At 44.4% G+C, this 60948-nt stretch overlaps 1 protein-coding gene across 1 annotated transcript; it reads left to right on the forward strand.

Annotated features, from left to right (window-relative positions):
* The first annotated feature begins 19313 nt into the window (after nucleotides 1–19313).
* On the forward strand, nucleotides 19314–42273 carry TEX51 (testis expressed 51). Its single transcript, XM_075529143.1, has 6 exons — nucleotides 19314–19512; nucleotides 19599–19673; nucleotides 19926–20015; nucleotides 20274–20291; nucleotides 20361–20444; nucleotides 42155–42273. Exons 1-6 carry the CDS (start codon nucleotides 19314–19316, stop codon nucleotides 42271–42273), a joined length of 585 nt encoding a protein of 194 aa, XP_075385258.1.
* The last annotated feature ends 18675 nt before the right edge of the window (nucleotides 42274–60948 follow it).

Below are 60948 nucleotides of genomic sequence, written 5' to 3' on the forward strand. Positions count from 1 at the left end.
CAGAGAGAACCTTCCCAGGTGATGCCACTGGGTGCACTGACTCAGAGCAAGTTGCTCATGCTCTCTACATGGGAAAAATGCATGCTATGAAAGCTCTGCCCAACGGAGCTTCTTCCATTTTTAGGGGGGCACCCCTCATATATAGACATACTATTGCATAGCAGAGTAAATTTTCTTATGAGAGCAAATATTTCTTGTCCCTATGGTTTGGGGCAAGTTCCTTACTTCTCTAAGCATCTGTTTACTTGTGTGTAAAAATGCCAACGACAACGTAGATTTAAGAGGGTGTCTATGGGTTTTAGAGATGCAGGGTGTAAAGCACCTAGGCTGTGCTGACACTCAGTAGGGCTTGATCCCTAATGCTGACCCTGAGTCCATGGCCCAACAGGAAAGGAGAAGTTGCGCATTCAGACATTGTCCTACCCTAGAAGGAAGCACAAAAAAGTGTGACTTGAAGCAAGCATTCCACTTATACTTCTACCCGGAAAGTAAAAGCCCTGTTGGGCTCAATTCAGCATCGGAAACTTGTGAATGAAGTGTTACTATGGAAAGTGCATAGAGATTTTTATGGATGAGTCTAATAATTTTCAGGTCCAAATCTGAGTGACATTACTAGATGCTGATGGGAAGTTTTTGTGCCCTTTGCTTCAGTGTTCACTCTTTAAAGGAGCACATGGAAGCCAAGGCTCTTGAGCCAATCGCCTTGGGCCAAAGCCAGAGGGGCCATAAATCAAAGCCCCAGAGAAACTCTGCAGAACCTCAAAGTTCAAGAAAATTCATCTTCCATCCTTATCTCTGCAGATGTTTATCCCACAGAGCACTTTATTCCATCAAGGCGGGGAGTCCCCGCTCTCCTCCCGTACAACAGGTACTCCTGCTCTGTCCATCTGGGGTTTCCTACCACAAGATCATGCTAGTAGTTGGAGACCTACATGGAATTGTTAGAGAAGGACAACTTAAGTTGTAGACATTCAGTCCCTCCAGGCCAGCCTCTGCTGGAGGAGACCTCCTTGCTGCAGAAGGGTCCTCTGCAGTCACAGTGCTCCCGCATGACTGAAGCCCTAGACAGACGCTCCACAGCCTAAACAGAGATTTGTGACTTGGAGGGACCTGGCTCCTTGACATAAATCACCCACAGTATCCAGTCTTTCCATGATTCATAGAGGTTCCAGTAGCTAGTCTATTTCTTGGTCCTGGATATTGTCTTCCACCTCCCATGGGCACACCAAGCTATAATTCCAGGCACTCAGAATAAACACTACCAGAGAAATTATTCTGCATGATCCATTCACCTTTTGTTGCTGTTGTTGTTGTTGTTGTTAACTGCCATCGATTTGTCCCCCAATTCTTGGCAACTCTATGCACAGTGGAATAAAAGACAGCCCAATCCTGTGTCATCCCCGTGATGTTGTACGATTGTACCGCTGTGGTGCATAGGGTCATTGGCTGACTTATTTCCTAGTCCAGGCCTTTCTTCCTAGTCCATCTTAGTCTAGAAACTCTCTGAATCCTAATCTGCATCAATAGCAGCATGCAAACATCCACTGACAGGCAGGTGATGGCGGCACTTGAAAAGCATTCTCCAGGAACCAAAGGCTCATATCCCACAATAAAGGTGAGAAATCCACCACTGACCCACCTCTGCTCCTCAGCTCCTCCTATGGCAGCGGTTGTGTCCCCTTTCACACAGTCGCCCAATTCATAACAGCAGCAAAATGACAGTTATGAAGGAGCAATGAAAATAATTTTATGGTTGGGGGGTCACCACAACATGAGGAAATGTATTAAAGGGTCGCAGCATTAGAAAGGTTGAGAACCACTGTGCTATGGGCTTAACTATTCTGAAATCTTCCCAGCAAGAATTCCACCAGTTCTGTCTGTTCTAAAAAAGTGTGATGCCTGAAGGTTCAGAATGGTTTAGAACCCACTTCCCCCTATAGCTCCAATATATGTGGCCTGGGCAGGTCACTGATACCTTTATTTCTGCATGTACAAGCCAAGGAAAGGAACACTCACTCCTACAAGGCCACATATGCAATAGACACCACGAACAGAGCTCCCCATGCCCCTATCTACAAAGAGCTCTGTGCTGGGCAATATTCACAGTGGAGAGGATGGGGACCAAGGCCACCGGCTGTGTGTGTCTTCTTTGAATCCTCTAAGACTATGACAGTTCTCTAGATCAGCTATGTGTACCTTCAAAGCCCTTTTAAAACATCCTTCCTAACTCGGCGGGGTGTAATAAATGGCATCAGAAGTAGAGGAGCCAACAGAAGATTTGTCTTTAATCTATCAGAACCAATGTCTGATCCTGGTCAAACCTGTCACTGGAATGACAATAAATATGGCACACTAATGTCAATGGAAAGGGTCTACTCCAAAGAAAGTGGCTATAAAGCAACAGAGCTATGAATACTACAATTTTGTAAAATATTTAATAATACAAAACCAGTTCTAGAAAAAAATTTTAACTAAAAAAAACATATGCTCTATAAATTATGTTGGATATAAAAGTCCACAGCTGGAAGAATAGTATTCTTTAGCCATTGCGTGAATCTTAGAGTTAGAGACCTGGGTTTATCCAGTGTTTTCTCTGTGTTGGCCCTCAAGTATGGTACTTGGCTCCTTGGACTACTTCTACTACACACACACACACACACACACTAAAAAATATGCTCACATTTTTCTCAGATGCAGGTGCACAGAGGTGTCACTCACAGTGGTTACCCAACATGGCCATGCGTCCCTGTCCCAGTACTCAGGCGGATTGCCCCTCAGGCACTCTGTAAGGAATATCTTTGAGGTTGACAGAGGCCATATGACTAGGTCTGAGTCGGTGCAGCATCTGTCCTTCCCAGACAGGTCCTAGTCTAATTCAGCAGCCCTCCAGCACCCTTCTTTTCATTTGGCATGGCCAGCAGCAACCTCTTTATGTGTGGTACTCCCCAAGTCTGGTCTCTGAGCAGCTGTGATGAGCAAGAAATGCATCAGCCCATCGTGGATAAGAGATCTAAAGGAAGGATACGCCCTTCTGGTTTTAGGAAAGGGAATTCAGGAATGTTTCTTCCTGCACCAAACTTTGCCTGCCCTGCCTGATAAGATAATGACAGTGAGGCCATGGAGATGGGCATTCTGCTTCGACACACAGCGGGTTCTCGGAGCAAAGCTGCTTATAGCATCCAGGACAAAGTCCCTTACTCCATAGCCATCAAGTCAGACATTCTCATGGGTAGGACATGCACTCATGCCTATGGAAATTACAGAGGGCAGGTATTTTTTCCAAAAGTCAGCCAGAACAAGGAAGATAATGCAGGCATACAGTCTCTTGTTTCAGGCTTTGGAGAGAGGGAGGAGGCTGCTGACTGTAGAGGTACTTCAGACTCTGTCCTTTTGCTCACTACCATGCTCGGAACCTCAAGTCATTCTACAGTTTTCCTGGTTCTGCGAGTGAGTGTTGGGCTGATATCTGCAAGGTCAGCCGTTCAAAACCACCAGCACCTCCTCGGGAGAAAAATGGGGTTTTCTACTCCCCTAAAGCGTTACAGTTTCAGAAAATCAGAGAGGGAAGTTCTAACCTGTCCTATATGGTTACTATGAGTTGGCATTGAATTGATGTCAGCGAATTTGTTTTTATTTTGCTGTGTTTTGTTGTCTTTTGTTTGTAAGTTGGCAGAGGAGGGTAAGGCTGGAGAACCAGCAGATCATTCCACGCAGACACCCACTTGCTCTTGCCACTCAGTCAATGCTGACTCCTAGCGACCCCCTGTGGGTTTCTGAGACAGTAACTGGTTTGGGGAGTAGAACGCCCAGTCTTTCTTCTGAGGAGCTGCTGATGGTTTAGAACTGCCAAACATGTGGATTGCAGCCCAACATGTAACCACTATACCACCAAGACGTAGAGACATCATATCTGATTCTGTCCACATATTATCTGCATAGAAAGTTCTGACCGAATGCACATCCCTACTCAGGGCTGTTGTATATCGTGATCTCTGGGGGGATCCTGGCAAAGGAGTTAGTGAGCAGCAGACACCCAACAAATCATGTTTCACAGACACATGCGAAGGTCACGGGGTCTTTAGAAAGGTCATCATTGGGAAAAGCTCGCCCTGCAGCATGGGTGGGGGGGGGTGTTCCCCTTCTATCATAAAACCTCTCTTTATTCCCAGAAAAGCCTCCATGGTGCCCAGCCACAGCAGTCCTGCCTTTCCCAGCTTCTAAGAAGGTGATGTGGACACACAGACTCTATAGAGCTGCCCAGAGTGATTTCTTTCCAATGCCCTGCTGCCCTGAGTGATTACAAGTCTGTTCCCTGATGCACAGTAAGCTGCAATGATCTGTGTGGCTGGCCATGAAATAAAAACACACCCTGAGTGTGCACCCAAGGCTGTGCATAAATATGTGTGCCACTGCCAACGGGAAGAAGCTCAGTGCTACTGTCTATTCTTTATGCAGTGATGCCAAGAGACCATCCGTGCGCTTCCTTGTGACTTCATTTGACACTCTGCAGGCTCACTGGCAGGAGACGCTAACCTCCGATGCACAACTATTCCTGCACCCTGATCTCCAGCAAAGAAAATGGAGGTCCTTATACTTTTATTGAAATTGCTATGGACTGCTTAAAGGACAAGCAAATCTGTCTTGAACGAAGGATGGCCAGATGTGAGGATGATGTCCCTAATTGGAGCAGCCAGTCCACAGAGAGGACAACATGGCTGCCCTACTAGGGGACATGATGCCCCTCACTGACCCATGGCACTACAGGGGATAGCACCGGAGACAGTGTGGGAATTGCACCTGACCTGATCCCACCACGCCAAGGCAAAGCACTGGGGGAGTGCAGCAGAACAGCGGGGGAATGGGGCGGCAGGGTCCCCAGGGAGTGGTGGGGGTGGACTTTGGGGCCAGGGCGTGGTGCCCCAACAGACTGAACTGGAAAACACTCCTAAGGGCCAGTGAATGATACTTGAACTAACTACAAGCTTTTCTTTCTTGATGTGTTTTGTTTTGTTCTTTGTCAGTGGTTTGTTGTTGTTGTTTTGTTGTATACTGTTGCTTTGTTTTCCTCTGTCTTGTTTTTGTGCATGTTATTATCTCCACAGGTCTATCTAAATAATATAGGCTGGATGAACTATCTGGAGGAAAAACAACAGGACCGACAGTTCCGGGGGGACTTGGGATAAGGAAGTGGTGTTAACAAACCCAGGGACAAGGGAACAACATGGGATCCAAATTGGTGGTGAGAGGGGGGTGGAGTGGCAGGCCTGGTAGGGAATGATCAAGGGTAAGGTAACATAATGAAGAGGTATAGCTGTAACCCAGGTGGGGATGGAACATGCTAGTGGGACAGGAGGAAGGTCAAGGGAAGTGGAGGAAAGAGCTAGGAGGCAACGGGCATTTAAAGAGGTCTAGACAAAGACATATACATGTAAATATATATATGAGGATGGGGAAATAGATCTATGTGTCTATATTTATAGGTTTAGTATGAAGGTGGCGGAAGGACTTTGGGCCTCTACTCAAGCACTTTCTCAATGCATGAATACTTCCTTCTATTAAATTGGCATTCTATGATGCTCACCCTCCCGACACAACCACTGAAGCCAAAGCGGGTGAACAAGCAAATGTGGTAAAGAAAGCTGATGGTGCTCAGCTATCAAAAGAGACAGAGTCTGGGGTCTTAAAGGCTTGAAGATAAATAACCAGCCATCTAGCTCAGAAGCCCACATGGAAGAACACACCAGCCTGTGTGATCATGTGGTTCCGAAGGGATCAGTTATCAGGCATCAAAGAACAAAAAATCATATCATTGGCTGCACACCTCTATGCTACGATCACTGAAGACAAACGGGTGCATAAGCAAATGTGGCAAAAAAAAAAGCTGATGGTGCCCGGCTATCAAAAGAGATCGTGTCTGGGGTCTTAAAGGCTTGAAGGTGAACAAGCAGCCATCTAGCTCAGAAGCAAAAAAGCCCACATGGAAGAAGCACACCAGCCTGTGCAATCACAAGATGTCAAAGGGATCAGGTATAAGGCATCATAAAAAAATTTTTTTTTTAATCTTACCATAGTGAATGAAGGGGGGAAAAGAGAAAAAAATGATTAGGGTGAATGAAGGGGAAAGTGCAGAGTGGAGACCCAAAGCCCATTTGTTGGCCAATGGAGATCCCCTCCCAGAGGGGTCTAGAGGAGGAGATGAGTCAGTCAGGGTGCAATGTAGCACCGATGAAGAATACAGCTTTCCTCTGGTTCCTAAATGCTTTTCCCTCCCTCCCCCCACTACCATGATCCGAATTCTACCTTACAAGTCTGGATAGAGCAGATTGTACACTGGTGCATATAGGAGCTGGAGGCACAGGGAATCCAGGGTGAATGATATCTTCAGGACCAGGGATGTGAGGGGTGATACTGGGAGGGTAGAGGGTGAGTGAGTTGGAAAGGGGGAACCGATTACAAGGATCTTCATGTGACCTCCTCCCTGAGGGACGGACAACAGAAAAGGGGGTAAAGGGAGATGCCGGATAGGGCAAGATATGATAAAATAATAATTTATAAATTATCAAGGGCTCATGAGGGAGGGGGAAGCGGGGAGGGAGGGGGAAAAAGAGGACCTGATACAAAGGGCTTAAGTGGAGAGCAAATGCTTTGAAGATGATTAGGGCAAAGAATGTACGGATGTGCTTTATAAAATTGATGTATGTATATGTATGGATTGTGATAAGAGTTGTATGAGCCCCTAAAAAATGTTTTTAAAAAAAGACAGAAAAAATTTTTAAAAATTAATGTAGACATTTAGAAATAAATAAATCAAAGGGTGGGAAAGAATACCAAACTAATGGCAATTAAAAAGAAGAGCAGTAAAAATTAAATTTTAAAAAAGAACAGAAATGACAATATTGTGTTCTATAAAATAGTCGTTTAGGCAAAATCCAGCATAAAACAAAGGCATATTCTCCCAAGGAAAGAATCTCAAACAACATTAATCCAACTCCAACAGAAATGAAGAGAGAAACTGACAACTCTACAATAGTATTAGTAGATATTAATACACTACTTTTCATGACAAATAGAATACTTAGAAAGAAACTTCACAAGAAAGACACACAAGAACTAAACAATCAGCCAACTCAACCTCATAGACATTTACAGAATGCAAACTGACAGCCTGGATGTTTCTCAGAAGCAAGGATGGCCAGACTTCATTTTACACATGTTGGACATATTGTCACAAGAGACCAGTCCCTTGCCCAGGGCATCATGCTTGGTAAAGTGGAGGGGCGGAGTCAAAGAGGAAGGCCCTCAGTGAGATGGACTGACACAGTGGCTGCAACAATGGATTCAGGAATAGGAACAATGGTGAGGGTGAGAAAGGGCCAAGCGGCGTTTCATTCTGTTGTGCATATGGAGACCCAAGTGCACCTAACCATAACAACAACTACTGCCTAACAACAGCAAAACAGATCTTATTTCCCACACAGAACATGCTTCAGAATAGACTAGACATTAGAGTCAAATCCACCCTCAATAAACTGAGAAACAACAAAAAATCATGAAGTCAAATGGTAGAAATAACAATAAAATAAAATAGAAATTAACAATAAAAAGCAGGGGATCAGTTGGGTCATAGAAGAAATAAAATATGAACTTAAAAATTCCTAGAAACAAGAATAAAATTCAAAATGCCAAAACCTTTTTTTAAAATAATTTTATTGGGGGCTTGTACAAGTCTTATTACAGTCTATCCATCCATTGTGTCAAGCACATTTGTACATTTGTCGCCATCAGCATTCTCAAAACATTTGCTTTCTACTTGAGCCTTTTGTATCAGCTCCTCATTTATCCCCTCTTTCCCTGCTCCCCCCCTTACGAACCCTTGATAATTTATAAATTATTATTATTATTTTGTCATGTCTTACACTGTCTGATGTCTCCCTTCACCCACTTTTCTCTTGTCCATTCTCCAGAGAGGAGGTTATATGAAGATCCTAGTAATTGGTTCCCCCTTTCCACCTCACCTTCCCTCCACCCTCTCATACCAAAACCTTTGAGGACACAGTAAAAGCATATAGAAAGAAGAGAGGCAATTAAAACAGCTAAAGTATAATATAAAAATGTAAAACTAATCTGTAGACACCCATAACAATGGTAATCCAACCTCACTGTTCAATTGCCTGGAGTATTACTAAAAATTCCACAACAATTTAATGAGGATGATAATGACCATAACGACAGTGATGATGGTTCTCTAACCATGATATGAGTTCAGTGATAAATTATGAATATGCGAAAATTTCTATATTGCCTCTAGGTAGAATTAAGACTCAAACTTTGAGCCATATTTTTAACCTGTCTTCATAGATCAATCTCACTGAAATTACAACTGTTAACATTTCAGGATGCTTAAGTGAGAAGTAATCTATACGCTAAAATCTGTGCTGGTTGTGATCAGCTGAGAGTTCTAATGTCAACTAGGGTAGGCCTGATCTCAAGGAGGCCTGGTGGTGCAATGGTTAAGCTCTCAGGTGCTAAAATAAAAGTCAGCTGTTTGAAGTTAGTAACCAAAAGCTCTGCTGCTCTGCAAAAACTGTTATTTTTCTTCTGTGATGATTTCTTTGAAGAATCTTCGAATGATTTCCTACAATATCAACCATGTAGGACAGAGTAGAACTGCTTCATAGATTATCACATCCTTCTCTTGCAGGGTGGCTGGTTGGTTAAATCTGCTGCCACTTTGCCTGTATGGCTCTTTCAAAGAGATGACAGTCTACGAAACCCTGCAGAACAATTCTTCTCTATCATTGCAGGGGAACCAGCCCTCACAGGCGATAGGGTCCTAAGGGGCCGGTTGTATAATTGAAGGGAATAAATAAAAAGATAGACAAATTTAGGGTGCGCACCTCTTCCATGGAGTCAACAACCAGAGAGAGAGCTCATTTATTCTTTTACAGGCTTATGTAATCTCAGAACATGCAGACCTCATTAATTACACATGTAACAAGGTGGGGCAATATCTTAACCCTTGAGGTCCCTGAGCCCATTGGGGGCAAACTTAGTACTAGCACTGGGGGCAGGCAAAGGGGAGTGTAGTGCCCCTTGAGCAGGGAGTACAAACATGTCTACTCCCATAGATACAGACCTCTGGTTACAGTGTCATCAACCATGTGCTTGTAAGAGGTATCATTAAGATGGAAGGACATTGTGGGGATGATTTTTAATTAAAAGAATGTGACTGGGACTCTTCTTCAACTCAGAGATGTGAAGGCCTCCCTCCACCAGAGTGCTGGCCTCCCAGGCTTCTTTAATCATGAGCATAGGGAATTTGTCCGCATACACTCTCTTCGAGGTCTTTGGTTTCCACATATCCTAAAGGGTTGTTGGAATCAATTAGAAAGCTAACAAGAGCAGCATGTCTGGTCTCAGTAAGTCTTCCTGACTAGACATAACCTGAACTGGGCAAGAATGCAGGCCAAAGGAAACAAAGCAAACAAAGCATACAGACATACAAGGGGGTATCTCCCAAAAAAATTGAATTTTTTTCAAAGCTCTGTATTTAAAGTTTTTTACAAAACAACCTTATCACTTTCAAAGTACTCTCCATTAAACTTAATACGTTTGTCAAATCTATGATTCCATTCTTGGAAACATTTCTCAAACTAATCTGTTTGGATAGCTGACAGCACCTACCTTGTTTTTTTCTTCACCTCTTCGATGTCATCAAATCGCTGTCCTTTCATTCCCTCTTCATGTGTGGAAACAAAAAGAAGTCACACAGAGCAAGGTCAGGTGACTGGGGTGCCTGGGGCAAGAGAGGACATGCTGTTTCTGCCAAAAATGGGTGCACAGAGAAGACTGTGTGAGCAGGTACATTGTCGTGGTGGCAACACCAGTGCCCTGTCTGCTACAAATCAGGCCTTTTTGTAGCACAGTTATGCAATCTTTTCAGAGCCTCTAAATAAAAAGCTTGATTAGCAGTCTGATCTGGTGGAATAAACTGCACATTCACGACAAGTCGACATTTTCATCTGTTCAGGAAGTTGACGGAAGTCATGGACTTCAGGAAGTCCAGAACAAGGTTTGTCGTCAATCAATATTTCACCATTTTTGAAATGAGAAAACCACAGTACACCTGACTTCTTCCCACAGTGCTGTCCTTGTAAGTTGTGTTCAACCTCACAACAGCTTCTGTGACATTTTTCCTGAGCAGGAAACAAAATTTCACAGCCATTTTTCCTGAGCAGGAAACAAAATTTCACAGCCATTTTTCCTGAGCAGGAAACAAAATTTCACGGCCGCACTCTGTTCCCTTAAATTGACCATCACCAAAAAAAAAAAAAAAAAACGAGGTTTGAGTGAAACTGCTTTTATGAAAAAATTCACTGTGACCAGAGAGAACTTTCCCAGGTGAAGCCACTGGATGGATTAACACAGAGGGTTGCTGAGTGCTCGCCTACAGGGGAAAATGCATACTACTAAAGCTCTGCTCCACCGAGAACAATTCCGGGGGGGGTGGGGTTGTTTAGTTGTTGTTTTGGTACCCCCTTGTAGATCACCAGGACAGTAGAGGGTCAATAGCTAGGTACAAAGCTGAAAAATTGAGATCAAAATGACAAAGCCAATAACTAAAATTTTACTTATAGTAGAGAGAACAGGATTCGTGCCAATGGGAGGACGTTGCCAAAAGTAGAACTTGATCTACTAGAGTTAAATTCATTGGACATTTATTGATCCCTGATTTTTATCCAACTTTTGCAGTAACTCTGCGAGTGTACCATAAATACAGCACAGTACCTTCCTTGGGAAGCTACAAATAATCCCGAGTGATACGTACTTCCTCCCAATAGATATAGAAGAACGATCAAAACATCCTGTCTCATTATTAGGTTTGGAGAAGAATTAAGAGGGAATTTGATGCTGCAATAAGACAAAAGGGAAAGTAATATTTCACACAACAGAGAAAGAAGAAAAATGTAGCAAATATTGCTCATGAACACATTGTCATGTTGTATAAATTTATAAGTTGATTAGAAGAAATAAAATGCCTTTAAGAATTCTCTCCATGGAGTAGGGAACCAGTGGGAGGTCTGAGGGGCTGGCCCCATCCCAAATACGTGGAAACCTGCCCCTCTCCCCAGAAGAATTTACTTTAGAGGACAGCACTGAATCTACAGCTCTGGGAGAGGGACATGTCTGATCAGAGCACACAGGAGTAAATGAAGAAGAGATGGAGAGATTCCCATTCAGACAGCCAATCCACAGAGAGGACCATATGGCCGGCCTCACTATGAGACACGGCATCTCTCACTGATCCACAGCCCCAGAGGACAACACTGGAGACAGTGTGGGAATTGCAACCGATCTGATCCCACCACACTGAGGAAAAACACTAAGAGTGTGGAAGAGAACAGCAAGGGGAACAGAGTAACAAAGTCCCCAGGGAGTACCAAATATAGACTTTTGGGCCAGGGCTTGGCGCCCCATCAGACTTGACCAGAAAACACGCCTAAAGGTCAATAAACAGTCCTTGAATTAACTACAAGCTTTCTTGTTGTTGTGTTTTGTTTCATTTTGTTTTTTGTCATTGGCTTCTTGTTGTTCTGTTGTATTTTGTTGCTTGGTTTTTGCTCTGTCCTGTTTTTGTGCATGTTATTATCTCCGCAGATCTGTCTAAATAAGACAGGTTGGATGAACAATCGGGAGGAGAAAACAACGAGACTGACAGTGCTGGGAGGACATGGGAGAGAGGGAGGTGGGGGAAAAAAGGGAGTGGTGTTAACAAACCCAGGGACAAGGAAACAACAATTGATCCAAATCGGTGGTGAGGAGGGTATAGGAGGCCTGGTAGGATGTGACCAAGGGTAATGTAATTGAGAGAAATTATTGAAACCCTAATGAAGGCTGAACATGATAGTGGGAGAAGAGGAAAGTAAAAGGAAATAGAGGAAAGAGCTAGGAGGCAAAGGGATTTTATAGAGGTCTAAATACAGGCATGTATATATGTACATATATTTATATGTGAGGATGTGGAAATAGATGTATGTGCATATATCTATGCATTTAGTTTTAAGGTAGCAGGTGAACACTAGGCCTCCACTCAAGTGCTCCCTCAATGCAAGAACATTTTGTTCTATTAAACTGGCATTCTATGATGCTCACCTTGCCAATACAATCACTGAAGACAAAGTGGGTGCATAAGCAAATGTGGTGAAGAAAGCTGATGGTGGCCAGCTATCAAAAGATATAGCATCTGGGGTCTTAAAGGTTTGAAGGTAAACAAGCGGCCATCTAGCTCAGAAGCAACAAAGTCCACATGGAAGAAGCACACCAGCGTATGTGATCATGAGGTATTGAAGGGATGAGGTATCAGGCATCAAAGAACAAAAAAAAATCATATCATTGTGTGCTCACCACCCTGATATGATCGATGAAGACAATAGGGTGCATAAGAAAATGTGGTAAAGAAAACTGATGGTGCCTGGCTATGAAAAGATATAGCATTTGGGGTCTTAAAGGCTTGAAGGTAAACAAGTGTCCATCTAGCTCTGAAGCAACAAAACCCACAAGGAAGAAGCACACCAGCCTATGTGATCACGAGGTATTGAAGGGATGAGGTATCAGGCATCATCAGAACAAAAAATCATATCATTGTTAATGAGGGGAAGTGCAGAGAAGAGGCAATTGTACATCCCCTTATGGAAGGGTCGCAGGGAGGAGACAAGCCAGTCAGGGTGCAGTGTAGCAACGATGAAACACAACTTTCCTCTAGTTTCTGAATGCTTTCTCCCCACCCCACTATCATGATCCCAATTCTACGTTACAAATCTGGCTAGACCAGAGGATGTACACTGGTACACATAGGAACTGGAAACAGAGGGAATCAAGGGCGGATGATCCCTTCAGGACCAGTGGTGAGAGTGGAAATACCGGGAGGGTGGAGCAAAGGTGGGGCTGAAAGGGGGAACCGATTACAAGGATCTACATATAACCTCCTCCCTGGGAGACAGACAACAGAAAAGTGGGTGAGGGGAGACATCGGACAGTGCAAGATATGACAAAATAATAATTTATAAATTATCAAGGGTTCATGAGGGAGTGGAGAATGGGGAGGGAGGGGATAAAGTGAGGAGCTGATACCAAGGGCTTAACTGGAGAGCAAATGTATTGAGAATGATGAGCGTAACAGATGTACAAATATGCTTTACACAATTGATGTATGAGTTGTCTGAGCCCCTAATAAAATGATTTTTTTTAAGAATTCTATCCAAACCTGGCACTCTTTGATGTTCACCTTCCCGGCATGATCGCTGAAGACAAAATGGGTGCATAAGCAAATTGGTGAAGAAAGCAGATGTTGCCTGGCTATCAATAGATATGTTAGGTAGCTAGCATAGGAACTGGGGCATCCATTGGGCATGCTCAGAGGTTCGAGCTTCTGGGCAGGAAGGGGTGGTACACCTAGGTGGGCATTACACCTGGAGTGGCCCATCTGGGCCAGGTGAATTAAATTCAGCCAATGGGGTCGACCAGGATTGTCAACCACGCCTCCTAGGAGAGGAATTGAAAGAGCAGGATCCCAGAGCCCACCACATGACTTTCTCTCTCCAGCAGCTTCTAGGCAGGTTGTGCAGGGGTGAGGGGACCTGTCGGTGCCTGTGTGAACCTGAAACAATTTCTAACCTTCATAAAATTCACTTGGATCACAATCCAGGATTTGGAGTGAATTTTTTCTCGCATGAAGCCAAGGACTAAGGTATATCTCTTCCACGAGAGACCTAACAGATACAGTGTCTGGGGTTTTAAAGGTTTTAAGGTAAACAAGTGACCATCTATCAGGGAAGCAACTAAGACCACATGGAAGAAGCACACCAGCCTGTGTGATCATGAGGTGTCCATGAGATCAGGTATCAGGCATCAAAGATCCAAAACAAACAATTTTATTGATGCAAATGAAGGGGGTCAGAGTGGAGACCCAAAACCAATCTGTAGACAATTGGACAGCCCCTCACAGAGGCTCACAAGCATCCAGTATAGCACAGACAAAACACACAACATCACTCTGGTTCCTGACTGCTTCCTCTCCTCCCCGATCCCCACCCCTGCCCCACTATTATGACCCAGTTCTACCTTACAAAGAACCAGGGTACACACATTGGTACAGAAAAGAGCTCTGGACATTGCCGAGACCACTTTCAGGACAGATAAACCCCTCAGGAACAGTAGTGGGAGCAGCGATACCATAAGGGGAGGGGGGCAGGGAGGAGCACAAAGGGGAACCAATCACAAGGTTGAATATATAGCCACCATCACCCCAGGGGGACGATTAACAGACGTGGGTGAAAGAGACAATGGATGATGTAAGATACAAAATACTACTAATAATATATAATTAAACAAGGATTCACAAGGGTGGGAGGGTGAGGGAGGGAGGGAGGGAGGGAGGGAGGGAGGGAGGAAAAAGAGGAGCTGTTACCATGGATTCAAATAGAAAGAAAATGTTTTGGAAATGATGATGGCAATATATGTACAAGTGTGCTTAATACAGTTGAATAATGAATTGTTATAAGATTTGTAAGAGTCCCCCAATAAAATGATTAATTTTTTTAAAATTCTATCCAGAAAAACACAGCAATATGTCAATAAAAAATACACCAGGACCAAGTGAGATTCATACCAGGTATGAAAAGATAGTTCATTATCAGAGGAACAATCACTGTATTCCATCACACAAACACAACAGAACTACAGGAAAGACACCAAAAAGGTGCTTGGTTCAAAACCTATTCCCAATTAAAACCATCAAATTAAGAATAAGAGAAGAGTAAGACAAAAATTCCTCCATATAATAAAGGACAGGCTTGAAGGTAAACAAGTGGTCATCTAGCTCAGAAGCAACAAAGTCCACATGGAAGAACACACCAGCCTGTGTGATCTAGTGGTCCCGAAGGGATCAGTTATCAGGCATCAAAGAACAAAAAATCATATCATTGACTGCACACCTCCATGATAGGATCGCTGAAGACAAATGGGTGCATAAGCAAATGTGCAAACAAAGCTGATGGTGCCTGGCTATCAAAAGAGAGAGTGTCTGGGGTCTTAAAGGCTTGAAGGTGAACAAGCGGCCATCTAGCTCAGAAGCAAAAAAGCCCACATGGAAGAAGCACACCAGCCTGTGCGATCACGAGGTGCCAAAGGGACCAGGAAAAGTCATCATGCAAAAAAAAAAGATATATGTGTGTGTGTGTGTGTGTGTGTGTGTGTGTGTGTGTACCATATTGAATGAAGGGGGAAGTGCAGAGTGGAGACCCAAGGCCCAAGTGTTGGCCACTGGAGATCCCCTCATAGAGGGGTTTAGGAGAGGAGATGGGCCAGTCAGGGTGCGATGTAGTACCGATGAAGAACACAGCTTTCCCCCAGGTCCTGGATGCTTCCTCCCCCCAACTACCATGATCCGAATTCTACCTTGCAGGCCTGGATAGGGCAGAGGTTGTACACTGGTGTATATGGGAGCTGGAGGCACAGGGAATCCAGGGTGGATGATACCTTCAGGACCAAGGGTGTGAGGGGCGATGCTGGGAGAGTGGAGGGTGAGTGGGTTGGAAAGGGGGAACTGATTATAAGGATCCACATGTGACCTCCTCCCTGGGAGATGGATGGCAGAGAAGCGGGGGAAGGGAGACTCCGGATAGGGCAAGATATGACAAAATAACGATGTATAAATTACTAAGGGCTCATGAGGGAAGGGGGAGCGGGGAGGGAGGGGGTAAAAAAAAGAGGACCTGATGCAAAGGGCTTAAGTGGAGAGCAAATGCTTTGAGAATGATTGGGGCGGGGAATGTATGGATGTGCTTTATACAATTGATGTATGTATATGTATGGATTGTGATAAGAGTTGTATGAGCCCCTAATAAAATGTTTTAAAAAAGAAATATATGTATATATAATAAAGGACATATATACAAAACCAATGTCAACTTTACTCTCAATGGAAACTGAAAACATTCCCCTTGATGGACAACAGAAAAGTGGGTGAAGGGAGACAGAGGTCTGTGTAAGACATGGGGGTAAAAAAAAATTATAAATTATCAAGGGTTCAGGAGGATGGGGGAGGGGGGAAATGAGGAACTGATATCAAGGGCTCAAGTAGAAAGAAAATGTTTTGAAAATGATAATGGCAACAAATGTGCTTGACACAATGGATGAATGGATTGTAGTAAGAGCTGTACGAGCCCCCAATTTAAATGATTTTTTTAACATTTTATTAGGGGCTCATACAACTCTTATCACAATCCATGCGTATACATACATCAATTGTATAAAGCACATCCGTACATTCTTTGCCCTAATCACTCTCAAAGCATTTGCTCTCCACTTAAGCCCTCTGTATCAGGTCCTCTTTTTTTTTCCCCTCCCTCCCCGCTCCCCCCTCTAAAATGATTTTTTTTTTAAAGAAAAGAAAACATCCCCCTTGGGAACAAGAACTAGGCAAGAATTCTGTTTATCAACACTCCTATTCACTATTGTCCTGGAAGTCTTAACCAGAGATTTCAGGCAACAAAGGGAAATTACAGATAACTACATTGGCAAAAAGAAGAAGGAAAACTCTATTTAGAGAGGATGTGCTCCTGTGCACAGAAAATCCCAAATACTCAGCAAGAGAAGTGAGAAGACTAATTGAAAGATTCAGCAAGAGGTACAAGATCAGCATACAAAAATCGGTTGGATTCCTTTATGCTGACAAAGAGAGCTCCAAATAGGAAATTTAAAAACCATTATCATCTACAATAGCCACCCAGAGGATGAAATATTTAGGAATACATCTAACCAGAGAAATAAGACCTATACAGGAAAGCTCCAAAACACTACTACAATAAAAACAAAAGTAGTCCTTGTTGTTCAGTCTGTTCCATCTCATAGTGACGCTGTGTACAGCAGTCCTGCACCATTCTCACAACTGTGATGCTCCAGCCCACTGGTAACGCTACGGTGTCACTCTATCTTGCTGAAGGTCCTCCTCTTTTTCATTGCCCCTGTCCTTTGCCACAAGTACTGCCATTCTTGCTTCTAAGGATCATTCTGGATGTGCATCTTTCATGACAGATTTATTTGTTCTTTGGCAGTCCGTGGTGCTTTCAATATTCGTTGCCAGCACCATAATTCAAATGCATCAATTCTTCACCAGTCTTCCCTATTCCGTGTCCAACTTTCACATGCAGAGGAGGCCACAGAAAATCAACTGCTTGGGTCAGGGGCACCTTACTCCTCAAATTAACACCCTTATTTTTCAACACTTTAAAGAGGTTTTGTGCAGAAGATTTACCTGATGCAGTGTATTATCTGATTTCCAAAATAAAAGAACCCTACTTAAATGGAAGAATATAACATACTCATGGATAGGGAAATATAACATTGTGAAAATACCAATACTATCCAAAATTATGTGGTACAATTCTGATCCATATTCCAGCATTTTTTCTTTAAAGAGATGGACAAACTAATTACTAACTTTACATGGAAAAAGGAGAGCAGCCTTGGACAAAAACTATTTATTCCAGCAATCTTTGATGCTTACCCTTAGCACTCCTTCCACATATAATCATTTCTTCTTATATAAAAATTATATCCAACTTCTGTTATAAATCATTTATACCCACCATTTTCTGTTTGTTTTTATCATTGGGAACTTCTGTTCAAAAATGTTGGATTTCCTATTTCTAAATCTGTCCCTTTGTACAGAAGATTTTCAAACTTGTATCTACCTATGGAGTCTTAAATCTTTATTTTTTTCCCCTCATATTTCTCATCTGTAAGGATTCTTTTCTCAGCGCTTTTATTTTATAAGCAATCTCTTCTTTGAATAAAACAATATATTTTTCTGTTTAGTGAAAGCAGAATTTAAGGGGTGTTTTTTTTCTCCATTTCCCACAGTTACTCTTGATCCTTCCCTTTTCCTGTAGGTTTTAGTTTGCGCATTTTTCCTTGAATTATAGCCATTTTTTCTAATGTTTATATTGAAAACATTCCCTAGGTGCCTAATTATTCCAGGCTTCAGTCGCCACACATGCCGTTGAATGCTGGCTAAAGGCACTGCCAGGTGGGCAAAGCTAATGGAGGCGGTGAGGATCCATTGGACTTGCTACTAACTGAAGTCAGACTGTCACTCCCCTTCAATGCATGTTGCACAAAAAATGTTTCCACTCTAAAGACAATCTCTTTCTTCCCACTTCCACAGGCTATTGGTTGTAACTCTATCTATACCTTCTGTCTATATTTTGATGGGAGAAGTTGTCTAAGCCCCTATGATTTGGTCAGGGATAGATGCTTATCAGTTAATATCATTGTTGTTGGCTAAGGTCACGTTGACCCGATTCATAGCAACCTTGTGCATAGCAGAACAACACTTAAGCCATCGCAGAACAAATTTTATTCCATCCTCAAGATGGTTTGAGAATCAGACTGTGATTCATAGGATTTTCACTTGATAATTTTCAGGAGTGTATTCATAGGGTTTATTTCCTAATCTAAGTCTGGAAGCTCCACCGTTCAGCATCATAGAACAGACAAGCCTCCACAGCTTGAGGTGTCTTGACCAACAATCAAACCTGGGTCTCCCACGTGAACGATGTGATAACTCATCCACCTCACCAGTTTATAAACCAAAACCAAACTCACAGCCATCAAGTTGATGCCGATCATAGAGATCCAAAGCAACAGGCTATACCTGTTCCTCTTCGTTTCTAAACCTGCAACTAGAGTAGAAAGCCTCGTCTTTCTCCTGCGCAACGCCTGGTGGTTTCGAACTGCTGACATAGTGGATCACGGCCCAAAGCTTAGCCACTATGCCACCAGGACTTTCACCAGTTTCTGTGCTCCATTAAAAAATCAATTTCCATAATATGTTCCATAGCTGGCCACTTCTACAGTGGACCACAGGAAAAGACTTGGGCTCTTTCTACATACTTGTGTCATGCTCTCCTGACCTCAACATTGTCGGTTCTGTAGAGTCACTCCATTCGAGATGGAGCTAGTACTGATTGATCCTGGAGCACTGACCATGAAGCTGGCACAGTCAAGTTCACTGACCCGCCCAGTAAGCCTGGAGAGCAGCAGGGACTCCGTTTCTCAAAGACAGTGAGACCCACACCTGGGTTTGGCACCACGCCTGAGTTCCTGAAGGACACCAATGTTTGGTACTCACTTTCCCTGTGTAATGTGCTTTTATTCTAGAAACAGAATGCTGTTCCCAAGGGAACGGGCACCAAAGTTCTGTGTGGAACTTCCAGCAGGGGGAAGAGCACAAAGGGAAGCACCCGCGGAAGATGCTGTTCCTCCTGCTCGGCTGTCTGCTGCCCGCCACCAGTGGGGAAAGCTGCTTCCGCTGCTGGCCGGAGCTCCCTGCGCTAGTGGACTATGATCTGCAGGTCCTCTGGGGCACCCCTGGGCCACCGACAGAGCTTTCCCAAAGCCTCCACACACTCTTCATGGAGGAGCACATCACCAGTAACCCCTGGTATCTTGGTGAGTCCCAGCTAGGAGATGAAGATGTGATGTTTGGGGCTATTGTCTGCTGCTGACCCTACTGTGTCACCTTGTCCTACCCTCAGATCGTGACCACTTGGAAGAAGAAGCAGCCAACTTCTTCAACAACATAGACCTAGCCATTAAGAAATTACGAGATGGTAAGGAAGTGGCCCTGGGCCCTGGGATTGAGTTAGCATCGTCTGCCCTCCCAGGCATTTCCTGAGAAACCATAGTATTATGCAGGGGGCATGGGAGGGAGGGCAAAGAGTCATGAAGTTGAGGTGGATACAAGTGTGTCCTTGGGAATCTGCCTGGAAAATGGAGTGTGAAATCCCACTGTGAATAAACCATCGAGTTTATTTCTTCTATGAATTGTGGACAAGGGTTTGTGTTCCTCTTACCTCTCCTAGATAAACTACAACTGCTGGAAGAAATTGACCATTACAAGAAGGAGTTTTCTGAGAGATTGAACATGATATCTGAGGCACTGAAGGAAAAGGGTGAGAGGTGGGGCTGGACCTGCCCATGCCTGACCTTCGCCTTCCCTGAGGAATACAAGAGTCCAGAGTCAAGTTTGTAATCCCTTTCCTCCCTTGACCACTGCTAGTACTATTCTGGGCCCATCCAGAGGGGACCCTGCTAACTCATTCCTTCTGCTCTGCCTTTCCATATATCTCCTTGCTCCTGTCCCCACTCTCCCCCAACTCTGGCAACCTCCTCGGCATCTCATTCTATCTCTATTTCACCCTTCCTAGCAGCCTGCAACAAGTCCTGTGGTGAGTACCAGCCAGGGCAGGGGATGAAGTCTCCTGGACCCCTCTAAGATGCCTGCCCATCTCTCATAGACCTACGCCCCCACATGGAAGTCACAAATTGTGTCAACTGCAGGAAACATTACCTCTCCTGCCAAGACCCCACCCTCTGCCCAGGTAAGTGGCTGCCACCCATCCCTGGCCTTCTCTACCTCCAGGGCTATACCTGGCCTGAGCTCTTCTTGAGCCGCATGCTCACCTGGCAAAGACAGCACCTCCAGGATCTCAGGGTTTTCACTATGCAGCTTCAGAGCTGCAGGGTCATCTGCCCCAAGGACTTCTGCCTAGCGATCTCTTGAGGGCTGAAAGTCTACAAACTTGAAAACTGCCCAAACTCATCTCCACCAACAGTCTGCTCTTCTCCAGGATCCTACTTTGTAAGCATCACCAATCTCCTAGGACTCTCCACTCCCGTGCTTGGCATACGAAATCTCCAGGCACTCTGTCTCCCACAGCACTGGCTCCTTCCTTGTAGGCTGGGTAATTCATTGCAGTGGTCACACAAAAATCTCAGGAGGTGCTCCTGATTGTGGGGTTTATTAGGGAAGTTAACAAGGTACAATTTAAGTGAAACAAGCTCAAGATACAGTTGTTTAGTCAGGGCGGTTTCTTCTTTGTCATGCCTACAGCCAAGTCTCTCTGTAACCCCAGCCTCCTGGCCTAGCCTCTGCCCGGCTCAAGCAATGATACAAAGCTCTTTTAAGGCTGTTAATAAATCCCTAAAGGGTGTGCAGATCCACTTTAACTTTCCACCTGAATGCATTCAGCTCCAGGCCCATAGGTCCACACACCCATCTCACCCAATGAATTGCCTCACTCCACAATCCAGGCTCCTACCTCAAAGCACTCAGCTCTCCTTCCTGTGCGGGCTAGGAATCCACTCTGTCTCATGTTCTGGCTCCTGGTTCTGCTGCTGCTGCTGCTGCTGCTGCTGCTGCTGCTGCTGCTGCTGCTGCTGCTGCTGCTGCTGCTGCTGCTGCTGCTGCTGCTGCTTTACCATCCTCCAATGCCAAAGCGGTCTCCTGGACCCAGGAGATTCAATGTACAGGGATCGCAGGATCCAAAGGATGCTCCTCTTTTCTGTTTGGAGTGAAATCTTCCATCTTGCTTCTGAGATGGCTCATTTTATACCCAGCAGGATAGCACTCACAATTAACCATGTTAACAGTCACGCACAGTTGAGTCTTAAAACCCATTTAGTACTTCCCATATTCATACTGACCCATTAGGATAAAGTCCTTTGGTGGGAGTAACAAAGGCTATGGTTAGAAGAACCACTTTAAATAGTCCACTGCGCAACACCAGAGTTTACTTCAGATTTTAAAATGGGCGCTGTATTTCATTCCAACTTCCATGGCTCTTCCTCAGGTCTCCTGGCCCGGACGACTCCTACCATGTCTCGTCTTCATATTGGTCCATATTTGTTTGCTTGTTTCCCTCTTAGCCATATCTTATGCATCCTCAGTAGATTCTCAATAAGTGTCTGAATGAATGAGTGGATGAATAAATAAAGACGGAAGAATGAGTGTATGACCTTCTCTTTGAGCCTAACCTGGCCGGTGGCTCTCCAACACCTGTCTCACTTCTTTGATACCCCCAGATTGGACCTCTGTGACCAATTGGACATCAACCATAGGGATCTTTCTGTTCCTAGGAACTCTAACTGCAGGTGGGTGAGTGATTTCTCCTTGTCCCGGCACCCCTAAAGGAAGACAAACATACTCCCTGACTGATCCACTTCCACCCTGTCTTCTGACCCAGATTTTACTGGTTCTGGCACAAGACGAGTGAGAAGGCAGAAAAGGTACTGGGAAGGGAGACCCCTGCCAGAATCTAGGACTTTTAAGATGGGAAAGTGAGGTCTGAATTCTGGGATGCTTCAGGGTGACAAAGTCTAAAAGTCTGAGTGTAATGAATACCAAGGCCACACATCAGGCCTTCTGGTGAATCAGACCCTAAATTCCAAATCCTTAAGATCCAGATCCCAGAGTACCAAAGTTCCTGCCCTTATGAACACAGTGCCGTCCCATAGCTGCCACTGCCCACTCCCATTCCACACTCAGCCCTATGCTTTCTGCTCCCATCCTACACTGATGGTCTCAGCGTGGTTCCCTGCACCTCTTACTCTGGGCTGGTCCAGACTATGAAAGATCCTAGCTAGAGGCCAGAGGTATTGAAAGAAGCAGGCAGGACAAGTAGAACCCCCTGATTTGGATCTGCAGGGACGAAAACGACAAAGTGTGACTTTCAAATGAACCAAGTTTGCAGATCTGGTTAGAACCTCTTGCTCATCTTCAGACTCTGGTAACTCTCCCTCCCTGATACCTTCCCATCTCTGGTTGCAATGACTCTGCAACCCTGAAAGACTACATGATGTCTGTGGCTTCCTCGTACCGATGTCTTTGTCCGTGGTCCCTTTATTAAAACATCTGAAGACTCATGAGAGTGTGACCCCTGTCTCCTGCTGGGATCTGCGCAGGCATGTCTGTGCCCATCATAGCGCTGTGCAGTGGGAAACGTTCCACCATCTTTCCCTCCAGAGCCCTGACCCCTCCCCTTCAGCTCAATCTCGCCTCCTCCAGAGCCCTGCCGCTCCCTGCAGACACTTTCCTCTTTCCTTGTGCTGGCCCAGGCAATGGCTAACTCACAAACTCAACTAGGCCCAAGACACTAGACCCAGGAGTGGCACCGGTCCTTCAAGGGCCCAGCGCAAGGCTTCCTGTCTTCCAAAACAGAGGAAGAGAGAGGCCAGCAGAAGGCCCCGGAAAGAGCTGGGGCTAGAAGAAAGCCGTCACTCCAATAGCTGTCACACCTCACCACCACCACCCCCCACGCCCTCCCTCCCCCCCCCCCCCCCGAGACAGAGGAGCACTCCTTAAATGGCAGCTAGAAGGCATGGACCCAAGCAAGAGGACCCAGGAAGGGCCCAACCAGGCCCCCAGCCTGGGTTGTCGGAGGGATTCCTGAAGTTCTCTTTTAAACACAGGCGATAGCCAGAGAGAGGAAATCTCCCTCCTCCACAACTAGAGGGGGGAGTTCAAGAGCACCCCAGGAGAGCGCCAATGAGCAAGTTGGTGCTCAGGCCACCTGATCTTCCGCAAAGGAGCTGAGAGACCTGATTCTGACATGCTCTTCCCACTTTCTCTGCTTCACAAGATGAGAAAGCATGATAGGACATAAGTTTCTTCCAGAATGCCTAAAGCACTTCAAGTACTTGTGGGCTGGCCCCGACAGTCCTGAGTGAGTGGTCCAGAAAACAACCGCTCCTTGTGAGTTTTCGCAATAGAGTGTTTGGTCTCCAATGGCCCAGATTCTGGGGAAAGGGAAGGTGAGGTGAGCCTTGGGTTTTACAATATCTGCTCTGGACATAGGTCAAACCTCCAGAACCGGTTGAGAGGGTGAGGGGCTGGATTGAGATAATCTCAGTGTGCAGATACAGGCCTTTAAGCAATATCATATGACCGAGGGGTCAAAGGTTTGAATTTGGGCTTGCAGGGGCAGAACTTAAGGAATTCAGGCCCCTAAAAGAAGGGAGTTCGCAGACATACGCAGACATCCATGCCCCGCCCTCACTCTCAGGCAGCACGGCTCAAAGGAGAAAGAAACGAAACAGAACATACCCAGCACACTATCAGAATGTGAATACTGAGGAGATAAAAATTAGAGTTCCTTTCCCACATAAAAGGATGGACCTGGGTGAATACACACACACACACAGGAGCACAATGCTCTTCTAACACATATGAGGTTACCATGACTAGCAGTCAACTCAACCGCCACTGATGGTGGGGGGCTGATGAGAAAACTATACTAACTGTGAAGTTCAGTGCTCATGCAGCTGTCCGTGGGTAACTAGCAAGTTCCAGACCCTTGTGGTTTGTAAGGGTCCAAAGATAAGCCTCTCTCTCTCTCTCTCTCTCTCTCTCTCTCTCTCTCTCTCTCTCTCTCTCTCTCTCTCTCTCTCTCTCTCTTTCTCTCTCAAACACACATACACCATACGGGGGTGGGGGTGCACCCAGCAGCAAATAGTTAAGCTACAATTGTATTAAAGCATAAAAAATGAAGTGGGTCCTTCTCCTGAGGTAGGAAGGACACTTTAAGCACAGTTGAGATAGCAGAGCCCCCCTCCCCTCTGGAGTGGAGAAGGGCCCTTATCTAGGGGACACTTCTGGTTTAATAAATTACACTTTCAAAGGGGAAGGAGTTTCCACTCTGCGGGTGTCAAGCAACTTTCTAATTAGTTGCTCTGTTCATCCTTGGGTCTTGTGTATCTTTCTTCCAAATTTATCTCGGCTGCAGCTCAGGATCCACATGTTAGAGAATGTCCCAGGATTATCTTCCAGTACAGTCTGGTGTCATGATGTTCACCAGGGCCTGGCTTCGAGGTTAAGGCATTTACCAAGCCTATTCTTAAAAACTTTATTCATTCCCTTAGCAGGTAGGGCCCTCAAAATATGAAACTCAACCTCAAGGCCTCTCAGTCTTACAAAATTAGAGAGTTCTGTTCTCATTCAACATTGCTGACAAAGTAAATACTATCTTTTCTTTTTCTTCTTCTTTCTTTTGTATTTAACAAACTTATTTTCCCATAGTGTAGGAGGCTGAAAGTCCAAATTCAGAGTGCCAGTCCTGGAAAAGGTCCTCAATCCCTTGGCATTCTTCATGACATGCAGCATCTGTCTTTTCCCACTGGTGTTGCTTAATTTGCTCTCTCTCTGCCTCAAAAGAGGTGGGCCCTTGAAGGTCACTGTGGCAGAGGGTTCTGCATGTCAGCCGGGATCAAATTGTTAAAAGGGGGGCAAGGAGAGATGGACTACTTAGTGACTGTCCATGAAAAGTTACGACAAGGTCCCCGGGAGAGGTAGACATCCCTATCAGAGGAATGAGGGACACTGATGGGTAAGTCAAGTCAGGAGAGAAGAAAGGGAACAGACAAGTCTAGGGCAGCACAGGTGCATGAGTGTTGGTAGGAAAAGTGGGAGGAACAAGCTCCAAGTCAGGGGGCGGGGAATGCCTACAATACTTTTACAAAGCCTAAGGGGTGAGTGTCCCTGGTAAAATGCACCTGATAACTCGTGTTGGCCCGAGTTAATGAGCACATCCCGGGGACCCAGGCCAAGTGCCATAGAACACTGGGGCACTGAATCCTGGATCTTCAAGGGGCACAACCTGCTCCTAAGACCGCCCCTGAGGGATCCGATTTGGAAACTCCACTGGGTCAACTGGACTCGACCTCAAACCTGTTGTGAAGCTGAGGACTCAAGACTACAAATTCATGGTGTTTGAAGAAGCAGGAGGCAGTTATGCCAAGATTTTGGGGCTGTTAGGAGGTGAATAATCATTGACTTACTACATCAATGGGCTCTTTGCTGACAACCAACTCCTACTGTTTGTGTAAGTGGCATCCAGCCACGAAGGGATTGATCTGTACAAGTGAATAATGCAGGTTTTGTGATATGGAGTTGGCCTACATTGGCCTAATATCACTCTCTCAACAGTGCTTTAAAAATTAGAACCAGGGGCTAATCAATGACAATATCAATGGAAGATCTTTATGCCCCAGAGAGGTAAGCAATAAGACTTGCTACCAGAAAATAACAAGGAGACCTCTAAAGGGAGCCAAAGGCAGATTAAAAAAACATAGATCTAGGAATGACTTTTTGGCTTGCACTAAGTCCTAACTCCAATTTAAGAACAATTAGTTCTTACATCATGGCCCTGCTTAATACTTGCCCTCAGGAAGGGACCACGAAAGATATGGATGTTATAGCAAAGGATGATGACAAAATTAGATGGTGCCTGGCTACCAGATAAACATCATCTGGGACCCAGGACTGATGAATCTATGGAGACAGCAAACAGGATAAGGGCTGTCGGGGTGGGGGCGGTACAGCAGTGGGAGGGGGTGTTCAAAGGGAGCTGATGTCAAGGAGTTCCAAAAAGAAGAGAATGTTTTTAAATTGATTGTGGTAGCAATTGTACAATACGGCTTGATATGATTGAATCATGGAACAATATATCTGTATTAGCGCCCAATAAAATGGTTTGGGGAGTGAAGGAACGAATAGCATCTGTTTTCTTTCCAAACAAGCAGCCATCTAAGTGAGATTTCAACTAAATCTATATGGAAGAAGCACACCAATATCAGTGACCAAAGGATTGTAAATCATGTAATCCAAAGCTGAAAGAGGGAATTGTACCCAAGCCTAATGTATAAGATTCTGGTTTGCAGAAGGTTATGGATGACAGTGGGAGCCCAAGATACATTTGTGGGATCGACATAGGAAATAAGCCTCCAGTGATTGCCCTCTATCCGTAACAGAGGGATAGGAAGAAACTGGTTACTAAACAGAATGCATTGGAGAGATCAAAATAATAAACCTGATTTGAACAGTTAAAACCTTATCAGTTGATCTCCCTCTGATGCACATTAGGCCTGATCTGGTTTTCAATATTTACTGTATTATTTGTTTTCTGCTTATTCACATTAGAGTTTATCTCAGATGTATTTTGTCATTGGGGTGACCCTATGAATTTTTGTTCTATGTTATATTCAGTATATGAAACCCAGAATTGATGAACCTGTAGAGACAACCGGTAGAGAAAGGGCTTCTGGGGGATACAGTGAAGACGAGATGTGAATGTGGTAAAAGGGAACAGATGTCAAGGAGTTCAAAAGGAAGAGAATGCTTGGAAATTGATTGTGGTAGCTAGCAACTGTTCAATACTGCTTGATGCGAGTGAACTGTGGAATGATATGATATCTGTATTGGCTTCCAATAAAATGGTTTTGAAAAAAAGAGAGAGATGGATCCAAAACATACCTAACACTAATATTGTCTCATTAGCATAACAAAGAAAGCCCCCTTCGAAATGGTGTTGGGATTTTCTTTTCCCTTCTTGTGATGGTTTACAGAGCAGGTCACCACTTGTACATTCAGCAATCCTGACACATTGGAGTTCAGATCATCCATTCCTATCCTCACAAGGTAGCATCACTTATTTCACTTCCTCTCTGTGGTCCCTACTTCCATTCCTCTGACTTCTTTAACTCTCTGGGCTTTGTCCTTGGGTAAATGACGGTTATTCTAACGAGGTCTAGCTCAGTTCACAGATCTCAAGGGTGACAAAGGGCCATAGTTTTGGAAGGGTCACACCAGTAAACCTGATTTTGAGTTTTGTTGTACATTTCTTTCTCACACTCTGTCCAGGGCCTTCTAAAATCACCCTTTGTAGAGCAATTGATAGTGGGGGTTGGGTGCCATCTAGTTCTGGATTTAGGTTTGTAGAGATTGATGTTTGCATGGCCTAGACTGTTTCCCCGTGTCTTATTTATTTTCATCATTCTTCTTATGTTTGAAAAGGGAAACACCAATACTAGAACCTTAGGTGACTGTTCACAAGCTATTAAAATCCTAGTTACTACTCACCAAATTAGGATGAAGGACATTGTCTTTGTAAACTGTGTTATGCCAGTTGAGCTTGGTGCCCTGCAAGACAATGGTCCTGCTCTTCCAGGCCTATTGACACATTCTTTCAAGGTACTTGGCTAGGTCAAAGTGAGTAGGGAAAATCAGTAAAGTAAATATTAACTCCAGTTCTGCCAAGAGTCCCTCTTATACAAAAGACCACTGATGGATAGATTGGCCCCACTGCTACCTTCACCCAGAGATGTTCAGTTGACATAAAATCTAACTATCACACCTGTTGACCCATGCTCGTGAGAAGTCCAAAGTGATTGGGGGCATTCTTAATGTCCAGTTAAAATGAATCAGGGTTGTGATTCTAGGCGGGAGTACTACTTTTGTAACTAAGACCTCCAAACCCAAAGATCAGAGGGTTCCAAGGACAGGAAGAAAATCGTTGAAATTGGGAAACTCACATTTCTACCCCTTGATTCCTGGACCCTTGAACCCTTGAGTCATTATATATATATATACACACACACATATATACACGTATATAAACACACATATATACATATATAGACACACACATACATATATGACAATGTCATTGTTATATCAAGCCAATGAAAATGATAACACCAATGAATTCTATAAGCATGGGCCTAATTTCTGTGAAGTGAGTCTTGATAGTGTAGAATACCATTCCTGTGCATACAACATTCTGTAAGTCAATCAATGGTAGTTTGGACATAAACATTGCATGCAGGGAAGAAAAAAGCTTCCAACAATAAATGCCTATTCCATTCAGAACTAAATACTGTAGATTGTACAACTCTTCGTAATATTTTGAACCACTAAATTGTGTGATATGCAAATCATATGCCAATAAAACTGTTAGAAACAAAGAAAGAAACCAACTAAGCACTGCCCTGTCCACGGTTGAAGTGGTCTGATTTAATCAACTTGCAGCCAAGTCGCTGCTTATCTCCTCGAGGGATGATCGTCCATCTTGGACACAGGATTAGTCTCTTGGTTTCTGCTGCTGGTCTTTCGGGCCACCAGCTCAGCTGTGGCTGTAGCCATCAGCCTTGTTAGGAAACATCCACGTTGCTGAGCCCACACATGAGCTCCATCCCTGCAAGTACTTTGATCATTAACACACGGGTAAATGGAGAGAGTGGCTGGGGGGATAAAAATGGCTGATAACAACAGAATTTGGGATCTTATCCACTTGATTGATTTAAAGCCTCCTTTATGGAGGTTAAAAACTTTAGGGGAGAGTTCACATAAAACACAAATACCTTTACTGTTTTGGCCAATTCAGAGGGGTCCATCTTTATATCTAATTCCCACACTTCCAAACATGCTTCTTTCAAATCTTTGACTATCCAATCATTGGCCACAACCCATGAGTAAAAACAGTAGCACATCTGATCATTTTTCCTTTCAAGCAAAATGAACAATCAGGTGCATTATTCAAAATTCTGCCCCGTGAGAGAATTTTCCTTCACCACTGTCCTTCAGGGGAATCCAAGAAAGGGGCTGAAGTGCCACTTTCAAGTGGCGCCTGCATATCGTGCAGAACCACTGGTAGTTGCATAATCTGTTATCAACTTGAGACTTAAGAGTGAAGGGATTGAGTTTAGCCTCTCAATCAGGTCTGAGCTTGATGACCTCATTTAGAGCCGCTAAGTTGATAAATAGCTCACTGGAGGTGGGACACTCACTCCCTGTGAAACATTCCTGTTGACAAGACATATGGAGCTACGCTATAGTCCTGGAGCTGGAAGAGCCACATGGAGACCCCTATCAGCACTGAGATGCTTCCACTGCCACTGGATCCACAAAACTTTCTACCCACTGGCCTGTGATCTTCCTGCCTTCTGCATCATTACCTGAATTTTGTGAGTCTGAAGAGGAACTTAGAGGAATTTATAGATTGGTATTGGACATATGGGCTAATATCAAACTTATGGACTTGATCTGGACTGGACTGTGCTATTTTTCTCAATATTCAATTGCTCTTGTATATAAAGCTCTTTCTTATATGAGTGTCTATGAATTTGTTTCTCTAGTCTACCCAGACTAACACAAACACTTATAAACCACACACGTGTTTTCTCTTCTCATTCAACAGATCCTAAGGAAGTTCCCATAAGGCCATAGTGCAGATTGAGAGAAGGGATGTGATGTGATAAGAGTGGAGATCGTGGGTATTTGGGCCACTTCTTCCTACAACTTACTTTGTGCCATTTCCGTTTATTGGTGTTGTGCTACTGTGCAAGTCCAATTGTATGACTCTGTGGGTTGGACAGCACCTAGTTAATGATGGGCAACTGAGGCTGCACGGTGACTTGGTGGCCTATGTTTAGGCATTGTGTGTCTACTAAGATCCAGTAATAAGCTATTTCTCAAAAGGAGAGTCGTTGTCTGCAGAGGGAGGCTGGGCTTTTCTCTAAAACTCTAAGGCTCTGCATGTGACTAGCCAACAGCAGTCTGCCAAATACTCTAACCTGCCATTGATATTTCAAGCGCCATTGGATCTGTTGGATCAGAATATGGTATCCTATTCGCTTGATGATTAAAATTCCATGGAGGCCTAAGTGGAAAATATTCTAGAGCCTTTTGTTCTGGGCTCCACTCAAAACAAGCAGCTTTTCAAGTCTCAAGACATAGACCAGAGCAGTACACTCAAATGAAGGACACACTGCCTCCAAAATCCAAAGAGGCCCACCAATTGTTATGTCCACTCTATAGTTGTACAAGGTACCTGATGAAATAACAAATCCTTCATATTAGTATAAATATCTCAACATGTCCCACACCACTGACCACTGGGAAATTTCACTGAATTTTGAATTGTGTGTGTCTGAATGTTGTCACATAAATTGCCTGCCCTCAAGCATGCAAATGTTTTACCAGTAAGTCTAGAATCACTGATGCATCTTCTTTACTGGGTCCAATCAGTAAAATGACATCAAATTAATGGATCAGTGTGACCCATGTGATATCTCCTGGAAGTCTCCAATTTTTATAGAGTAAATTGTAACAGGGTCGGAGAATTGCTATACTCCATGGTACAAGAGTATCAGCTGAACGCAGACTGCTTGTGGTGATTGCCCAAAAGGGAAATTGTGAAATTGGCCAGACCAACAGCCATACACCAGGTAACAAGGGAAGGATTAATTTGCTCGAGCAATGAAACCACATCTGGAACAACAGCTACAACTGCAGTCACTGGTTAAGTTGACAATAATCCACTGTCATTCTCCAAGAGCCATCTGTTTGGGGCACAGGCTAACTAGATGAATTAAACAAGGCAGTGGTGGGAATCACCACCCTACATCCTTTAAGTTCTTGATAGTGTAAAAAATGTCTGCTATCTCTGACCATCCAGCCAAACCATTGGCCACAGTCCATGAATCAGTATTATACAGTCAGATATCTGGCTATTTCTTTCTCCAAGGAAAATGAACAATCAGGTGCACTACCAGAAGTTTCACCCACTGGTGAATTTCCCTTCACCACTATCCTTGATGGAGGTCCCAGAAAGAGGCTGATGTACTGCTACGTTCCACTTTTACGTGGTTTCTGCAAATCGTGCTGAAACATCTGTAAACCAGGTTTGAGTTTTCTCCTCTCCAGCCAACTAATTACAAGAATCTCTTCAGGAGACCTTAGGGGTGATGGGAGATGGAAGGTAATGTGACACAAGTGGGCACCACGGACATTTGGGCCACTTCCTCAAGCAATTTACTTTTACCTTCAGGTTCTGCTTGTATATACCACTTCCATTTAATGATGAAGTGCTACTGCACATGCCCAACTGTGGGTCACCCAACACCATCTGCTTAGTCCACTGTCATTCTACTAGATCCAATTATTTTTTGCACAGAACAAATAGGCATTGCCACCTAATTAAATGAGACTATGGTGCTAATCACTTCCTCTGTATCCTGCAAGTCCTTGATTGTTATAGCAACAGTATCCTCAATCCCTCCAGGAATGCAGATGGTTTGGGTTTGGATTTATATAAAGACTGTTTTAATACCTTCCGCTCTTTTTTTCCAACTCTAATCGCCCTTATTCCACATGTCAGAAATTCACGTGGGGGTTCTGTCAGTTACTGAGTATGTCTATTCCAATTATGCATTCTGGAACTGGGGGGATCACCACAGACAGATGTGGAGACCCCTGTGAGATCACCTGGAGCCAGGATTCCATTAGTTACTTGACCTTCATACACTCCTACTCTGACTGGTGGAGCTTCAAAACATTTTGTGTCACCTGGAATTAGTGTCAATTCAGAGCACGTATCCAGTAATCCCTGAATATTCGGAGTATTTCCTCTTCCTCAATGAACAGTAACTCTTGTAAGTGGCCATAGATCCCTTTGAGGCAGGTTGAGAGAAAGCCTAACGGCATAAATTTGAGAATGGGGGTGTAGTTGGTTTCTTCCTCATGCACCCTTGGTCTCCCTTCATTCAAGAGACTGTGCATCTATCTGTAAACTGGCTCAAGTCTGGGAACTGATTAAAGGCCGTGAATTTCGGTCTTGGCGAATGACGTTATGCTGCTGTTCAGTAGAACTAGCTTCGGCTTGTATAGATCAAGTGACTATTTGGTAGGTTTTCTATCAAATCTACTCCTGTGACACCCAACTAAGAAGTAAGGGCCTTAAGCAGTCAGGCTATTATGATTACTATTATGATTACTAATCAAACCCTACAGTCTTTGGGTCACCACAACCACCTGGTCTTTGTCAATTAAAAGCTGCTACTTGTAGTTAGATGTCTTGATTCAATTAGGGCAGTTCTGAATGTTAAAGACAAGTTACGTGAAATATCAGTCGCAGCAGTCTTCAGGCTTGCTGGAGCTCCCATCACAGATTTGTTCCTCACTCATGTGGCAAACAGTTGGCCCTTCATTGGGCCTCCACTCAAGTGCTCCCTCGATGCAACAATACTTTGTTCTATTAAACTGGCATTCCATGATGCTCACCTTCCTGACACTATCGCTGAAGACAAAGCGGGTGCATAAGCAAATGTGGAGAAGAAAGCTGATGGTGCCCAGCTATCAAAAGATATAGCATCTGGAATCTTAAAGGCTTGAAGGTAAACAAGCAACCATCTAGCTCTGAAGCAACAAAGCCCACATGGAAGAAGCACACCAGCCTGCCTGATCATGAGGTGCCAAATGGATCAGTTATCAGGCATCAAAGAACAAAATATCATATCATTCTGTGCTAGCCTCCTGATATGATCGCTAAAGACAAATGGGGGCATAAGCAAATGTGATGAAGAAAGCTGATGGTGCCTGGCTATCAGGGTTTAAAGGTAAACAAGCAGCCATCTAGCTCAGAAGCAACAAAGCCCACAAGGAAGAAGCACACCAGCTTGTGCGATCACGAGGTGTCAAAGGGATCATGTATGTATCAGGCATTATCAGAACAAAAAATCCTATCATTATGAAAAAGGGGGAGTGTGAAGTGGAGACCCAAAGCCAAGCTATAGGCAATTAGACATCCCCTTACAGAAGGGTCACAGGGAGGAGGTGAGCCAGTCAGGGTGCGATATAGAACAATGAAACATACAACTTTCCTCTAGTTCCTAAATGCTTCCTCCCCCACCACTCTCATGATCCCAATTCTACCTTACAAATCTGGCTAGACCAGAGGATGTACACTGGTACAGATAGGAATTGGAAACACAGAGAATCCAAGATGGATGATCCCTTCAGGACCAGTAGTGAGAGTGGCGGTACCAGGAGAGTGGAGGGAGAGTGGGATGGAAAAGAGGAACCGATTACAAGGAACTACATATAACCTCCTCGCTGGGAGATGAACAACAGAAAAGTGGGTGAAGGGAGACGTCTGACTGTGTAAGATAGGACAAAATAATAATTTATAAATCATCAAAGGTTCATGAGGGAAGGGGGGAAAATGAGGGGCTTAGGTGGAGAGCAAATGTTTTGAGAATGATGAGGGCAATGAATGTACAAATGTGCTTTACACAATTGATGTATGTATGGATTGTGATAGGAGTTGTATGTGCCCCTAATAAAATGATTTTTTAAGTTGGTGCTTTGGGCAATCCAAGTGCGGTCTAAAGATCTAGCCTAATAAACTTGCTCTGACCTACAATTTCCCTAGGCCTTTGGATATTTTCTTCTATAGTATATCAAGGTAGATATGAAATCTCAAGTTGACTCATTGTAGACCATTGGGCAATCCATGCTTATGTGAACCAGCCAAATAAATTATCAGGTCATTTACTAACCTCTGAAGCTAGAACATTGCATGAAGAATCTGAGCTTACTGGACCCATATCAACAAGCTCAGACAAATCCAACTTCATTTTTTGTGCCATTATCCCACCTCCTTAATGGCCAACTTGACACAAAGTCTCTAGGAATATGCTTGCACACATTCAAAAAATCAAGCAGTTATTTTGTAGTGTAGCATTCCTCCTCCTGGGTCACAATTTGCAATTCACCTTCTCAGCTTCACTGAAATGTGTGGGAAACAGAACCTTGACAAGAGTATGTTCGAACAAACTCTTAACACTCATCCATAGATGAGTCTGGGAAGACAAGGATCCCAGGGAGGAAACCTTCATGTTGGTGGGTTGGAGATATGTCCCCCTCACATTCTCCTAAGTAAAAAAATATTCCCCTCAATGTCCCTCCATAAAATGCCAAATCTAAGGTGCTGTTTGTAAACACCTGGTCACTGACTAGACACTTGGAGGTCAGCTGCTTGAAGGTTATCTGCCAGGAGGTTTTCTACCATCAAAGGCAGTCTGACCCTATTGTCTGTCCCACCCAAAGTAGGACCCATTCCCTTCTGAAAAGGATATTGGATTGTTCCTTTGAAGGAGAGCCCAAAGACGCTTAAGGTCAAGCCAACTCGGATGGCCAAGGTCAGGTGGCCATCTTTATTCTAGGGCCCACCCATCTTTTTACATTTGTTCCTTCCTGTCACATGTATGCCACTAGTACCTTCCCTTCCTATTGCATGTACACCCCTCGCTCATTCCCCTCCTGTTGCGTGGATGCTTATGGTACAGCCTCTTACAGTTATGTGTGTGCTTACCGTGGCCTGCGTGGCCGAGATTATATAAACTCCTGAGATTACATTATGCTCCTCTCTGCTTAGACCTGGCTCCTGAAGTCATGATGAGAGATGAGCTCTTGCAGGCTTTATCTTGTCTGATGTCTCTTTAATTTACCCTTTAATTATACAACCGCCCCCTGGACCCATTCAAATGTGGGGAGGCTGGTCCCCAACAAAAACTTCAGTCTACTTTTAATTCCATAAGCAATAATGTGTGGGATGGATGTTTCCTAGGTATACTTAGTAATGTCACATAAAGCATTTGACTCCAGTGATGCCCCAGACAATTCCCCAGAAGCTACCCTAGGTGGTACCTCAGCCAATGGCTTGCCAAGCATGTGATGGGTAATATCATCACATGAGGTTAAGAGTGTTGGTTCTGTTGGCACGAGTGATTCAGAAGAATTTAGGGGCCCAATATCCTCATCTTCTTGATTATCTGCCCGTATGACCCCATGCCAAGTTTACAGATTCCATTTCTTCCCAATTAATGCCCTCAATTTAACATCAGACACCATTTTCTATTAGGAATTCAGTTGGGGTTTGTGGTAACAGAGCAATATCAGCTCTGTCACTATAACAAACGTGCTTCCCCAATTCCTGATGCCTCGTTTACCCCAGCCACAAGTCTGAAATGGAATGGACTCTGCACACTGACACTAGTTCTTCAAACCAAGCCAATATTTAGTTTCCGGTCATTGAGGCCCTTGTCCTGACTTGTACTCCTTCACAAGGTATTAACCTGGATCTACTAAATTCCAATTGACTTGTTGATTACATTACTGGCTACTTCCTGCATCCTTGCTTCATCCCTACCATGGTACACTTCCTTTATCTTACTCCAAAATATACCAAAAATATCTGCATAATCCACTCTACAATTCAGGACTGTAATTCACTGGCTAATGTCTGTTAACTTGACTTCTTCATTGGAAAATCAGGATGACCGTAATAAACTAGGATGGACATCAGCTTACAGAGCATCAGTCCCTTTGCTTATCGTGTGGACTTCACACCTGACCCTTCCTTCTGCAAGTTCAGACAGTTGGCATCCTCAGCAAACTTATCAATAGGCACGTGAAAGGGGACTGATTGGAGTTAACTTTAGTGACTTGTTCATGTATCTGTCAAATTTAATAATTGGGTGATTTTCTGTTTCTTTTTTGTACATTTATGGTTACAATGGGTAAAAAGAAACATACTGCACTTATTTGTAGGCAAAATTACAACAGCCACCATTTTGGGTTTTATGTGTGGAGCAAGCACCTTTGAAGCTCACACATGTTGTGTAATAATTGACTTGTCTTGCTGGCTTTAGGTAGCCACCTGTCCTGCAGCTGCTCCATGTCTCTCTAGACCTTTTTTCATAGTAGATGTGGATTCAGCGCTATGACAAGGGATACTACCATTGCCTGCAGGTTCCTCCCACCATCGAGATTGGAAGAAGGGAAAGGCTCTTCCATTCACCCTTGTGGGCTCCAGGTTGGCTTTATTATCCCCTATTTTACATCCTCCTTACCTTCCTAGCTCCCTGCTACATGGAAATCAAACTATAGTAACAAAAACAACAGACTCACTGTCCCACGGTTGCATAAGGTCAAGTGCTGTATGCAACAGAAGCAGTTGATTCATGTCTCCGAATCTTGTCTGACTGATACACTTGCTAAACATTTAAGGCAAGCACAGATGAACACAATGCCAATCTATTCATGTACATGAAGAACCACAACTGCCAGGCAAAGCCATCCTATGTCAGTCAAAGCTAGGAACTAAATTACTGGTCACAAAAATCTAGGTCAAGGGAAAGGGGACTGATTTGGTGCCCAGGTCACTAGTGATGGTGGCCTGCACCTTTGACTGCCTAACTCTATCATCTCTGAAAATGACAGTCAGTTTCAGGAACTTAAATGCAATCCTTGTCCCTAAACCAATCAGCACCCTTTCCTCTGCACACACCCTCACCAGCAATTCTTTTCACACACGTTTTCTATGGACAGGGTCAGGCCACAATGGATCTTCAACAGAACCTCTAGGTGGTACTGCCACAGGGTGCTGAGTTTCACTGTACTAAGGGCAGGCACAGACACCTAACCTTTGCCACAGCAGCCTATGAGATGGCTACACTTTTGTATTCCGATTTTACAAGTGAGAAAACTGAAACTTAGATCACTGACTTGATCACTGGCATGCAATAAGGGAGTGATAAAGACTAGATTCCAGGCCAGGAATGTCCTTCCCCCTTGACAATTTACCACATCACACATTGACTTTTTTTGGCTCCGTGCTCTTAGCCACAATTAGCTGTGCCAACTCTTAGACCCTTTTCTATGGAGCTGAGTCAACGCACTATATGGGTGCTCAACTGAATTTCCTTCTTGCGCTGAATAGAATCTGGTGGAGCATCCTCCCACGGGAGCATATGTTACCACGGGGTCTAGAATACGCAGACCTAGCTTGACCTTGAACACAGAAGGTAAGTCACCCTCAGAGGAAGCAAGAGTTAGGCCAGAGAGGGTGATCCAGAAATGTGTCCTCTTGAGGTTGGCGTTTAGCCTCCGACTCTAAGGGTGAGGCGATACAGAGAAGAGGAGAGGCTCAAGAAGAGCCTTTCAGGTCCAGATTCTGGCGTGAGCAGAAACCCAGAGCCAGGGAAGGCATTCGTTTGTTACAGAAGAGTAAACATGGTTGATCCACAGCAGGTATGAGAAGAGGAGGGAAAGAGGGCTAGAATCCAGATCATGCAGCTCCGGGGTTCTTTCTGAACCGTTGGAAGGAAGCAGGTGCAAACTGAACTCTCCGAGCAGTTGACGTTTTGGAGAGCTAATGTGAGTCCTGAAACGGGGAGGAAGAGCAGGGCCCGCCCAGATGCTGGGAGTTCCTGGCTGTTTGCATGTGGAGGATTAGGCTCACTGAGGCCATTTGCGACCATAACAGTTAACACTTAAAAAAAAAAAGATTGCAGGATAAGAGCAAAACTGAGAGAAATGTAGTTCAATTAAGGAGGCACAAAATTGGTTATGCAATTCTTAAGCAACACAATTGGGAAGAGGTGGTGAAGGACCAAGAAACTGCACACCTGTGCCGCGGAATCTCACTGAGACTTGCAGTCAATGGCACTGGGACCTTGGGCCACAAACCAGGACAAGAAAAACATATCAAGCAGGCAATAGAACCGGATACAACTGGTTGGGATAGCCACCTCAGGATACCTGTGAGAGGACATAAACCCTCCCCACGTTCCACCCTGAAAAGCGGAGCGCCACGACTTCCACCTGTGCATGTTGAAGAGTCTCGTTCGTGAGCAGTTAGTTACAAAGGGGAAGTCTAGCCTGCGCATACAGAAGGAAGTGAAGGAACTCAGCCTTAGGAGGGAAACCTCTTCGGGAAAGATTTAGTCAAATAGACAAAAGACTAGTAAAGCCGGCCAATTTAGGAAACACCAGCCAGACTAAGCACCCAAAATTTCCCAAGTATCTAAAACCTATGGAGCTCATCAGAACTTGGTGGTAACAGAAGTCAATCCTCAGACGGCTGGCTTCTCTGAAATATCCGAAGAGAAAGAATGCCCTCTAGTGGACCTTAGGAAAAGACCTAAAAACTCACACTTCAACAAAAAAAAAAAAACTCACACTTCTGCGATTAAGTTGATTCAGACTTACAGCACAGGGTTGAAAGCCCCTGTGGGCTTCCAAGACTTAAGCTCTTTAAGGGTGTAGAAAGCTTCTTCTTTCTCTTAGGAGCAGCTGATGGTTTTGAACTGCTGACCTCGTGATTAGAAACTCAATGTGTACCCCTCTATGTCACTAGGGCTCCTAGGAAAAGATAGTGGAGGTAAATCTGAGAAAAATAACTTCTTGAAGCTCAGAAGACTTTGAATTCCAGAATACCACAATAAAATATTAAAATACCCCACAATGGACGAGACGAAAGTAAAAGGAAATAGAGGAAAGAGCTAGGAGGTAAAGAGAATTTACAGAGTTCTAAATAAAAGCATGTACATAAATAAATATATTTATATGTGAGGATGTGGAAATAGATCTATGTGTATATATGTCTAGATTTAGTATTAAGGTAGTAGGTGAATATTGGGCCTCCACTCAAGAACTCCGTCAATGAAAGAGCACTTTGTTCTATTGAACTGGCATTCCATGATGCTCACCTTCCCAACACAATCGCTGAAGACAAAACAGGTGAATAAGCAAATGTGGTGAGGAAAGCTGATGGTGCCCAACTATCAAAAGATATAGCATTTGGGGTCTTAAAGGCTCGAAGGTAAACAAGCGGCCAACTAGCTCAGAAGCATCAAAGAGCACACGGAAGAAGCATACCAGCCTGTGTGATCAGGAAGTGTCAAAAGGATCAGGCATCATCAGAACAAAAATCCTATCATTGTGAATAAGGGGGAGTGTGGAATGGAGACCCAAATTCCAGCTGTAGGCAATTGGACATCCCCTTACGGAAGGGTCACAGGGAGGAGGGGAGCCAGTCAGGGTGCAGTGTAACAACGATGAAACATACAAATTTCCTCTAATTCCTATATGCTTCCTCTCCCCACTATCATGATCCCAATTCTACCTTACAAATCTGGCTAGACCAGAGGATGTACACTGGTACAGATAGGAATTGGAAACACAGGGAATCCAGGATGGATGATCCCTTCAGGACCAGTGTTGAGGGTGGAGGGAGGGTGGGGTGGAAAGGGTGAACCGATTACAAGGATCATCTACATATAACCTCCTCCCTGGGAGCTGGACAACAGAAAAGTAGGTGAAGGAATACGTCAGACAGGGAAATATATGACAAAATAATAATTTATAAATTATAAAGGGTTCATGAGGGAGGGGGGAGCGGGGAGGGAGGGGAGAAAATGAGGAGCTGATGCCAAGGGCTTGGGTGGAGAGCAAATGCTTTGAGAATGATGAGGGCAATGAATGTACAAATGTGTTTTACACAATTGATGTATGTATGGATTGTGATTAGAGTTGTATGAGCCCTAATAAAATGATAAAAATAAAATACCCCACATTCAATAACACTATCACAAGAGAAAATGATTCAGTCAAATGAAAAACAGAGAGGCTGAATTTTCTCCTGTGAGACCAGGATAATGAAAGAGAAAAGAAGGAGGTAAAGGAACACTTCCACACAATAGCATTTAAAGAAACCTAACGAATTAGTGTATATCGGGATGCAAAAGAGAAACTAAGAAAACTGAAAATATGGAACACAGAGGAAAATGGCACTAGAGACTAACCATGAAGCTATGGAACTAAAGAATAAGATGATTGCATTAGAAAAGAAAAGACTAGAGTGGGAGAAGGAGAAGCTGATAACTGGATGAATGCAGTAAAACCCCACACTCACAGGGAGCAAACAACAGAATTGTATGTGCATAGACAGACTGGATGGTGTGAGACGTGGCAATGAATAAACAAATAAATAAGGGTACCTGTGAGGGGAGGGGGGGGAAGAGGGGAACTTATATCAAGTAGTTTAAGAAAACGTTTTGAAACTGGTTTAGTGATATACTGCTTAATGTGTTTGAACTATGGAATATTATGGTATCTACAAGATCTCCAAATAAAATGATTAAAAAATAAAAGACTGAAATAACTTATCTGCAACCATCTACTGATCTTAGAAGTATATTTGAACATATTCTTTTTGAAATAAATCCAGGCATGTATGAACCAGAACCTTGATAGCAAAATTTTTTTATTTGTCCTCAAGCACTGAGGTATACTCTAAGTCTATGTTGATAAAATTCTTGCCAACCAAAGTTGAATTTGAATTCTGAATTCCAAAAGCAAGAGAAAAAGCACAATATTACTTATCACAGGTCCACCATGAGAACTTGGTGCAAAATGGTAACTAAGTGACCAAAAAAATTGTGTAGAAGTTGTCAAATGGGAATCTAATTTGCTGTGCATACTTTCACCAAAAAAATATTATTTTTAAAAAGAATTCATGTGGGTCTGTTAGATTCCTTGGGTGGGAAATACCTCCGTCCTTGGCTTCGCACAAGAAAGAATCACGCCGAAGCCTAGTTAGTGATCCAAGTGGATAGAAGCAGTTTGGGGCATTAAAGTAAACTGAACAGAGTCAACCCTCCTGGCACTGCACACCCACGTGGCGGCCTGAGGCCAGAGAGAGAGAGACTGCGGCCCAGCCATGCAGGACCATGGAAGGAGCAGCCGAAGAGGGCAGTGGTCTCAAAGGTCCAGCCTTCCACTGGGAGGCGTGGTCGATGGTACTGGTTGACCCCATTGGCTGAATTAAGCCCCACCTGGCTTTGATGGAGCCCACCCAGGTGTACCGCCCACTTAGGTGTGCCAACTAGCTTGTCACCTAAATTGGCGCGTGCCCTTTAGCCTTTATCGGTTTCCAACTTCCTGTAGGGGGACCCTAGGCATGGAGACAAACAACTCCCCTATCCGGCTACCTAACAGATCTTTATCTCAGAACTCTAGAAGTCAGATGGCAATGGAATGGCATACATAAAATATGAAGCAAAACAATTGTCACCCAAGAATTCTTTGCTCAATAATTCAGCCTCTCCCTGTCCAGAGGAAAGAAGAGTGAAGAAAATCAAAGATAACTGTAAACAATCAATCCAATGGACAAATGGGCTGAGAGGACATTAGATTGTAACTTTGTGGTGCCTGGCTACCACTTCCAACTACTCTGAAAGGGATCATATTAATAGGTCCTAAATAAAGAGTGGGGCAGGGAAGGTGGATGGAAATGTGGCACAAACCTGAAAATAATAAATAACGACCAGGCTTACTATTAGTTAGAGAGACAGTAGTGGAACCCCTGAAATGATGACCTCTGATGTTCGAAACTGAACTCACACATATGGCTCAATTTTCAGCCAAACAATAGATACCTCTATAAGAGGAATAATAACACGAGGACACTTAGGACAGCGGTTCTCAACCTGGGGGTCGAACAGCCCTTTCACAGGGGTCACCCGATTCATCACAGTAGCAAAATTACAGTGATGAAGTAGCAACAAAATAATTTTATGGTTGGGGAGGTCACCACAGCATGAGGAACCATATTTAAGGGTCTCGGCATTAGGAAGGTTGAGAGCCACTGCCTTAGAAGAATCAATCATTTGTGTTCAAAAGGGTAGCATTTACCCAAGGAATTATCCTTACTGGGACTGAGGTGTCAAAACGGCCCAGGGACAGAGAATGTGTGTGGCCATAAACCAGAGTCAAGTAGTCTCACTCAAGTGAATAAAGTCTGCCTGTAAGGGGCGTGGCCTAGTGAGGCTTAAATGCCTGCTTCCCCCACAGATTGGACAGCCATGGAGGAGTTGCCCATCATCCAGAAATTAGGAATGAAGCATTTAGTTTATGCAGAGGAATGCACATCAAGCTGCCTGCTGCCAATTTCTTCTTCAATACTAAAGTAAATCCCTTCTGAATGACTTGTCTGGCCACAGAGATAATGCACACACACTGTAGCAAAAGAGCAAAGCAACGTTTTATTTAAGCATAGAATAGAAACAGGTCAAAGAGTTAAGTGGATTCCCGTCATGACGTGAGGATGCTGTCTAGGGGGGGAGGGGCATTTTCTGTTTTTAAAGGCAATCAGAGTTCTACAGATAGATGGTCAAGCAGCTTTCTAATTGGTTCGCTCAGTCCATCCTTTGGTGTCCTGCATAGTTTCGTCCAAATTTATCTCAAGCTATAGTTCCATGTCAGGATGTGTCAGGTTGTTCACTCAACCAAGTCTCCAGGTCAAGATGTTCATCAGGCCTGATCTCAGGCTCCATTATTCCCTTGGCACGCAGAAGCGCCTCTTCAATCCCTATCACTTAGAATTACAGAGGGCCAAACAATAAATAACAGCCAGAATGAATGTGAATAACAGCCAGAATGAAAGATGCTATCCTCCAGTCAGTCCCTACTCATGGTTCAGGGTCTTGGTGTCTAGAGTCACCCAAGTGCTCACCAACCTGCCACACAGAGAAATTGCAGCTTCATAACATATAGACTACCAGGTAAAGGGTGGGGGACAGCAAAGAGGCTGGAAGCAAAGGGATGGCCTCCTGAAGTCACCTGGGACCAACTATGGCTTGACTTAGCAAGGGCTAGAACCCCTAATGAGAAAATTGATAAACAGTCCCATGTTGTCCTGATCCAGCATTGGTAGCAAATATATGGCAACAACAGCCATTTGTAAAATGCAGGGGCAAAACCATGACCTGAGCACCACTGTTTTTTGAAGAGTCAATTCTTTGGGAATAAGGGGAGGGCAAGGTCCCCCCTGTGCCAAGTGAGTAGACTACTAGGAAACCAGAACCCCATAAGGAGATAATTATACATTGGTCTCTGAAAAACAAAAGGGCCACATTGGCTCTGGTAAATATGGGATGGAAGGTACTTTATTGCATGGAAACATTCACAAGTTTCAGGGACTCCTTAAGCACCATAAATGACTACAGTGAAAGTACACATAGTGACAGTGACGTTCAAGTTAGGCATGTGCCTCCCAAATCATACTTTGAGTTATTTTTCATTTTACCAGAAATATAAACTGGGGGTGGACATCTTGGGAGAAATGACTTGATGCCTACAGCTGGGGGTTTGGGCTATGAGTTCTACGTCTGGAGATAGGCCAATTGGAGTCCAGGACATCTACACACTCCCCAGGTGGTCAGTATCAGGAAGTTCTGCATCCCAAGGGCCCATAGAGAAATTACTTCCACTCTTGGAGAGTTGGCCAGAGTAGGGATTATCCAACATGCCCACAGTCCCTAAAATAGTCCAGTTTACCCTGTCCAGAAGTTAGGCCCTGGAGTGTGACCATAGACCACCAAAAACTCAATATAGAAGGGATCAGTTCTCAGGCATCAAAGGACAAAAAATCACATCATTGTGTGCTCACCTCCATGATATAATCGCTGAAGACAAATGGGTGCATAAGCAAATGTTGCGAAGAAAGCTGATGGTGCCCAGCTATCAAAAGATATAGCATCTGGGGTCTTAAAGGCTTGAAGGTAAACAAGTGGTCATCTAGCTCAGAAGCAACAAAGCCCACATGGAAGCACACCAGCCTGTGTGATCACAAGGTGTCGAAGGGATCAGGTATCAGACATCATCAGAACAAAAAATCATATCATAGTGAATGAGGTGGGGAGTGCGGAGTGGAGACCCAACGCCCATTTGTAGGCCACTGGATATCCCTGTACAGAAGGGTCTCGAGGAAGAGACAAGCCAGTCAAGGTACTGTGTAGTAATGATTAAACATACAACTTTCCTCTAGTTCCTAAATGCTTCCTCCTCCCCCACTATCATGATCCCAATTCTACCTTACAAATCTGGCTAGACCAGAGAATGTACACTGGTACAGATAGGAACTGGAAACACAGGGAATATGGGGGTGGTGGTGGTGGTGATCCCTTCAGGACCAGTGGTGTGACTGGCGATACTGGGAGGGTGGGTTGGAAAGGGGTAGCCGATTACAAGGATCTACATGTGAACTCCTCCCTGGGAGATGGACAACAGAAAAGTGGGTGAAGGGAGACATCAGACAGGGCAAGATATGACAAGATAATAATTTATAAATTATCAAGGGTTCATGAGGGAAGGGGGATCAGGGAGGGAGGGGGAAAATGAGGAGCTGATGCCGGGGGCTTAGGTGGAAAGCAAATGCTTTGAGAATGATAAGGGCAATGAATGTACAAATGTGCTTTACACAACTGATGTATGTATGGATTGTGATGTGTTGTATGAGCCCCTAATAAAACAATTTTTTTAAAAAGAACTCAATCTGGTAGTTCCTCTTCCCCATGCAATGATACCAAATATTGTCACCTTACTGAACTCCATCAGTGAGAGACACTAAGTGTCCACCACGTTGTTCTTGATTTGGCTAATGTTTACCTTAAGTATATCTATAGCCCCAGAGAGCCAAAGCCAATTCACTTTGGAATGGAAAGAGTAACATTGGACCTTCACAGTATTATGACCTCGTGGCATTAGAACTTACCACCTGACATTGCCCGGAGGATTTATGAGTGTTCTGTTATACTGATGTAATGTTATATGACTCTCGCCCAATTTTACAAGCTGCTGCTACCAAGCCAGTGGCCCATCTAGGGAGTAGAGGATGAGTTATCAACTCAATCAAGCTGCAAGGGCCTGGCTTGTTGACCAAATTCTTGGGTGTTACCTGGTTGGATAAAACTAAGGTTGTCCCAGCTTAGATAAAGTTGTCCCAGTAGTAGATAAGGTCAAATGTTTTCATACCCCCTTTAGAAACTGCAAAAATTGACTAGAACACTGCCACTGATTGGATGTAAACTGAGGACTTGGATGAGTGTATTTGGCATTATTTCTACACTTGAAACCATGGACCTGTAAACTGACCCTGTTATGAGAAAGAGTTCCATTGTTTCAAGATAGAAATATCTTCAAATGTGCCCCACAATAGCCCTCCATTAAGGAGCAGTCTTGAAGGAACTACCATAAAAGATTAATCATTCCTGTATTTGGCTATTCACTATGCCTGAAGGTTACCTGTAGATAAGAGCAATTAAGAGTCTATAGCCCTGGATGCTTCCTCCCCCCAACTACCATGATCCGAATTCTACCTTGCAGGACTGGATAGGGCAGAGGTTGTACACTGGTACATATGGGAGTTGGAGACACAGGGAATCCAGGGTGGATGATACCTTCAGGACCAAGGGTGTGAGAGGCGATGCTGGGAGAGTGGAGGGAGAGTGGGTTGGAAAGGGGGAACTGATTACAAAGATCCACATGTGACCTCCTCCCTGGGAGATGGACGGCAGAGAAGGGGGAGAAGGGAGACTCCGGATAGGGCAAGATATGACAAAATAACAATGTATAAATTACCAAGGGCACATGAGGGAGGGGCAAGCGGGGAGGGAGGGGGAAAAAAAGAGGACCTGATGCAAAGGGCTTAAGTGGAGAGCAAATGCTTTGAGAATGATTGGGGCAGGGAATGTGTGGATGTGCTTTATACAACTGATGTATGTATATGTATGGATTGTGATAAGAGTTCTATGAGTCCCTAATAAAATGTTTTTTTTTTAAAAAAAGAGTCTATAGCCCAACCCACTATAAAATATACCAAATCCTCTTCTGACATCTTCCCAATACTGATCATAGTTTTCTCCCCTGGGGGGTGGTCTCAGGCGTTCTGAGGTCAACTAGAACAAGGTCAAAATGAGGACTCACCTCATTGCTTCTTTTTCATGTTACCTGGTTATGATATTACCCATTCACTATGTAATATGTTCGCTCTATTACAAATAGGCCTTTTGAAAGATTTATAAGGCTCAAGATTATATTTACCCATTGGAAAATACATTCTCTCTCTTGGTCCTGCCATAGGGACAAGAAGCCGCTGCACCCCAAATCATTTTTATCATTATTTTTCATAATCCCAAAGTTACTCCTAAGGACCTGTTTTACTGTTGGAGGCCAGTACCCTGGCAATTGGACCTATTAGCCTAAGAAAAGTTATTTCCTATTACTGCAGTATTTAAAAAAATCTCACTGAGAGACTTGATGTTACATTTTACTAGGATTTTGAGAGAAATCACCTTTGGTTGGGTTTGGAAACTGCTGAAGACTGATTGCTTTTTTGTAACTTGGGGTATGGCCTTACAGCTATCAACTACAAAGCATTTAACATGATAAGCCATCAACTATGGAAGGGAAGGGAACTCCTAGTTAGGGGGTTGTTATGCCTTCCTCAGGCTGGAGGACTTTTGTCTAGATCTCTGTCTGCTTAAAATGTTTTTAAGAAGCTAAGAAATTGGACGACATTGATTCTGCAGCTCCGGGAGATGGACATATCTGATCAGAGCACACGGGAGCAGATGAAGGGGCAGGAGGAGAGAGTGGAGCACAGCCTGGCCCACCAGGCCGCGATGATGATGTTCCTGAGTAGAGAAGCCAGTCCACAGAGAGAAAAACATGGCTGGCCCCACTATGAGACATGATGCCCCTCAGTGACTAAGGGCAATACAGGGGACAGCACCGGAGACACAGTGTGGGAATTGCACCTGACCTGATCCCACCACACCGAGGCAAATCACTGGGGGAGTGCAGCGGAACAGCAAGGGAATGGAGTGGCAAGGTCCCCAGGGAATGCTGAAAGTGGACTTTGGGGCCAGGGCGTGGTGCCCCAACAGACTGGACTGGAAAACGCTCCTAAGGGCCAGCAAACGATCCCTGAACTAACTACAAGCTTTTCTCTTGTGAACTGTTTTGTTCTGTTCTTTTTCAGTGGTTTGTTTTTGTTGTTTTGTTGCCTGGTTGTATACTGTTGCTTTGTTTTCCTCTGTCTTGTTTTCTTGCATGTTAGTGACTCCACAGGTCTGTCTGAATAGGACAGGCTGGATGAACTATCTGGAGGAAAAACAACGGGACCGACAGTTCCGGGGGGACTTGGGGTGGGGGGTAGGGGGGGTACGGAAGTGGTGTTAACAAACCCAGGGACAAGGGAAAAACATGGGACCCCAAATGGTAGAGAAGGGGGAGTGGCAGGCCTGGTGGGAAATGATCAAGGGTAAGGTTGTTTAGAGAAGAGGTATACTCTAGCCCAGGTGGCGATGAAGCATGGTAGTAGGGCAGGAGGAAAGTCAAAGGAGATGGAGGAAAGAGCTAGGAGTCAAAGGGCATTCATGGAGGTCTAGACAAAGACATGTACATGCAAATATATATAGGAGGATGGGGAAATAGATCTATGTGTCTATATTTATAGGTCAAGTATTAAGGTGGCGGAAGGACCTTGGGCCTCTACTCAAACACTCCCTCAATGCATGAATACCTTCTTTTATTAAATTGGAACTCTATGATGCTCACTCTCCCGACACAACGGCTGGAGCCAAAGTGGGTGAACAAGTAAATGTGGTGAAGAAAGCTGATGGTGCCCGTATATCAAAAGAGATAGTGACTGGGGTCTTAAAGGCTTGAAGATAAACAAGCAGCCATCTAGCTCAGAAGCAACAAAGTCCATATGGAAGAACACACCAGCCTGTGTGATCGAGTGGTCCCAAAGGGATCAGTTACCAGGCATTAAAGAACAAAAAATCATATCATTGACTGCACACCTCCATGATAGGATCGCTGAAGACAAATGGGTGCATAAGCAAATGTGGTGAAGAAAGCTGATGGTGCCCGGCTATCAAAAGAGATAGTGTCTGGGGTCTTAAAGGCTTGAAGGTGAATAGAGCGGCCATCTAGCTCAGAAGCAAAAAAGCCCACATGGAAGAAGCACACCGGCCAGTGCGATCACGAGGTGCCAAGGGACCAGGTATAAGGCATCATGCAAAAAAAACAACAACAACAACGATATAAGTGTGTGTATGTATGTGTATATATATGTATATGTATATGTATATATGTATATATATACCATATTAAATGAAGGGGGAAGTGCAGAGTGGAGACCCAAGGTCCAAGTGTCGGCCAATGGAGATCCCCTCATAGAGGGGTTTAGGCGAGGAGATGGGTTAGCTAGGGTGTGAGGTAGTGCCGATGAAGAACACAGCTTTCCCCCAGATCCTGGATGCTTCCTCCCCCCAACTACCATGATCCGAATTCTACCTTGCAGGCCTGGATAGGACAGAGGCTGTACACTGGTACATATGAGGGCTGGAGGTACAGGGAATCCAGGGTGGATGATACCTTCAGGACCAAGGGTGTGAGGGGCGATGCTGGGAGAGTGCAGGGTGAGTGGGTTGGAAAGGGGGAACTGATTACAGGGATCCACATGTGACCTCTTCCCTGGGAGAGGGACAGCAGAGAAGGGGGGAAGGGAGACTCCGGATAGGGCAAGATATGACAAAATAACGATGTATAAATTACCAAGGGCACATGAGGGAGGGGCGAAAGGGGAGGGAGGGGGAAAAAAGAGGACCTGATGCAAGGGGCTTAAGTGGAGAGCAAATGCCTTGAAAATGATTGGGGCAGGGAATGTACGGATGTGCTTTATACAATTGATATATGTATATGTATAGATGGTGATAAGAGTTGTATGAGTCCCTAATAAAATGTAAAAAAAGAAAAGAGGAGAAAAAAATGATTAGGGCAAAGACTGTACAGATGTGCTTTATACAATTGATGTATGTATTAGTATGAACTGTGATAAGAATTGTATGAGCCCCAATAAATTGTTAAAAAAAAAAAAAAAGAAGCTAAGAAATTGGACGACATTGATTCTGTAGCTCCGGGAGATGGACATATCTGATCAGAGCACACGGGAGCAGATGAAGGGGGAGGAGGAGAGAGTGGAGCACAGCCTGGCCCACCAGGCCATGAGGATGATGTTCCTGAGTAGAGCAGCCAGTCCACAGACAGAACAACATGGCTGGCCCCACTATGAGAAATGATGCCCCTCAGTGACTAAGGGCGATACAGGGGACAGCACCGGAGACACAGTGTGGGAATTGCACCTGACCTGATCCCACCACACCGAAGCAAAGCACTGGGGGAGTGCAGCAGAACAGTAAGGGAATGGAGTGGCAAGGTCCCAGGGAATGCTGAAAATGGACTTTGGGGCCAGGGCGTGGTGCCCCAACAGACTTGACTGGAAAACGCTCCTCAGGGCCAACAAACGATCCTTGAACTAACAAGCTTTTCTTTCGTGATGTGTTTTCTTTTGCTCTTTGTCAGTGGTTTGTTTTGGTTGTTTTGTTGTCTGGTTGTATACTGTTGCTTTGTTTTCCTCTCTCTTGTTTTCGTGCATGTTAGTGTCTCCACAGGTCTGTCTGAATAGGACAGCCTGGATGAACTATCTGGAGGAAAAACAACGGACCCACAGTTCCTGGGAGACTTGGGATCGGGGGAAGTGAGGGGTGGGGGTAAGGAAGTGGTGTTAACAAACACAGGGACAAGGGAACAACATGGGACCCAAAATGGTAGTGAGGGGGGAGTGGCAGGCCTGGTAGGGAATGATCAAGGGTAAGGTAACGTAAAGAAGAGGTATAGCAGTAACCCAGGTGGGGACGGAGCATGGTAGTGGGGCAGGAGGAAAGTCAAGGGATATGGAGGAAAGAGCTAGGAGGCAAAGGGCATTTATAAAGGTCTAGACAAAGACATGTACATGCATATATATATAGGAGGATGGGGAAATAGATCTTTGTGTCTATATTTATAGGTTTAGTATGAAGGTGGTGGAAGGACCTTGGGCCTCTACTCAAGCACTCCCTCAATGCATGAATACTTTCTTTTATTAAATTGGCACTCTACGATGCTCACCCTCCCGACACAACTGCTGAAGCCAAAGTGGGTGAACAAGTAAATGTGGTGAAGAAAGCTGATGGTGCCCAGCTATCAAAAGAGAAAGTGTCTGGGGTCTTAAAGGCTTGAAGATAAACAAGCGGCCATCTATCCCAGAAGCAACAAAGCCCACATGGATGAACACACCAGCCTGTGTGATCACATGGTCCCGAAGGGATCAGTTATCAGGCATCAAAGAACAAAAACTCATGTCATTGGCTGCACACCTCCATGATACGATCGCCGAAGACAAATGGGTGCATAAGCAAATGTGGCGAAGAAAGCTGATGGTGCCCAGCTATCAAAAGAGATAGTGTCTGGGGTCTTAAAGGCTTGAAGTGAACAAGCAGCTATCTAGCTCAGAAGCAACAAAGCCCACATGGAAGAAGCACACCAGCTTGTACGATCACAAGGTGCCAAAGGGACCAGGTATAAGGCATCATGCAAAATATATATATACCATAGTGAATGAAGGGGGAAGTGCAGAGTGGAGACCCAAAGCCCTTTTGTTGGCCACTGGAGATCCCCTCATAGAGCGGTTTAGGAGAGGAGATGGGTCAGTCAGGGTGCAATGTAGTACTGATGAAGAACACAGCTTTCCCCCAGGTCCTGGATGCTTCCTCCCCGCAACTACCATGATCCGAATTCTACCTTGCAGGGCTGGATAGGACAGAGGCTGTACACTGGTGCATATGGGAGCTGGAGACACAGGGAATCCAGGGTGGATGATACCTTCAGGACCAAGGGTGTGAGGGGCGGTACTGGAAGCGTAGAGGGTGAGTGAGTTGGAAAGGGGGAACTGATTACAAGGATCCACATGTGACCTCCACCCTGGGAGACGGACGGCAGAGAGGGGAGGAAGGGAGACTCTGGATAGGGCAAGATATGACAAAATAACAATCTATAAATTATCAAGGGCTCATGAGGGAGAGGGGAACAGGGAGGGAGGGAGGGAAAAAAGAGGACCTGATGCAAAGGGCCTAAGTGGAAAGCAAATGCTTTGAAAATGATTAGGGAAAAGAATGTACGGATGTGCTTTATACAATTGATGTATGTATATGTATGGATTGTGATAAGAGTTGTATAAGCCCCTAATAAAATGTTAAAAAAAAAAAGAAGCTAAGAAATTACATTTACATCCAACCTCAAGTTTTGCTCTAATTAGAGGGAATTGACTGTGGCAAGGGGGTGAGTGGTACCAGGAGCAGGATGGTCACTCCCATTAGGGGGCAAGGAGGCCCCACCTGGAGAAGGGGTACAGCCCTCCCAGTGAGAAATCTGGAGGGGGACATTCCTAAGTACTCTCAAACGTTGACGTTTGTAATAGAATCTTGTCGTTATATTACCTCTAACAGCGATGGGACAGAATACATCAGTATCTGCAGTAGGTATATAATGTTGTCAATTTGAGAGGATTATAAGTGAAGGGGTAGAGTTTGGCCTGACAACCAGGATATAGTCTCTGTGTGGGCATGGCCTTCCCCTGAAATTCTGGAAATTCCTCTATCTCCTCTTTGGAGGAGGGAGACACACACACTCTCTCTACTCCTCAGGAGACATCCTGATGAAGCCAATGCCCTGAGCTGGAGGAACAAGGAAATCCCTGCCAGCTCTGAGATGCTCACACTATTGGACCCACAAGTCTTCCCACCCCACTGGCCTGTGATCTTCCTGCTTTCGGTGTCATTGCATGTGTCTTGTGAGTCTGAAGAGGACTTTATAAATTGGTATCTGACACATAGGCTTATGGACTTGATTTGGGCTGGGCTGGGGTGTTTTCCCAATATTCAATTGCTCTTGTATATACACCTCTTTCTTATACACGTGTCCATGAATTTGTCTCTCTAGTCTACCCAGACTAACACAGTACCTAAAGACAGCCCTTTGGTATGCTGCTAAAACACTGGAAACGTCCAGCTACATTTAGATAGGGGGAAGAAAATTATTTTTTTATAACACTGCCTGGCCCTTATATCAAACTGGCGTTTCTGAGGTCTGGCCAGACAACTGTTCTCTGAGTTACAAAACCATCTTTCAGTTAGATTTGTTTTGTTGAAGGAGGAAAAATGGAGCAAGGTACCTTATGTGCAAACCTTCTTGTATAAGAAAATCTTATTGTATTAATCCCTGTCAAATCCTTTGAGAAACATCTTCCCCCAGACTCTCCTCCCCTTCACAGTATAGTGCCAGGGCGGAGCACTGAGGACACCCAGCTGTCACAGGGCTGCTTCAAAGGCGCAGCCGTGGGATGGCCTTGGAAGAACAAACTGCAGACACCAGCTCTGTGTGTGCAGTCCAATTGGCAAGAATAAAAATTCAAATGAATTCCAGCTAAAGGGAAGGCACATATAAACCTGCCTCACAAAAGGAATGAATAACATTCCAATGAAACCTGTGAATTACTCAGAATCAGCTGAAGTGGTCCAGGGCAAGGGCGAGAAGTCTGGCGGTTTTCCGAAACTGCCTCGTAGAAACAATTTAGAGACTGACCTACAGCCCCAGGAACACCTGATGAGAAAGTTTTTCTAAATATGTATTTTATTCATCAGTCTACTGCAGACGTTTTTGGAAACTGCAACATAAAGCTATGGGGCCTCCGATTGACTCAAATGAGCTAAGAGCAGCAACTTTAGTGTACAACCACCAGGATTTGTCAGCCCTCTCTGCAGTCTGATGGCCCAACCCATCCCACATGGCCCCAACCCCAAGTGGTTTGGTACAGCTGTGGGAAGGGAGCCTGGCCAAATGAAGCAGGTCAGAGTCCCCCATGAAACACAAGGGTGGGAAGGAAGCCTCCCTCCACCTCTTTCCAGTATGGGACTCAAGGACACTGACATGTGTGTCCCCCAAGTGAGTCTTGGTGGTAACAGATGCTGACAACTGACAGGGCTCCAGTTCCCGGGTTCCTTCTGGCAACACCACTGACACCAAACTGGAGGAGCCATGGGTATGTGTGGGCCCATCTTTTTCTGGACACAGGGGCTGCACTAAGATCTTTGGGTGAACTATGACATCATCCTACCTCCATGTTGTCACCATTAACATCCTGCCAACTAAGAACTTTCTTACCTCACCTGTGTCCTGCATCTAGGAGGGCCTTTATTCTCAAATAAATGTTTTTTAACATTTTATTAGGGGCTCATAAAACTCTTATCACAATTCATACATACATCAATTGTGTACAGCACATCTGTACATTCTTTGCCCTCATCATTTTCAAAGCATTTGCTCTCCACTTAAGCCCTTTGCATCAGGTCCTCTTTTTTTCCCCTCCCTCCCCGCTACCCCTCCCTCATGAGCCCTCGATAATTTACTAATTATTATTTTGTCATATCTTTTTCTTTTATTCCATAGCGAGGCAGGTCCCAAGTAACCCCTCTGTCACGCTTGAGAGGCCCTTGGCGTTGACCCATCAAGTATTTCATGACCCCTGTAGGGTCCCGGCAGTGTTTGGTGTGACCACCTGGCGATGCACAGGGGTTGAGGTGAAACCAGCATGCTGGTCATCACGTCCCCAGCGTGGGCAACTTTATTGTACGCTTTAAAACATGTTCTTCCAGAGTTCCACGTGTCATATCTGTACTGTCAGCGGTGAGATGCACAACCCAGGCGCTCTGACCTCAGTGGCACTTGTACACCTTCACTGTTTTAGCGTTGTACAGCTTCTCTTAAACCTAGCCCCATCTTCCGGAGATGCAAACCGAGCACTTATGTGATGTCCCAGCTATAAGACGCTAGCAGCTGCTGACGAGAGCCCGAAAACACACCCTGCCCAGCTCCCTGCTGTGGTCACAACACGTCATCCCAAGAGCCTCTGGGAGCGAGAGGGGATTTGGATCATGGTAGAAATTAGGGGAAAGGCTCTCAGGAATTCTACATCAAATGACTCACCACAAAGGATCATAAGCCCAATATACTCCTGCCAACTCCACATTAGCTCAAACACCCAATCCACTGGCAGTTTTTCCTGTTTTGCTTTTTAACTTCTTGGGTGTTTCTCTCTTGTGTTGCTAATTACATTTTGAAGCTCCTGCGTCAGAGCTTGCATCGAATACTTTTTTCCTAATGAAATGCCCAACTTGAGGCTTTCAGGTCTCAGGTACATTGCCCCGACCGCTGTCCGTGAGAGCTACTGCAAAGGCTAAATTAGGAAATCAAACAGTAATCAACAGGGTGTGTATCGATTCAAGTGTGATTCCTTGTGGAATGTGAGTGAATGTGGCTGGCGCATTAACACCGCATGACGGTGTCTGGAATTCCCACAGACCAAACATAAGCAGGAGGTACTACTAGTGAAGCACTGGTGACTAACTCAAGGTCAGTGGGTCAAACCCATCAGTCAGCCACTCCGTGGGAGGATGATGAAGCGGCCTGCTCATATCTTCTCAGTTGGGTCACTACAAGTTGGAATGGCCTTGGCGGCCCGGTTTGAGTTTGGGACTTTGGTAAACACATGCCTACCACACGGCATGGGGGAGTGGGGGCTTTCACTGCAGCCACTGCCATGTAAGGAAGCATTCAGTGAGTGCCCTGGCCACTACCTTCTCCTTAGACTTCCCAGGAAACCAACACAACAAAACACCAAGCCCACCACCACCACGTCCACTCTGACTCGCAGCAGCCCTATGAGAGTTTTTAAAGATTTAAAGACTGTACATCTGCACAGGAGCCGCCAGCCTCCTCTTCTTCTGAATGAGCCGCTGGTGGGTTTGAACTGCAGCACCCCATGCCTAACCCACTGTGCCGAGTGTCCAAGGCTCCCAGAGTTCTCAACAGCTGCTGTTCAATAGCCTTCTATCCAGTGTCTCCAACTTCGGTTCACCAAATGTAAATCAATTAAAAAAACCTCCAAGCGCTCCTTTCTTCTTGGAATCGGTAGACACCCTATTGTTTTATTTCCTCCTTGTTCAGCCCGTTAATAACCCTCACAGCCAGCAATCAAAACAACACCTGCAAGCTCTTAGTGGGGCATTCTATTAGGGAAAAGTATGAGAGACTTCTTACCCAGGGGCACGTGGCAGCCTCCACTGCACACTCACGCCCCATGCTGGCCTCCCCACTGCCCCCACCCCACATCGGGCCCGTCTGCTTTAGCACCTCACCCACAGTACTGCTGCTGCTGCTGTCCCTTGACCGTTACTCCATTTCACACTTGTCCCAACAAAAACTGTTTACCCTCTAGCCAAACCACTTACTGAATTGATTCAATTTTTACTCAGTGACCCTATGGACGGAGCAGGACCACCCCTGTAGGTTTCCAAGGCTATAGGAGCAGATAGTCTCATCTTTCTCTTGTGGAGCTGTTGGTGGGTTTGAACTGCCGACCTTGTGATTAAGCAGCCCAACTTGTAACCTATGACGTAATTTTCTTTATAAAAATGGTTCATGAACCAGGGGTGGGATCGGGGAGGGAGGGGGATGGGGGAAAAAAAAAGGGAAACCGAGCTGATTCCAGGAACCCAAGTGGAAGGTGAATTATTAGAGTGACGAGTGCAACGAATGTATAAGGGTGCTTTGCTCATTTGATGTATGCACAGATTGTGATAAGAGCCTTATGAGCCCCAATAAAAAGATTAAAAAAAACATTTTAATCAAGGATCTAAATGGAAGAAAATATGGAACAAAACTTCAAACATATTCCATCGAGACTAATTGAATTCATTGATATGATGGAAATCCTAAATCTAATACAATAATGTGATATTTAAACCTTCATCCAACACTATACCATAAAGTCTTCCTTAAGTTATACAATTTAGTAAACTTTATGAAGTTATTTATCTTGGACATATAACTCTTATGAGGAAGTGTCTATATATGTGTGTAGTAAACAAACAACAATTCATCCAAATCACAGATGAGATTTTTAGGGGTAGAGAGATAAAATTAATGGTGATGAAACAATAAGGGCAGAGACTGAATGGAAACAAAGCATGAACTATTTAAATCATGTTACTGATTTTTCCATGTGGAAAGTGTGAATGGATGTCTCATTTGAAGTATATTGCCACCACAATCAAACAAAATATTATTAACAAAGAGTCAATAAAATTTTATAAGACCAATAAAAAGATGGCATTTCATAATACAAGGCTGGTAAACGAAAGTTAAATGGACAAGAGAATTTCTTACAGATGGAACGCTATCAGGCATTCCTATCACCATCATCAAGAACATGATCACGGCAAAAATTCACTGAAAGCCATGAATCAGATGCTAGATTAAATACTTTAACCAACCCTAACACATAGTGATTCTCTACAAAATAAAGGTAAACAAACTAGACTGCAACAGTTTAATCCTTACTAAGAAAGGAAATAATTTGCCATTGAGTCTCACGGGCCTAAGATTAAATTATTGCTCTCTTGTCTCATCCCTCAGTAGAAATCTTTAGATTAAAATAGCAACCTCTTACTTAATTTTGACTTCTATGAAATCAGTTATCAGTGATAAAACATCACACTCCTTATCTTATCTTTTGTATCATTGACAGTACTTTCCTAGTATAGTATCATTAATTCCTTACTAGTTGTCTTAGTCCGGGTAGACTAAAGTAACAAATTCATGGACATTCATGTGTATATACAAAAGCAATTGAATATTGAGAACACATTTCAGCCCAGTCCAGATCAAGTCCATAAGTCAGATATTAGCCCATATGTCTAATACCAATTTATAAAGTCCTCTTCAGACTCACAAAACACATGCAATGATGGGGAATGCAGGAAGATCACAGGTCAATGGGTGGGAAATCTTGTGGATCCAGTGGAGTTGTAAGCATCTTAGTGTTGACAGGGGTCTCCACGTGGCTTCTCCAGGTCCCAGGGTAAGGGCTCTATCAATGTAGCATCATGTATCTTGTTGGGAGGGCGTCTCTGAGGGAGTGAGTTAAGAAAGAGTGTGTCTCCCGCCTTCAAGGAGGAATACAGGAGTCCCGGAATCCTCAGGAGGTCATCCTCACACTGAGGTCTCTTTGGCTTTGACCCGATTGACAGACTAGACTCCATCCCTTCACTCTTAATCCTCTCAAGTCCCAAATTGACACCAGATTATGTAACCAACACCCTAGTGTAGTACTTTAAACTTTAAAGAAAACTGTACTTTGACAATACTCTTTTAAACGTGTCTCTGTATTGAGTTACATCTCCTTGAACTTGATTTTTAAAATAGTTCTAAATTAAAATGTATGTACAAAAAAAAAAGGTTCATGATAGCCTTGATCTAGGTTCTCTACCATTAACAGTTTTTATGTCTCTTATTATATTTACTTTATTCAATCAGGTATTTGCTCTTTTTCTATCTCTAAGAAAAATGAACAGTTCATTATTTGCACAGTGTTTATGTACAATGTCCATAGACTTGTACAGACCACGCCGATTTAATGAGGTAGTATAGCAAATTTGTACTTGTTTCACATAGGGTTTTTTTTTTTTTTTTAGGAATATTAGTCTCTTAAAGCCACACAATGTCAACAATACTGGATTCCAGATGCCATCTAATCCACCCAGCTCTGTTTGGAGTCCTGCTCAACCTTGACTCGACCAACTCGGTCCCTTGTGATGGGTCCATCCTGCTCTGAATGCTGGAATCTTCACCGTTGGCTCGCTCGGCTTCTTGGGGACACACAGCACCAGCCAACAAGCAACTCATGTTACATTTTGTTTATAAGCAGCCAGTTACACGGCAGCTGAAATGAAATCTCTTCTGCATGACTGTTAGCTCTCCCAGCTGCCAGTCAATTGGCTTTCTTCTGCTATGACATTACGTCTTATAGTGGTCATCTTATTTTCCCAGCCGCTTGTCAGGTGCTTTCTAGAGCCTCATTATTATCAAAGGAGTCTGTTGCTCCTCGTCACCTCCCTAATTCCAGCTGACCGAGCCTCCTTATGCTCCGAGTCCCTGGTTAAACTATAAAATAGGCAAAGACTGAGGAATACCCATGCCCCTCCTCCAGGAAGCATCCTTTTGCCAGTATACTAGGAACTTCCCGTCAGTGCAGAATGTAACCCAGAGACGGACAGACTGCTGGCCTGGATCTAGAGACTTACCGAGGTGCAGTGAACTACCTCCTGGGTTTGAAACGAGACATCTTAGAAGCTGAGATGAATGGCAGCTCGCATACTTGGACCCTGGGAGTCCTGCAAGGTCCTGCTTGACCAGGAGGCAGCTGTGACACTACAGAAGTGAGAGGAGCAGTGGAGGAACAGCAATGGAACCAAGAGCCAGAGCCAGAGCCTGAGAGAGCAGGGCTTCCTGGCACACCCGGTGAGGAAGCCGAGTGCCTCTGAGCAAGTGGCTCAAGTATGGAGTGGGTTGCCTTTCCCAAGAGAACTAGCCTTGTCAACCCATGGATCTGGAGTTGAACCTTTGGGCTGACACAGTAGAGTACCCTTTTAAGCACTTATTGGTATCACTAAAGAGCTTTATAACATTGCCTGACTAGGGCAGAGCTTATGCTGGAGCAAGACAGGGCTTTCTATTCCTGTAAAGTTACAGCCTTGAAAACCCATAGGGGTGGTTCTACTCCGGCCTCTAGTAGAACTGTGAGTCAGCATCAGCTCCAAGGCAGTGAGAGGGGCAGAGGTCAAGAGGTCCTGTGGTTGAGAGACTGAGGATGAGATGCATTCTTCTGAGCAGGGCTGAGCAGAGATGCGCCTGATGGGAAGAACTGTATCCTAAACATTTCTGGTCCTGAACTACAAGCTGTTAACTTCCCTAACAAATTCCACAACTCTGAGCAAACTCCTTTAGTTCTGCATGGCCTTGTAATGAATCAAGCCAAAGAGGATGCAGTGTGTGTCCGGGTGGGGATGGCCGGTGTATTTTGTCTTATCTTGCCCTTTCCAACTTCTCCCTTATCTCCCTTTTCTGTCCTGTTCCCCAGGGAGGTGGTCAAATGTAGATCCTTGTAATCGGTTCCCTTTCCAACCCACTCTCCCTCTACCTTCCCAGTATCGCCACTCACACCCCTGGTCCTGAAGGTATCATCCACCCTGGATTCCCTGTCCCTCCAGCTCTCTTATCTGCACCAGTGTACATCCTCTGCTCTATCCAGACTTGCAAGGTAGAATTGCAAGGTAGAATGAGGGGGTGGGGGTGGGGAGGTAGGATTTGGGAACTAGAGGAAACCTGTATTCATTGGTGCTACATCACACCCTGACTGATTCATCTCCTCCCCTAGACCCTTCTGCAAGGGGATCTCCAGTGGCCAACAAATGGGCTTTGGGTCTCCACTCTGCACTTCCCCCTTCATTCACTATTGTTCTCAAATGAATTTTTAATTATTCCCAAGTCCCCTGTTTTGCTTTTAGGGAGAAAAATTTTTAAGGGTTAGATGACTTTCACACCAGTTCCCATAGCTCTTATAAGAAATAAAGCCTGCCATCATTCTCTCAAAAATATCACCATTGGAGTTAATGTATTAACAGGCCCATTGTCCATACAGGCATTGAGAGACCTGACTGAAGTTATTTTCTGAAACGTAAACCTGGGAAAGTGCAACAAGTTTAACTAGGCTGTGTCCAGAAAGGAACCCCAAAATCACTGAAGCAGTTCAGACCAATACAGGAGGGTCCTAAACAAGTGTTATTTATCCCCACAGCAGTCAAAGTCCACAGAATTCAACTGAAGTACATCTGTCCCAAGTAAGGCCAAGCTGGACAAGGTCCATACTGAACAAAAAGGCACTTTCTAGTGTGAGCCTGACCTAAAGCTTAAAAGACCTCTTTAAAAAGCAGAAACCTAAATGGGTTTGACCCATGTGGTGAGAGGAGGCAGGGCTGGAGGAGGCATCTGCGCTTCTCCCTCTTTACAAGTGGCTGCTTTAGCCCCAGAACTTGGTGCTTACAAACCAAAAAAGATAAGGAATTACCTCCAGAAGCAACTTACCCCTTTCCTGACATTTAAAGGCGATACAAGTTTCATTCCGTGATCCGTGATCACTTGGCTTATAATGTAAAAATTAGCAAGAAAAAAGAACTTAGATGGATACAATTAAGTTGCAGGTCAGAGTAAGGCACAGATATTGAGTTGTGTAGAAAATAAGCAGTTGTCTTATTATAGTATCTGGTTGTGCCAGATGTGAAAAAGTATAAAAGGAACTGGCAAGTACACAGTAAGTTGTCCTGAGAGAAGTCCGTGAGAAAGCCGTGTAGGAGTTCCGAAGAGGACATCAGAGATATAAGTCTGTTAGGAACTGATCCTAACTGCCGTAACTTACCTTTCCCTAAGAAACTGATGAAGGATCATGGAAGAAAGTAAATTTAACCATAGTTTCCGTTGATTCACAACAACCCTTTAAGTTTTTCTCTCAGAGTGAAACAATTAACAAGAATAAACACCAAGAACTTCAAGGGGCAATTCACCTCTGCTCCTACATCAAAGGTGACCGACCTCAGCCCATTTCATCCCCTTCTCTTCTTTACTTGGCAGCTTGAAATGAGATGTTAAAAAGACTGATCCACGTCATCGCTGCCACTTCCTCAGCTCATGGGCATCTCAGGAAAACACTCTCTCTACTCTTTTGCTTGGTGGAAGCAGGCTGCACAAATCCATACGTTCTAGTGCTTGCTTTTGATTGGCTTGTGCTATTTAAAACCCTGGTAAAGTTCATGTCTTCCAAGTTTCAACAGTTCCACATAAAGTTGACTATGAGAAGTTATCAGCCAATTTCTTTACAAGGCAGCAGTCAAGCTGCAATCACTTCCCCAGCAGGCAAAGGGATAAGAAATAGGGTCAGAAAGAGAGCAGACTTAGAGGGTAAAGACACCCCACTGTTTGCTGGAAGTAGGCTGGTAAGTGTCTGACCACTTCCCCCAAGAATTCAGGAT

This window comes from Tenrec ecaudatus, chromosome 13 (assembly GCF_050624435.1).
Source record: "Tenrec ecaudatus isolate mTenEca1 chromosome 13, mTenEca1.hap1, whole genome shotgun sequence".
NCBI classification, from domain to species: domain Eukaryota; kingdom Metazoa; phylum Chordata; class Mammalia; order Afrosoricida; family Tenrecidae; genus Tenrec; species Tenrec ecaudatus.

Excerpts from the sequence above, each read along its gene's own strand:
- TEX51 (XM_075529143.1), top strand. The coding sequence starts at position 19,314 with ATGCTGTTCCTCCTGCTCGGCTGTCTGCTGCCCGCCACCAGTGGGGAA. Across the intron at positions 19,513-19,598 it reads CAGTAACCCCTGGTATCTTG|ATCGTGACCACTTGGAAGAA; the intron begins GTGAGTCCCAGC and ends TCCTACCCTCAG. Across the intron at positions 20,445-42,154 it reads AGACCCCACCCTCTGCCCAG|ATTGGACAGCCATGGAGGAG; the intron begins GTAAGTGGCTGC and ends CTTCCCCCACAG.